Genomic DNA, 72,089 nt, shown 5'->3' on the forward strand with positions numbered 1-72,089 from the left:
CATATAACTAAGTAAAAATTTCTAATTAAAATTTTATTTTTTAAACTTCTTTTTAGGTTAATTTTTGAGTCATATTCTTAAAGCTAAAAGAATTATGAGCAAACGAAAAACAATTGATGCATTCTTTAAGAAAAAAGATGTTAGTAATTCAAAAATTAGGACACCTGTGGCTGTAGAAACAAATGTTGATACTTCAATGCCTGATGAATACCCTGACCCCTCCAAATGTTCAAGAATTCAATCTGAAGAGATAGATCGTGATCCAGGATCACATAAACAAATATGTGAATTTCCTATCAACAAACAAGATGAAATCCAACGAGCTTATCTCAAAGAATATCCATATCAACCTAAAAATATAGACTATCCATATCAACCTTCATGGTTCGAATCGGCCCCCCCTGTAAAAATTCTTGGCTACGCCCCTGATTGAGGTCTCATTTTCTTTATCTGATTATACTCGGGTCAACAATGAAAAGGGGGATTGGACATAACCAGTTAATGGGTAAAATGATCTCTTTTTGATATTATAGGTATACGTTAAAATTGTTGTCGGCATTTTTTTTTTTTTTTCAAAAACTCGTAAGTTGGGATAGAGAATTTTTATTTTGAGAGAAAACTGGGATAAATAATTATATATTTGTATATTGATTCACATCAACACCATTAATTGTTTGAAAAACTGAGGCACAATATTGAGTTCACAAAACTGACCAACAGAAAGAAGATTGAGAGACAAGTTTGAAATTATCACTAAGATATATGGCTTAGATGAAGAAATAGCCTATGTGACTTATGGGATTCATCAGCAGTGTAAATGACAGCAATAGGCTCCACCGGCGTTTTATGAGAGAATTGAGACATTGGGGATCATGTGATCACAAGAACTTTTACGTAATTTTATATATAAATACAATGATTTGTCACTTCACTGTAGCTTCATCTTCAATTTGTCAATTCACCTAAAAAATCCTAATTTATTGAATGGTCCTATGTTGAACTGCACATATTATGCTGCCTTTTTTGTTCAAATTAATCTTAACCCTTCTCCAAAATTTATAATATACCTTACACCTGCGACCTGTGTGAAATAACTACAAAAATGAGTGGCCACAGGCCACGCATCCAATGGCACATTTAACTTTTTCATGCAGTGGTGGATTTGGTTAGGGAAATGGAGCACCAGAGGTTTTCCTCAAATGAAAGCGTGACCAATATTCTTTAATTGAGAGAGACAGAGCGAGAGAGATGCAATTCAAATTGTTTTCCTCAACCTCATGTTTGGTTTGTATATATGCTGGTCCGGACAATTCTTTTTTATTTGTCAAACAAGATAAAAGATCAACTTTCTTGACTTTTTAAAATATTTTTGTTCATTTAATCTTTATGCTTTTTATGAGTTCTTTTACAACTGTAATTTTTTTGTCACAACTTTTGCCAGTGTGAGTTATTATCTTTCGCTTTTACATAGATCTAAAATGATTTGTTGTATAAGGTCCATAAATTTTTTCCCTCTCTTGAGTTGGAAATGGGGTAGGACAAAAGAGTTAAGAGTCTGATTAATATGATGAGGATGTAAATTGCGAAATGACGTTTGTGATTCTAGCTTAATTGTAGTTGTGAAAAACTTTTTAAGTGTTTGCAAATTTGGTTGATGAGGTTCTGATTATATATCATTTATTTGTTGACCCAAAGGCAGTAAAGTTTACGTGCGAATTAACAAAATTTACGGGGAAAACTTTCCTAGTGCCTGAACTAGTGCTGAATATATTCACCTAGAAAAGTCTATGTCATGTACAATAATATTGCTTTTAGTATATCATATGTTGGAAGAATTCTTTCAACCAAAAGTCTTGTAACTTAATTAGTACATCATAGTGTTTCAAAGGAGATTGGCAATTGGGGTTTCTCCAAGGTATGTATTTGGTGATGATTGGCAAATGTATAAACCTTGAATGAGAATGGGTGAAGGAAAAAAAAAAAAAAAAAAACTCACATGCATAGCCTCATGTAAAAGACTATGAGATTCTAGTATGTGGTGCTTTGAATAAAGTAATTTTTTATTTAACGTTTCACCTCACATTCTTTGCTTAATTCTTCTAAAAAGAAAATGGGCTAAGGTCCTTTCATTCTTATTCTATTCAAATTAACCGAAGCTTTCCTAAAAGAACATTCTTGTTTCTTGAGCATGCCCAAGTCCATCTCTAATATTATCCACAATATGGACCCCAGGTTGAGAAAGAAACACGCTAGTCTTTTGGAGCTTTCTATGGATACATTGTTCACCGCAATCTTTTTCTTTTTTCTTTTTTTCTTTTTTTTTGGGATAATTAAGAAAATAACTTTAAGGTATGTTTGGCTGGAGGGAGGAGATAGAGTCTTTACAATCTTAAATTGTTGAACATTTCAAGGGATAAGTGCTGAAGATTAAAAGATTTGAGAGTTTGGTCTTTTGGTATTCAATGCAGTCACTTCTCCATTTTATGTCTTTCAATTATAAATTGGACTTAACATAACATAATTATATCTAATTGTCACTCTATAAGTATAAGTGCTTGTAAAATATATGTGGGGGGAAAGTGTCAGAGTTCAAGTGTCCAGGGAAAAATTTTATACACATATATACTTAGATTAAGTTAGAGTAGAATTTTTATTTTATATATATAATAAAAAAAATCCCTTTTCAAACTCCTTGGGTTCTTCCTCTCCTAATTTCTTTAGATTTTGACATGAATGGATTTTCTCTAATCAATGTTAGCTTTGCATCTTATAATACCTGTTATTTAAAACATTTTGATTTCACAAAATATGAGAGAGAGAGAGAGAGATTCATTTTTTTTAAAAGGAAAAGAGCATAAAAAAAAGGCTATATGTGAGTTGATGAATGTTTGGCAATCCAAATCATTGGGAATATGATAAAGATGAAAATAAATAAATAAAGACCAAGGCACAAGCTGAAAGAGCGAGAAGGTCTCTTTTCAACCCAGAAAAGTACAAAATTAACTTTGTTTTAGGGTTCGTCTGATTGAAACTTCTCAAACATATTGTCACCTTATTCCCTTTTTTTTTTCCTTGTGCATGTATATTTGTTTCTTAAAAAAAAAAAAAAAAAAACATACAAAAACAATCATAAATTCATAATAATTAGATACATTTTAATAATTATTATAATTATCAAATTTCATAACGCTGATTAATAATTATCATAACTATCAAATTTTATATTTAGACAATAAATAAAATAGGGAAAAATAATATATTTTTTAAAATTTATTGTGTGTTATACAGGTTACCAACAACACATTTAAGATTATGATTAAGTAAGACGTTTTTCACAGACCGTACTGCAAATGCACTAATCAAATTCATGATGTAGAACTTATCATTACATTAATAAAAATTCTCTATATTTCCTTAAAAAAAAAAAAAAAAACACCTTACAATGACTTGTGATGATGCCGAAAATAGTACCACCAATGAGTCACACGTTCCTCGTACGTCGCAAATGGCACCTGCACAACAAAAAGGAAGAACCTAGCAGAGAGTACCGGCCAAACACCCTCTGAAGGTTAAATTAGAACTATTCTCACTGCTCTACAGTGCTAGAGAGGGTAAAATTATGCGTACCTTGGTTTGTGAGGGTGCTTGGGTTTTTATAGTAGCGAGGGTTGCCCCTCTTTTCCTTGGAGTAGAAGTCTTTTCCTTATAGGAGTCTTCTTGGGCGTATTTTACGGGATTCTTTCCATATAGGAGTCCTTAGATTTCACGAAACGTGGGGAGCAAGTTATTTACTTACATAGCAAACGTGGAGACCAAACATTCCATAGACTGACGCCGACAGTTTATGTTATTTCGTCAGACTAAGACCCGTCAGCTTCAGGATGTCCAGCTTTATGGTACTCAACATGTGGAGTTCCTTCACTTCGGGTCCCCGTCAGCCTTGAAGAAATGCTGACGACAAACGCATCTCGTCACCCTTGTCAAGGCGTGTACCGTCACTCTTGTCTGTTTAATTTTATCCTCATCACTTGCCCCGTACTCCATACCTCCGTCAGACTCTATACTGACGGGTTATGGAGTTTGTTTTCTAAAGAGGCAGGGATATCGTTCGCATGGATTCGTGCATTTAATGCCTTGGACAGGTGGCTCATTTCTATTGGCTCTGCTTCTGACGAGACGTCGCTTCGTCTTCCGCGCCATTTTTTCCATATATAAACAGCACTTCCCCTCACCTTTCACCATTTCAACCTTGCTGATCTTTTGGAGAGAGATACCGTCGCCCACCTTTCGTCAGCTTCACTTCCGTCGGCTTATCCGTCGCTGTCTTTAGAGTCATCCAGAAGGCCTCCATACCGGTAAGTTTTCATCTTCTCTCTCCTTCCTTCTTCTTTTTTTTTTTTTTTTTTTTTTGCCTCATTAGTGAGGACGTCAGCCTAGGTACTTAGTTTGAACCCGTCACTTGTAGGTAGTCAGATGTCAAGTGACGCGTCTTGTGAGGAGTCGTCAGTCCGCGAAGGAGCGGGCTATGACGAAACCTTTGGTTCTGGAAATGAGTCAGACTTCTCCCTTTCGTCAGAGAGAGAGTCATCAGCCCAATCTCCTGACGGCGATGAGAGTTTTTCTGAGGGAGGTGAGGATGAGGGAAGAGGGGATGGAAACGACGGGGATTGAATGGATGTTGACGGAGAGGATAGTGACGGGTATGAGAGATCCAGTGAAGGAACCTCGAAGGGTCCCGGAGATAACCGTCCCTTCATTCTTCCTGAGGATTGGGCCATCAACAAATTTTCGCCTGGGATGAGTGGTAAAGTTTTTAGGGAGTTACGGGTTCGTTATCAAATCCCAGACCACATCCCCATCCGTCTCCCTAAAGAGGATGAGAGGTGTTACTCCAGGAAGACAGCTGACGTTGGCATGTATGATGCCATGTTTGCTGCAGGCCTAAGGTTACCGTTGACGGCTCTACACTGTCAACTTGCTGACTTCCTGGGAATATCCGTCACCCAGATTGCCCCAAACGCCTGGAGGACTTTTATAGGAGCTGAAATCCTATGGGGCAGTCTTAGTGGAGGACACCGTCAGCTCACGCTAGGAGAATTTTTTTATTGTTATAGGCCTCATCATATCGCCTCGTCTAAGGGGACATATCATTTTAATGCCCGAGAGAAAGGGTTACGGCTAGTGTCAGATATGCCAGATTCAAATAGGAACTGGAAAAGTAGGTATTTTTTTGTTGAAGGGACGGATTGGGTTTGTCGTTAGGAGGAGTGGGTGACGATGCCCCGCGGTTATTTTGACAACACCTGGGCCTTTGTCAGGGATTCAGGTTAATCCCGTCAACTATGTGACTCGTGTTTTTTTTGAAGCGACGCTACTAACACTTGTTTATTTCTTTCAGCTTATACCCGTCCGCATATAACTGACAAGCAGGAGGAGTTCATCCAATGGATTCTGGAAATCCCTTTGGAAGACTGTAAGTGCAGGGATTTGATCACCCTTGACACCCTTCATTTATACTGTGGGGGTCCAGATCCGTCAGCGGAAGCTCGAAGGTTGGAAAAGTTTGCACGCCGACGTGAGTAGACTTTTATTTTCCCGTCAGTTTCATTTTTCCGTCCCTTTCCCCAACAGTCTTTCTTGTGTTGTAGAGATGGAATCCGCGAAGCAAAGGATACGGGCCGCCGCAGCTCGTCAGAAGGAGGAGAGGAAGGCTAAGGAGGCAGGGGGGGAGGCCTCGTCAACCCCCAAGGCCGTCGCTAAAGTGGCGAAGAGGAAGCCTGACGGGAGTGGCAGCCGTCCCTCAAAAAAGGCTGCCGTCACTCCTACAGACGAACCATTGAAGGAAAAATCCCCTCCGAAGCCTAGCCATGGCGCGGGAAAGGGGGTGATGACTTCTACTGGTCCCGTCAACGAGGGTCCCTGCCGTCTTCTAACCCATAAGGAATATGCCGTCGGGGAGGTTGAATCCCTGATAAAACCGACGGACGTAGAGCCCTGTGACCAGGTGGGGACGAAGGATTTAGGGGCGTCGACCCTCTTCGATCTCTCCAGGGTATGTTTATTACATTTTTGGTTGAACAAGCTTTATCTTGTTTTGGTATACTTTTTGACTGACGGGTATGTTCTTTTAGGCCTTGGTGTGCGTCAAGGCCCTTTGCGACCGTTGTGTGGCGAAGGAGGGGGTCGTCACCCGAGTTTGTAATCATAACACGAACCTGTTGAATCAGCAAGCTCAGTACAAGGAAGCCGTCCGTCTCCTCAACAAGGAGCTGCAGGAAGTTAAGGAGAAACTGACGGAGGCCAGCGGTCAGAATGACAAGCTCCAGGGAGAGGTGACGGCTCTAGGGGAAAAGTTACAGACGGCGGAGACTGACGCGATTAGAGACTTCAAAGTGTCGTAGTCTTTTATTGACTCATGTGCCCAATATTATAGCACTGGGTTCGACGATTGCCTTCGGTAGGTCGCGTCAGCCATCCCGGAGCTGGACTTGTTTGAGATTACCATGGATGATGGAGACGACGGCTCTCCTCAACCCAACCCTATTCCGGAGCATGACGGTAGTGTAGTCCTAGCCCAGCCTGCTGCTAATCCTGCAGTTTCTGATTCTCCAGCCGTGATAGTGGATATTGAAGACCATCAGGCTGACGTCGACCCTGTTGACGTTCCTGCTACTTAGTTTTTATGTTGCATTGTAGCTATGTACAAAATAGTTGTATTTTAAATATTTAGAAAACAGTTGCAATTTTAAACAATGTTTAAGTGCCCTTTTGGTTTTCTTCGGGCTTTTGTTTATGTACAGTTGTGTATGTGTTTAATTTCCGTAACTTTTATATTTCTTTATTGATGATGACCCTAGACAAAATTTTGGTAAAAATTCTCGTCTGCTTGGAACACGTCAGCTCTTTGAATTGTTGGAAGCCCCCGTTAGCATGACATCGTGCCTAGTCTCCAAGCCCCGTCAGCTTGGTGACCGTCGGTTTACAGCTCTTGTTGGTTGGTTGCACCGTTTTAAGGTCTTCAATCTCTTAAGACCGTCAGCTTTTTTTTTTTTTTTTTTTTAGTTTTGGCCTTGATGACTGTCATTATTGTAGGTCTTTTGGTTTGAGGGCCACGTCCATATGATGGTAGCTTCATCTATGGGACCGTCAGGTTTCTGGCCTAAGCTCTTGGTGACCTTGTTATCATTGTGGGTCCGTTGGTTTTAGGACCCCGTCCATATGATGATAGCCTCATCTATGGGACCGTCAGCTTTTTGGCCTTAGCTTTGCTGACCTTGTTATCTTAGTGGGTCCATTGGTTTTAGGACCCCGTCCACATGATGATAGCTTCTTCTATGGGACCGTCAGTTTTTTAGCCTTAGCTTTGCTGACCTTGTTATCTTAGTGGGTCCGTCAGTTTTTAGGACCTTGTCCATGTGATGATAGCTTCATCTATTGGACCGTCAGCTTTTTAGCTTTAGCCTTTCCAGACCGTCATTTTCTTGGCGTTAGCCTTGATGTTTTGACATCTTTGTTGGTCCGTCAGTTTTTAGGACCTTGTCCATATGATGATAGCTTCATCTATTAGACTGTCAGCTTTTTAGCTTTAGCCTTTCCAGACCGTCATTTTCTTGGCCTTAGCCTTGATGTCTTTGACATCTTTTTTGGTCCGTCAGTTTTTAGGACCTTGATGTCTTTGACATCTTTGTTGGTCCGTCAGTTTTTAGGCCTTGATGTCTTTGACATCTTTGTTGGTCCGTCAGTTTTTTAGTCCGTGTGTTATGGACCCAGTCGTTTTGGACTGTGAATTTAGTGAACCATAGAAAAAATAGATACTTCAGCAATTTCTGAATAAACTCCTCTTATTGCCATGCATTTAAATAAAAGTAATTAAAACCAAATCCTGCCCTTTGGGCTAAAAAGTATTTGTTGCAAAAAACTAAAGTAAATGATAAATCTAAGGAGTAAAACTAAAATTTGCTGGAATAGAAAAGAGGTTGGTCTTCATGCTGCCGCTCCTATTGGTAATACTTTCGTAGGTGCTCGGTGTTCCATGGGTGTGGTAGTTTCTGTCCTTCCAACGTTTCCAGGTGGTAAGTACCTTTTCTCTGCCACGACTTAACTTGGTAAGGTCCTTCCCAATTGGGGCCGAGTTTCCCTTAGGTAGGGTCCCTAGCGGCGCCTATGACCTTTCTAAGAATAAGGTCTCCAACTTGGAAGTCTCTATGTGGGACTCGAGAGTTGTAGTGTTTGGCCATGCGGTCCTGGTACCTAGCGAGCCTTTGTTCTGCTGCTGCTCTGATCTCGTCCACTAGGTCGAGCTGTAGTCGCATAGCCTCGTCGTTTTTGTTCTCATCATGGTTGTGCACCCTGTAGCTTGTGAGTCCAACTTCGGCTGGGATGACTGCTTTGCCTCCGTACGTCAGTCGGAACGGTGTCTCTCCTGTGGGTGTTCTTGCCGTCGTCCTGTATGCCCATAGTATACTTGGCAATTCTTCGGGTCATATACCCTTTGCCCCCTCGAGCCGAGTCTTGATAATCTTAAGCAAGGATCGGTTTGTGACTTCGACCTGTCCATTAGCTTGAGGGTGGGCGGGGGAGGAGTAGTGGTTCTTTATTCCTAACTATGAGCAAAAATCCCGGAAGGGGTCGTTGTCGAATTGTCTCCCGTTGTCCGAGACAAAGACTCTAGGAATGCCAAACCTGCATATGATGCATCTCCAGACAAAGCTCCGCACGTTCTTCTCTGTAATCGTGGCCAAAGCTTCAGCTTCCACCCATTTTGTGAAATAGTCGATGCCCACTACCAGGAATTTCAGCTGTCGTACGGCTGTAGGGAATGGTCCCATAATATCTAATCCCCACTGTGCGAACGGCCATGGGGCCGTCATCGGGGTCAGCTCTTCGATTGGTTGTCTAATAATATTGCTGAACCTTTGGCATTTGTCGCAGGCCCTGACATAGGCTTTGGCGTCCTTCTGCATGGTGGGCCAATAGTACCCTACTCGCACAAGCTTGTGTACCAACGATCTGGACCCTGAGTGGTTTCCGCAGATTCCTTCATGTACCTCTCTCATGACGTAATCTGCCTCTTCCGTACCCAAGCATATCAAATATGGTCGGGAGAAACCTCTTTTATACAGGACGTCTTTTATCAGGACGAACCTCGCCGCCTGGACCTTAAGTTTCCTTGCGGCTTCCTTTTCGTCTGGTAAGACCCCATCTTTTAAGTATGAAACTAACGGCGTTGTCCAGCTACGGTCGGAGCATATTTCCTGCATGTTGCTGAGATCTATTAGCGGAGAAAGCTGCACGAAAGAGAGTACATTACCAGGGATGACCATTTGTTCTGCTGAAGCGGCCTTCGCGAGGCGGTCGGCTCGCTCGTTTTCTTCTCTGGGAATTTGGACGACTTTGGCTTCTAGGTCATCCACTCTCGCCCTTACTTCATCAAGGTACTTTTTCATCTTTTCGCCCTTGCACTCGTAGTCTCCATTTATTTGGTCAGTGATGACTTGTGAATCGCAGTAGATGACTACCCTCACAGCTCCTGCTGCTTTGGCGAGGTCGAGCCCTGCTATCAGAGCCTCATACTCTGATTCATTATTAGTGGCAGGGAAGTCGAGATGGACCATACATTCAATGGTGTCTCCTTCGGGCGATAGTAGCACAATGCCGGCTCCTGCGGCTTGTCTGTTGGATGATCCGTCCGTATATATGCTCCATTGAGGGGACTCTGCTGCCCCCTTGTCTTCATCATAAGTGAACTCAGCTATAAAGTCGGCGACAATCTGTCCCTTGATGGCGGTCCGCGGGTGGTACTGAATATCAAATTCGCTCAGTTCTATAGCCCATAACGCCAATCGTCCCGCGGCCTCGGGACTGCTCATTGCCCGCCGTAAGGGCTTGTCAGTCAGGACGTTCACCGTATGAGCTTGGAAGTACGGTTTGAGCTTGCGGGCTGCCGTAACTAATGCAAAGGCAAGTTTTTCCATGGGCGGGTATCTTTCTTCGGCACCGTGAAGCGCTCGGCTTGCGTAGTACACGAGCTTTTGCACTTTCTCTTCTTCTCTGACCAAGGCCGCGCTAACGGCTGCGAGGGAGACGGCTAGATAGAGAAAAAGCTCTTCTCCTGGCTGCGACAGGCTCAGCAATGGTGGGGAGGAGAGGTAAGCCTTCAATTCTTCGAATGCTTGCTGGCATTCGTCAGTCCACTCGAAGGATTTCTTCAATGTTCGGAAGAAGGGCAAACACTTGTCCGTTTCCCTTGACACGAACCTATTTAGTGCCGCTATCTTTCCATTGAGGCTTTGCACCTCCTTCACATTTCTTGGTGGTGCCATATCCATAATGGCCCGGATCTTGTCCGGGTTTGCCTTGATTCCCCTCTGAGACACCATGAATCCTAAGAATTTTCCTGCCGTTACTCCAAAGGCACATTTTCCTGGATTGAGCTTCATGTTGTAGGAGCGAAGTGTGTTGAATGTTTCTTTGAGATCTTCTAGATGATCTTCCTCCCTTCGGCTTTTTACCAGCATGTCGTCCACATAGACCTGGACATTCCTCCCAATCTGCTGCGCGAACATTTTGTTCATGAGTCTTTGGTACGTTGCGCCTGCGTTCTTCAGGCCGAAGGGCATCACCTTGTAACAAAAGAGGCCTTGGCTGGTTACGAACGACGTCTTTTCTTGATCGGCTTCATGCATTCGGATTTGGTTGTACCCCGAGAAAGCGTCCATGAAGCTCAGCAACTGGTGTCGGGCCGTAGAGTCTACTAGGACATCGACCCTCGGGAGGGGGTAGCTATCCTTGGGGCAGGCCTTGTTAAGGTCGGTGAAGTCCACACACATCCGCAATTTCCCGCTTGCCTTTTTTACCATCACTACATTTGCTAACCAGTCGGGATAGTATACTTCCCTAATGAAGCTCGCTTCCTGTAGCTTTCTGACTTCTTCTGCTATGGCTCGGTCTCGCTCGGGGGAAAACACTCTCTTCTTTTGTCTGATAGGTGGAAAGGTGGGAGATACGTTCAACCTGTGCACCATGACTGAAGGATCTATTCCCGGCATATCTTCATGACCCCACGTGAATACGTCTCGATTGCGTCTGAGGAAGGTTATGAGCTCCTGACGGATCGTGGTGTTAGCGAGCGTTCCAATTTTGGTCGTTCGGCCAGGATCGGAACTGTCAAGGGGTATCTCTTCTAACTTCTCAACCGGCTCCGTTACCATCCGGTGCTCTTCTATGCTTAAAGCCTGAACCTGATCTTCCATTTCCATCATGGCTATGTAGCATTCGCGCGCGGCCATCTGACTTCCGCGCAATTCCCCTACTCCGTAGTCAGTCGGGAACTTTATCATCAGGTGGTAGGTGGAAGTTACTACCTTCCATGAGTTGAGCGTGGGTCGCCCGAGGATAGCATTGTAGGCTGACGAGCAATCGACTACCAAGAATGTCACGTCCCTGGCTATCTGTTGAGGGTAATCGCCCACAATTACGGATAATGTGACCGCGCCCAATGGGAATACCCGACTCCCACCGAAGCCAACAAGCGGGGCATTTGTTGGGATCAATCGCTCCCTGTCGATCCTCATCTGCTGGAACGCTGTGTAGTATAAAATATCTGCTGAACTGCCATTGTCGATTAGCACCCGGTGCATGTTGTAGTCTCCTACCCGCAAGCTGACGACGAGCGCATCGTCATGTGGATGGTAAAGGCGTCGCGCGTCTTCTTCTGAGAATCTGATTACAGGACCTTCTCTCCGCGTTATTTTCGGCACGACTCCCGTTAGCTGAACATTTTGTACCATCCGAAGATAGGTCTTGCGGGTTTTCTTGGATGACCTGGTGGCAGCCGTTCCTCCTATGATCATCCTTATATCCCCAATCAGGGGCCTCGGTCGCTCATTGTCCCGTCGGGGGTGTTGGTCTTGTGCGGGGGGATCCGTTTTCTCCTTGCTAACGAATCTCTGCAGCTTTCCTTGTCTGATAAGGGCCTCAATCTGCTGCTTGAGGTCATAACAATCAGACGTGTCATGGCCATGGTCACGGTGGAAACGGTAATACTTATCCCAGGAACGTTTGTTGGGGTCACCATTCAGCTTTCCCGGGAACGTCAGAGCCTCTTCGTCCTTGATTTGCATAAGGACTTGATCTATCAGGGCTGTTAGTGGAGTGAAGCTCGTGAATTTTCCCCCCAGAGGCTTAGGGCACCTCTCGTCCCTTCGGTCTCCTGTTCTTGCCTTCTTTCAGCCTTGGTCCTGCCGAGTGTCTTCCTGCCTTTCTCTTTTCCTGGGCCTCTCTCCCGAGCTAACAGTGCATCTTCAGCGTTCATATACTTTGTGGCGCGATAAAGTACTTCCGACATTGTCTTTAGGTCGTTTTTGTATAGGGAGAACAAAAACTTACCCTTCTTCAAGCCATTCGTGAATGCAGCAACAAGTATCTTATCGTCGGCTTCGTCGATCGAGAGCGCCTCTTTGTTGAACCGGGAGATGTAGGCTCTTAAAGTTTCATCTTCTCGCTGCTTCATACTCATCAAGCAAGTCGTAGACTTCTTGTATCGATGGCCTCCAATGAAGTGTGTGGTAAACTGAGCGCTGAGCTCTTTGAAGGTGCTGATGGAGTTTGGTGTTAGTCAGTTGAACCAAATTCTCGCTGCGCCCTTCAGCGTTGTAGGGAAGGCCCTACACATGATGGCGTCCGCTACTCCTTGAAGGTGCATTAAGGTCTTGAAGGTCTCCAGGTGGTCCAGTGGGTCCTTGACCCCGTCATAACTGTCTATCTGCGGCATGCGGAACTTACTCGGTAAAGGGTAGGAGTTGACGGTGGTGGTGAACGGCGAGTCAATTCGGTTGACAAGGTCGTCAAGGTCGCTTGATACTCGCCCCTTAAGAGCATTCATCATAACCTCTATTTGTTCCTTCATGGCCTGCATCTCCACGATAACAAGTGGCGGTGTGGTTTCTGCGAGGGAGGGGATGCTTATGTTCTGCCGTTCTGGCTTGGTCGGGGCGTTGCTGGCCTGGGGTCCCTCCTGGTTTCTTCTATTGGCGCTGGTTCCTTCTTGATCTGCTCCTTGGTTATTGGGAGCCGCATTTTTCTGTTTCAGCTGCTCTTCTAGGTCATGGTTTTGCTTGGTGAGGCGCTCCACGGCTGTGGCGAGTGTCCTGACCTGTCTTTCAAGCGCAGTCGTAGGGGCTTCTTCCTCTTGAACGTTGTTAGTGGTCGCCATTGAGCAAGTGAGTACCATGTAACTCTTTTGTCTAGGAAGCGATAATTTGCTACGGTTCCCACAGACGACGCCAACTGATGATACCGAAAATAGTACCACCAATGAGTCACACGTTCCTCGTACGTCGCAAATGGCACCTGCACAACAAAAAGGAAGAACCTAGCAGAGAGCACCAGCCAAACACCCTCCGAAGGTTAAATCAGAACTATTCTCAGTGCTCTACAGTGCTAGAGAGGGTAAAATTATGCGTACCTTGGTTTGTGAGGGTGCTTGGGTTTTTATAGTAGCGAGGGCTGCCCCTCTTTTCCTTGGAGTAGAAGTCTTTTCCTTATAGGAGTCTTCTTGGGCGTATTTTACGGGATTCTTTCCATATAGGAGTCCTTAGATTTCACGAAACGTGGGGAGCAAGTTATTTACTTACATAGCAAACGTGGAGACCAAACATTCCATAGACTGACGCCGTCAGTTTATGTTATTCTGTCAGACTAAGACCCGTCAGCTTCAGGATGTCCAGCTTTATGGTACTCAACATGTGGAGTTCCTTCACTTCGAGTCCCCGTCAGCCTTGAAGAAATGCTGACGGCAAACGCATCTCGTCACCCTTGTCAAGGCGTGTACCGTCACTCTTGTCTATTTAATTTTATCCTCATCAACTTGGAATTAGATAACTTCAACTCCTCAATCCTCATAAGAGACAAGCGAAGAATAAAAATAGCAAAACCTTCTTTTATTTATTTATTTTTTTTTTTGGGAGAATTAAACAGTAGCCGTTTTAGTAATAAAAGATGCTTTCACAGCTTCTCCAACAGTCAAGAAGACCCTTTCTCCAATTTTGCTCAAAAAGTTGGCTAATTGTAGCTTGTTAATCACGTGCCATCTGGGGTTGGCAATTGCTAACTGAGAGAGACAGAAAGAGATGTTCAAATTAGAACAAGTGAAAATGATTTTTCATCAGAAGAAATGAAAAGGAAAAAAAGAAAATTTTAATTACCTCCGTTCCATGTGAGACCAGATTCTCATGAAGCTCCTGATCAGAAGCTATTCCCGATGTGTCAATGTTCATCAAACCTATATGAATTTGTAATAACAAAAGAAAGTCAAAATCACCAACCGCTTGAAAGCCAAGTTTTTAAAGTATGTCCTATAGAAATATATATATATATAAGAACTAATGCAGCATGATGGTCCATTAGTTGAATAGCTAATGCAAATTGTAATGACTGACAAACCAAAAGTTATTAAGTCCCATGAAAGGAATGGATAAGTAATAAGTTCACATTTTTCTTCAATGGGTTTTTTGTAACTTTGTATGTTTGGATTAGTTTTTTTCTTTTTTAAAAAATATTTATTTATTTGTTGAATGTTACAAACGTAAATATATACCTAAAAAAAAAACTATAATTCAGAAAATTGTACATAAGCAAATGACTTAATAACTTAACTAAAAAAAAGGCAATCCAAGCACTAGTTTGACACTAGTTTTTCAGTCATCATGAACCTTAATGGGGAACCAATAATCTTTTCCTTCTCACTCAAACACTTTCTGGACATGTCAAGAATTACATGTTTGATAGTTGTAAAGTTGTGGTTTCCAAATTATATTGTGTTGGCTTTAATTCTGTGCCAAATTTGATTGTAATTTCTTCAATCATTTTCCCTATATGTATGTGGGATTAATTGTAAGGGATGAGTATGAGAGATCAATGAAAAATCAAACTTCAAAAGTTGAACAAGTGGATTTTGCAGTTGGCTCGCGACTGTCTCGCGAGAAGCAACCCGCGAAAAGAGCCACATGTAGAGCACATGATTGGAAGATGAAGAGTTATGCTAGGCTGGAATTTTCATGACTGTCTCGTAGGTAACGCCAACCCGCGAAGGACCCGCAAAACTTTACGTTTGGCAAAAAGTTGTATTTTGTTTTACTAAGTCTTTACCCACACTATATATACCCTCATTACCCACAAATTATAATGAGTACTTTTCAGAGAGAAAACCCTAGAAAATACACTTGAGAGTTATGTTATACCCACAATTATCTACACATTTCCTTTTGGTTTTCCTTAACTCCTACCTCTCCATCTCTATATCTTTGAGAAGTTGTTAGCCCAAACACTTACCACGCCCATTCTGAGTATAAAGTGAAATTTTGGTTCTACTAGGAAGCATTAGAAGGAGCCATTCATAGGCGGATGCAATCGGGCTGAATTGGGCGATCCGGAAAGCTAGAGAAGATAAAGGTCCGAGAAGTCAATTGGTAGCAGGAGCTTGGAGGGCTCAAGTACATAGGGTAGACTAGGCTTGGAGAGTTTTTTGTTATTTGTGTACTTCAACTTTATTCTCTAGTAGATCAATTTCGACTTGGAGAGTCGCAGAGAGGTTTTTCACCGAGTTCTTCAGTTTCCTCTTTGATAACACGTCTCGGTGTTTTCTTGTGTTTGCATCTCTCTCCCCTACTCTTTAAGCTTTCATTTTATTGTCGATAATGGATGAATATGGCTTAGGGTAGTGTTAACGATTTTTTGAACTTATTTACTCTTGTTCCGCATTTAGTACAAGTTAGAGTAAAAGCTATCTAGCTTTAATTTTTATTTGGGGGTCTGAACAAGCCCTTGTGTTTTAACACAAATCCGAACTTTCAATAGTCCTTTCGATCTTTGCTTCCACGTCCACCTTTTCATTTTCAATTACCCATCCCATGATCCTTGAACAAATGCATGTAATTTACACGTTAAAAAAAATAGAAAAATATAGTTCTGCAAATAAAGTTCTTTCTATGTGCATGTATACTAGCATGGCTGATAGAATACCTTTCTCTAACAGAATTGGAATTTGCAAAACAAAGCCAGGCAGATTTGACACGGATTATTAGGACCCTAAGAATCTTAACAGCCATTGGATATTGATCAACATCACAAAATGTATCAGTTCTTGGAAGTCTTCCAAGGTTCTCTGTGCTTGGCTGAAGACGAGAATGATCTTCAAAAATGATATTGTTACCTACAATTGACTCAATTCTTATTAGCACATAAAAGTATCTCAATGGATTTGTCAATTGTTTGCATACACGTATTTTTTTTCTTAATTTCTTTGGTCCTAAGAGTAATGTTAGGGGATTAGCACGCAAAAAAAAAAAAAAAAAAAAAAAAAAAAAAAAGAAGAGAAGAAGAAGAAGAAGAAGTAACGTAGGGATTATAAGTACAAATTTTCCTACATAGTCCTACAAATGAATGTGTCTATTTTTTAACACAAAGATGAAAAAGTAAATATGAAATCTTTTTTTTTTTTTTTTTTTGATAATTCGATAGTTAGGGGTGAAGGAATTACACTCTTAGATATTTCTATTGAAAACACCAGGAGGTATTAATTGAGTTACAAAACTCTTGGCTAGGAAATCTATTATTATAATATAGATGTGCCAACAATTGGATTCGTTATCACATTAATTTGTAAGTTTTTTATTTTTTAATTTGAATGATAGTTCCTTTAACACTTTCCATTGTTAGCTTAATTAGCATAAAAGTTTTAGGGCTCAATGGTCTGCTGATCAAACCCATTTTGTCATGCTAGAATTCTACATTATGTGCCTACGAAAAGTCTGTGGACACAGATTTTGCACAACTTGATGATTTATACAATTATGAGTGGTGGAGAAAAAGTAATAGATACATGCGAAAGTGACAGTTCACCAATTACAATCGTACATATTATCATCAAGTTGTTGCAAAAATTTTGACAAAATGTGTGATCATAGAAGAACTGTGTGCCTAATGGGATGAGATGCCACATCGTTAAACTTGGCAAGCTTTAAATCCCATTTTATGTGTATAACACAAAGCATAAGGTAAGATGTCAAACTTTAGTGCAATGGTAAGTGCCTACTACCAAAAGCGATAAGTCAAAAGTCTAAGTCTAGAAATCAATTTCTCCAAAAAATTGGGAGTAAGATTGTTTACCATCACTTCTTTCAAACCCTACAAAAATGTGTGTATGACAACATGTATTTTTTTTTTTTTTCCTTTAATAATAAGTGAGGGAGGGGAAATCAAATGCAAATTTTTCTTAAGGACTCTGGCGATATTATACTGGCTCATTTTACAAAATTTTAAGGTTATAATATTGGGTAAACTTAGTTCAGCCCAAAATCCCCCTCTTATGGCCCATCATTTGTTTCAACTAACTAGTACTACTACAGTCAATTATGCATACAAACTCAAAAGGCAAAAGTGAACGTTACCGCAACTAGAAGGCCAACCTCCACACATGAGAACAATACGCCAAAGAAGGCCCCAATGCAAGCAAGGAAGTCTAGCTTATCAACTTTCCAAATATTGCTTGCTTCACTGAGGTTGATGAGTCGTGGAATTGCAACAAGAACTATTGTGGCAATCACTGCCACTGGAGTATAATACATGAGGCTTGTAAACAATTTCAACGATATCATAACAGTAGCTATGCCATGACTGCATTTGTCATTAAGGTTTCATCGCCAGCGTTGAAATTTACTGCTGTCCGTGAGAAAGAACCTACACAGTTTTTGGTTAGTAAAACATTTAACTACAAGTCAATTCATTTCGATTTTTTAAGGAAAGGCTTTTGAACAGGGTCACCGGCCATTTTTGGCTTTCACAAATTTCATGCAAGATGAAAAGCCATTCTGCTTGTATTTTTCTATATTAAAGATATTAGTATTAGGAAAAAGATTTGTACAAGGAAGCTTACTAATTACCTGTTGCAATATAGCAAGAGGTCATAGACCCTATTATGTTCATGAAGCCTAAGGATACCATTTCTTTGTTTGCATTAATGTGGTATCCTTTTATGGATGCAAAAAATCGACCTACTGCCATTGTTTCCTAATTATGCACAAGACAATTGCAACTAAGTTAGTAACAATGCAAATAAAAATCTTTTGTCCCAACCTAATATATTTCACTGTATGTACATGACAACTGGTGAAGTATAAAGTGTAACATTCGACAGAGATAATCGTAATATTCATTTGTTACTATTGCAAATGGACTTGTAAAATTGGACACCAACTGTGAGTGCAACAACAGCAACAATGAAACCAATCTTAGCCATTCCATCGACATATGAACCATCAAACTGTAACTGATGCACCGAGCTTGGATTCAAACCTTCTTGGACTTGTTTCACTATGTCAATACCGTGGTCTTTGGCGTTTGTCAGATAAACAGTAATAGTTGATAAAATAAATGACAAGAGAGGAGCAATGACAGGCACCAAAAGAGTTTCTTGTTCCTTGTACCCTGATGGAATAAGCAACTTCATGAGAGGCAATTTGGATAGATTATGAACAATCTATAATCATTGCTAATAGCACTTACCAAAAATCTAGTAGTTAGGATGAAACTCAGGCATGAGAACCCAAGGATAAGATTAGGATAGTGCCACTATAAAACAAAGAAACACAAAGGATAAGTGAATAGCTTATTCCGGACAATAAAGTACCTCTAACTCACTGTATGCAATTTAAAAGATTATCCATATATAATTTTAATCACTTGAGTTATTTAAAATTCATGTAACTTATTTAAATAGAGTAATGAATAATATGATTTAATACACGTAGATAATCATTGCATAAATGACTATGACCAATAACACGAATATGACTTTACCTATTTATGAAGTCCTCTAAAAGTGGATATCATGATGGATATATATCAGTATAATGGGTGAAGTTAACATTCCCAAGTAGTCCCTTCAGCTGTTGAAGACTAATGATAACAGCAACACCTGCCATGAACCCAACAATAGTAGCATGGGAGAGAATCGACAAGAAATCCCAACTTGTAAAATCGGGGTGGCAATGAAAGATTGGTAGGAGATAAAGGGAAAGAAAAACCTATCATTGATAAGAAAAAATTTTCAGTTGTGAGAACATACCAAGATCAGTAACAAGAAGATATTAATACCCACCCACTACAACAAAATGTATTTTTAGCGACGAAAATTAGTGAGGAAATATTTTTCGTCGCTAAAAATAAAGCTTTAGTGACGAAATATGAATTTTGTCACAAATAATGAAAAAAATTATAACATTTAGAGATGAAAAATAAATTTCATCGCTATTGTGATCTGAAAAATGGGTGCCAGTGGAGGGAAACTTTGGCGCGAGTTTAATTAATCTATAGCAACGAAATATTTCGTCGCTAAAAGTTGAAATTTTTAGTGACGAAATATTTCATCACTGTAGGTGTTGCTGTGTATTGTATTAGTGACGAAAATCCTTTCGTCACTATAAGGAAGAATTAGCAACGAAAAATATTCGTCACTAAAAGTAATAATAGTTTTGCACTTATATGTTTTTAGCGATGAAATATGAATTTCGTCTCTAAAAATCTTAACAAAGCTTGGGTCTTTAGTGACGAAACTGAAATTCATCGCTAAACACTTAAAAGCCTAATTTCAATACCCAGCTAACCACAAAACATTTCAATACCCAGCGCCATTCTCTTGGTATCACTTCTGTCCAAAAAAAAATACCAAGCTCAACTCTTCCCAAACCAAAAAAACCCACTGTCGCCGATAAGCTCCCACCATCGCCGATTAAGCTTAACCATCGCCGATACATCACCCATTCACGATGGTTTTGAAGTTTTACCGATTCCGATTAGAACCACCACCAACGCCGAACCACTAACGATAGTTTTGAAGTCAACCATTTGCGACAATTCCTGATGATTCGTAATGATCCCGAAGTCGTCACCACCATCCAACGACCCTTCGCCTCCCACAGCTCGCCGATTTGCCTCCCACCTCCAATGAATGTTCGCCTCCCTTCACCGTCGCCTTTGTTCAGAATTGGTAAGGGTTTTTTTTTTTTTTTTTTCCACATTCCCTTCCCTTCCCTTCCCTTTTCACTTTTATGTTTATTTGTTTAGGATCAAGGACTGGTGGGAAGACAAGGATTGTACCTATGAGTACTGTTGTGTTTTGGTTTGGTTTGCAGGTTGATAATGTATGTTAAAGCATATTTAAAACTATTTTTGTTTGTTTTTTTGTTTGTAGTTGTAGGGTTATGCACTAATTAAATGAATATTTATAGTTGACTTGAAGATTGGATGTTAATGTGAGGATTTATAGGTGTAGATTATTATGATTTATGTGTATTGCTTTTGCTTTTATGGTTTCTACTATTGATGTTAGTTAATAACAGGTGAAAAGTAAGGCTTGGGATGCCAAAGAGGAAACTACTTATAAAGGGGTTTATGGGTTTGCACATTGTTTAAGTGTTGAGATATTTCACATTTTTAATAAATTATGTGGTTTTTTCATTATTTGCTTATGGGTCTATTATTAAGTAGTTTAAAGAGTTCAGTACATGATAACAGCTGTCCCATATATCTTGGTTATGGAATATAAACTTTGTTTGTTATGCCGAATGAGATAAATAACTTGGATAGGTCCAATCCATTGTTGTGTTCTCTGAATATGGTGAGCACTCAAAGGATCTTCTTTGGGCGTTGCTTTTGATATAGGTTAGAGTGTTGCCCTTATTACTTTTATGATTGGTGTAAGCACTACCTGTATTACATGTGTAAGCTATGAGTTTGTGTAGTAACTTATGAGATGATCATTTTCAAGACTGAAGTACTTATAAATTTAACTTTTTTTTGCAAGCTAAATACACATTGTTTGCAATAACTTTAGATTTCTTCTGAAAGTTGTAAGCTTAGCTTGAGCAAAGTAAGTAAATTTTAGTTGAAAACCTTATAAAACTCTATACTTGTGATGCTGGAAATTGGATTTGTGGTGGTATATTGTGTTGGAGCAAGCGAGTGGCTTGCATGGTGTTATAAGGTGGTTTAAATACATATTGGGAGTGTTTTTCAATTCTTGCAAATGTGAATGAGTATTGTTGATTAGATGTGATGAATAGTATTTTATTTGATTTAAGGCGTAAATGTACTTTTAGTCCCTACATTTTGACCTTTTTTTCATTTTAGTCCCTACATTTTATTTTTACTACTTTTAGTCCTTAAACCAATTAACGCTCTTCATTTAAGCCCTTGAAGCACCCTTCCGTTACCAAAATAACGGGGAAACTGACAAATCAATAAAATATTATATTTTTTATGTTGGTCAATAAAATAAGGGAAGAAATCAGATGAAGCCAAGCAATGTATCATGTGAAGCACTTACCTACCCCTCTGGCACGCAGGTAAAGAAATGAAGCACACAATGGTTGACACATCTCGCCCCACATGTGTGTACTCACCTACCTCTGGCGCACAGGTAATGACCTTTCCCAAATCAAACTTAATCCCTATTGAAGCTCTCTGCCTCTATCGAACAGCCATCATCATCAACCTAAAGAAAAATCCCACTTCTCTCTCAAACCACTTATCAACAGTAGAAATTTGTATTGCAGAAATTTTCAATGTAGCAGAAATTTTAGCAGGCAGAAATTTGTATTGCATAAATTTTTTTGTATGCTGAATGTATTGCAGATTCTGTATTGTAGTAGAAATTTGTATGCTGAAATTTGTATGCAGATTCTGTATTTTTTGTATGTTGAATGTATGCTGAAATTTTTTTGCAGCAAAAATTTCTATTGCAGATTCTATATTGCAACAAAAAAATTTTTGAATGTATATTTGGATGCTGAATGTATGCAAAAATTTGTATTTTTTTGTGTGTTTGATTAAATTTCTAATTTTTTTGGATGTGCCTTTGTCAATCTGTATTATTACTAAGCAGAAATGGCTGTTCGGCAAAGGCAGAGAGCTTCAGTAGGGATTAAGTCTGATTTGGGAAAGGTCATTACCTGCGCGCCAGAGGTAGGTGAGTACACACAAGTGGGGCGGGACGTGTCAACCATTGTGTGCTTCATTTCTTTACCTGCGCGCCAGAGAGGTAGGTAAGTGCTTCACATGAGTTATTGCTTGGCTTCATCTGATTTCTTCCCTTATTTTATTGACCAACGTGTAAAAAAAATTAATATTTTATTGATCCGTCAGTTTCCCCGTTAGTCTGGTAACGGAAGGGTGCTTCAAGGACTTAAATGAAGAGCGTTAATTAGTTTAGGGACTAAAAGTGGTAAAAATAAAATGTAGGGACTAAAAGTGCATTTATGCCTTAATTTAAATACTTGTAAAACTCTATACTTGTGATGTTGGAAATTAGTTTTGTGGTGGGTTATAGTGTTGGAGCAAGCGGGTGGCTTGCATGGTGTTATAAAATAGTTTAAATACATATTGGGAATGTTTTTCAATTCTTGCAAATGTAAATGAGTATTGTTGATTAGATATGAAGAATATTATTTTATTTGATTTCAATACTTGTAAGCATTATAGTTGTGATGTTTGTAATTGGTTTTGTGGTGAGTTGTTGTGTTGGAGCAAGCGGATGACTTGCATAGTGTTATAAGGTGGTTTAAATACATATTGGGAGTATTTTTAATTATTTGCAAATGTGAATGAACCTTGTTAATTAGATGTTATGAATAGTATTTTATTTGATTTCAATATTTGTAAGCATTATAGTTGTGATGTTTGTGATTGGTTTTGTGGTGGATTGTTGTGTTGGAGTAAGCAGGTGGCTTGCACAATATTATAAGGTGGTTTAAATACATATTGGGAGTGTTTTTTAATTCTTGCAAATGTGAATAGGTATTGTTGATTAGATGTAATGAATAGTATTTTATTTGATTTAAATACTTGTAAAACTCTATACTTGTGATGTTGGAAGTTGGTTTTGTGGTGGGTTGTTATGTTGGAGCAAGCGGGTGGCTTGCATAGTGTTATTAGGTGGTTTAAACTAACATTGGGAGTGTTTGAGTGTGCAATGTATATTTGTTTAAGTATTAGTATAGACTTGTGCATTCATGAATGGGATAGAACTTTATCTAAGTAGCTTATACACTTAGATGTTAGAATACAATATGCATGAGTTGTCCTTATTTTACTAAAGTAGCATTTATCTTGTAATTGTAATCAAACATGGATAAAAGTTGGATGATAATGAATAAGACACCCGATGGTAGATTAAGTCATTCATATATTGAATAAATGCACTTGCTGTTAGGGTTGATGAGGAGGTGCATGTTTTTTCATTTTCTTAAACCTTAGTATATTGCATGTTGTGATTACTTAAGTATATCTATCTAACACTTGAATGTTAATTAATCAGACAAATAATAATGACGGTCAAGTTCTTGAATTGGCAAAAATCTTCAAAGATGTTCATTTCAATCCAAATACAAATATGTGGATACACCATGAGGATGAAGCGACATATATATGTGTATCATTCCATCCCTATCATGTTTGTAAAGCTATAACATATGTAGTATTAATGTTGTAATTGTTTGTTTGTTTCTCTCTTTCAAATGATAGGAAAATATTCTTAAAGTGCAAGCGGATCATTGTCAAGATCCTAATGCAATTCCCCTTACACAAGAGGAGATCTCAAACTTGGTTTTAAGAAGAAGTCTGGTATTGTAAAAGGACTTGGCACAAGACCTTCCTCTTCTCTAGTAACCACCGCCTCATCTAATTTCTTGGTAGAGTATATCCAACGGTTAGAAAATGAGATAATTGAGCTCAAAGAGGCAAGAGCTAGGGACCAAGAGGAGCGAGCTAGGGACCAAGAGGCACAAGCTAAGCAAGAAGAGATCCAAAAGAATATTCTTAACTTTTTGAGGAGCAAGGTTATGATGATGCTCTTACCTATAGGGGTGGTTCAATTTCAAGTTAAAACACTTTTTGGTTAGTACTTTATTTTAACAATTGACCCACACTACATAGTGTGATTACTTTTTTTGATGCATTATTTGAAACTAATTGTATTATAATACACTTGAAAATCTATATTTGCTTTCTACAACTTATACATTAGGAGTTGTGATTTTAATTCATTGGTGTGGCTACTCTTAATGCATTACTAGAAATGTTTCTTATAACATAGTTAATATTTTTACTTTACGATTTTAATGTAGTATTGTTTTTATATTTGTGCAAATTTCTTATTGGTGACTTTTAGGAGATTTACTTTTGGCATTACTTGAAGACAGATGAGGACATCTTCCGTTAGTTCTAATTATATTATGCTACACTTTTTGTATTGTTATAAAACATCTTGAGTTATTGTATATATTGCAAACAATTATTGTATCGAAGGAATTTGAATTGGATACTTGTTTTATTTTTTTACTTGTGAAATGTATAGATCTTTTTTTATAAATGTGTTGTTGAAATAAATGTGTTATTCAAATGTGAGGTTTTAATAATGTAATGACAGGTTACAGGTTAATATCAAAGCCATGAAAAAAATAAAAACAGAAAATAAGTTTTAGCGACGAATTTTTTTGTCACAAATATAGCAACAAAAAATTGTTTTAGTGACGAAATATTTCGTCGCTAAATGTAGCAAAATTTTGTAAGAAATGGTTTTAATGACTAAAATTTTCATCGCTATATGTGCCTAGATTTCCTTTAAAATAGTTTTAGTGACGAACTTTTTCATCACTATATGTACCTAAACATAGTTTTAGTGATGAAATTATTCGTTACTAAATATGATTTAATAAACTAAAGTGTTTTCAATGACGAAATATTTTCGTCACTGAATAGTGTTTTTAGCGAGGAAAACATTTAGCGACAAAGCATTTTCGTCACTAAAAGTTAAAAAAAAAAAAAAAATCAAATCGGACTTTTAGTGACGAAATTTTTCATCGCCAGGACTTTTAGTGATGGAGTTTCACTGACAAAATGAGTTTCGTCGCTAAAAGTCTGATTTCGTCGCTAAAGGTCCTTAGTGACAAAAAACTGGACTTTTAGTGATGAATTTTTTGGTTACTGAAAATACATTTTGTTGTAGTAACCTGAAGGTTCCAAAGGCAACTTGCAATACACCAGAAAAGAAAGTTGCAGTAAAAACAAGCCTCTTGTAAGCCTCTAAACCAGTCCTAGGATCTATCAGTTTTTGAATCATTGAGGATAGAAGCAGCGAATCCACAGCTACAGGTCCAATCACTATGTCCCTTGAAGTTCCCAGTGCAGCATAAATAAGAGGTGGGACAGCGCTTGTATCTAATTAAAACATAGAGAAGCACTAGCATTTATAGTTTCATACAACATAAAATCAACATGTTCACGTCTATATGTAAACATCTTGATATCACAAGTTCAATAAAGCAGCTTACATAGGCCATATTGTGGTTCAAGCCTTTCCATAAGTGTATATCCAAAACAATGCATGCAGCTCAACCTTTAGTTAAATGGAGATATTAATTGATTACTATACATCAAAAGTTTTTATTAGACTTATGGTTAAGTGATTAAATTTACCATTTCCTACAAGTTTAAGATTTTAGGACAATTGATAATTTCATGGTATCAGAGCAGTAGATCCTGAGTTTGATCTCTAACTTTACTCTATCTCTTATTTAAAATGTTAAATTCCCACTTATTGGGCTCCCACTTATTAAGGGAAAGTTTAGATCCACAAGTGAGAGGGAGTGTTAGACTTATGTTTAAGTAATTAAATTTACAATTTCTTACTAGTTTAAACTTTTGGGACAATTAGTAATTTAACAGTTTTGTCCATAATTATTAAGATCCTCTCCATTTAAAATGAATATATTTCATAATATAGATTTTGTCTATTAGGATCTTTTCCATTTAAAATGAATATGTTTTATAGTTTATATTGAATATTATAAATCTGAAAGTATATCTAAATTCGCGTAATTTAAAATTTAAAATAATGTGACACTTTATATACTGTCAAATCTAGAAAATAAAATCTTAACCATGAAACAAGAATCATTTTTATGTTTAACGCTTTAACTTGTGTTTACCTGGGGAATGCTAAGGCTCGCAAGAGTTAAACCAGCAATAAAATCAGCTTTGAATTTTGTTATATTGTAGTTTTGACTCCAACTAAGGATTGGAAATGCTAGTTGCATGGCTGAGACCAAGCGTTTAGGCCTAAGTTGATTCTTGAGAGCTTAGAATATGTTACCTTGGGGTAACACAGTTTCCCTCATGGAATACATGAGCTCATGGCATAGACTTGGGGGCTCGGGACCATTCAACACCCACTTAGCCCTCTCACTTGGGCCATTCTTTTCTAAGTCAAGCAGTTCATCTACTCTGCAAGGGGCCACTACTGACACAACCATAGTTATAATTCTTTGAAGAGTTTGTGAGAACCTGGAGAGATATATCTCTCTTTCTAGTGAGAAGAGAATGGTGTGGTGCTAAAATGCATGGAAAATAGGACCTTATAAGCACAAAGAAAAGGTCATTCCAATGTTTAAAATTTCTTCTAATTTCTTACCTCAACATAAACCTATTACACCCTTTAGTACTTTTTTTTTTGTTGACAAAGACACTCTTTAGTGCTTGAATTCAATAAAGTAATTGCAGTCTTTATTGAAAGAAAGCTTTGAGAGGGCCAATTTAACTCCAAAATTATTAGTTTAAGTGAATATATGTGCTTCCTTCGTATCATTGAAAAAGTAGCTAGATTGAAATATACACTTCTTCCGTAAATTTTGACTTTATTTCCCTTTTTTAACTTAAAAAGCTTATTTAAAAAGCTCAAATACCGTATTCTTAATTTCTTTTAGCAATGTTAGGGAGGCGATATTTTTTTTTTTTCTTTTCATAATTTATTGTAGTTGTGATTAATAGGATTATAGATCAAGTACTACCATCACCTTTTTATCCACCCATCACAACTTATTGCTTCAAAAAATGTATTAAAAAAATGCTTGAAATAAGTTATGTACATAATTCTTTTTTTCTTTAAAAAGAAAAACTATTATATAATATATGCCGATATACCCACCATAGAATTCCTTGAACTCTGACTAACTCCACAAGTACCATGGACCATGGTCTCATGTATTGGGCTTGGCGGCCAAGCCCAATACTTTACACCATATTGCCATGTCTAAACTTTTAAGTGTAAACGACAAATTGTCCACCCGCCTTTCGTTGCCCACAGGGTTAAATTTGATGGGCTCATTTCAATTGAAAATAAATACTCTTCCTTAGAAAAAAATAACAACAAATATTGTGAAAATGCGTATTCATCTTAAAAAAGAATATTAAAAATACTTTTTATTTTAGAATCGGATAGTGAAGCTTGCCTACTCTTTCGTAACTATATATATTTATTAATTTTCAGAGTATATTGTCTCTTTCAAATCTGGGGAGCCTTATTTAACAAAATTTGGGAATTTTTAAAATTAGTTTATTGAGATTTGAGAGGTAAAGCTGCCTGTTAAAGGACAAAGGAGACAAAATAAATCTCCAAGCCCATTTTCCACTTGATACTTTATATTCCAAATAATATTTTCAGTTGAATCCTGAATCTTGATAAAGAATTAAATGACATAAATCTTTTTCCATGACAAATACAAAATTATTTTTTGTTAGATGCAAAGACATGTATGGTTATTGAATATCGAAATGAGTATAGTAGCCAATGGATTTTATGAATCTATGTGAGCTTAGAGTCGTGTAATAAGTGGAACAGAGGTTATTTATTCGATGATCAAGTTAGTGTGAGGACAAAATGTAAGATTAACACATTTGTGCAAGAAGCATTTGTTTATTCATCACGCTTTTACACCTCCAAATTATGTAAGTAAGAATATATGGAGTTAATAGTTCATTCTTTCAATTATAATAACAAGCATAAGAATAAAAAATTTGTGCAAGTAGCACTTCTTATTCATCATGCATTCCAACCTCCAAATTACGCAATTAAGAATTTGTGGAGGTAATGGTAGTAGATTCTCTTTAAATTATAATAAGGAATATTTCGAAGCAATGTGTTTGGATTTATTGCATATATGATTACCACATCTTAGCAAAAGAAAAATGAAAAGATCTAACCACTTATTCCACGGTTTGTTTTGCCCTAGTCTAAAGACTCTAAACTTATTCCTCGAGCATATAACCTGCAATTGAGTAACGATACTGATAAAATAATTTTCACAAAAATTAAGTGGGCAAGCTTTTATGAATTTTTATTTGGGCCTACCACAGCACTAATATCGTGTTTTCTTACCTACCATTAACAATTTACCACCTTAAGAGTACTAGCATTAGGAGTGTAAAATAAAGAAAAAAAAATTAATCTCTCACACTCTCTCTTTTCTTACTTTTTTTTTATTATTATTATTAGATAGTGTAAGGACTCCAAAAAGAAAGGCCCAAGTCCACTTATAATAGTGGTACCTTATCCTTCAAATCTTTCCCCAAACAATAAATTTTTAAAAGAGTGGGTCTTCAACTCAAGTGCAATGTAAGGATAGGTCCAAGTCTAAGGCTATTGAATCCAGAGTAACAGATAATTGAATTTAGAACAACAATTGTGGATAATACCCTCTCCGGGCGAGTCCTAGGATAAATTTTTATTAATAACTTAGGCTCAAGTTCCTTTACAAGGTTCTCAATAGTTCTCTCCCTTGCCTCTTCTTTCCTGGAAATTGTTCATCCCCCTTTTCGAGGGGGTTCCCTTTCTTTTATAATCCCTTCCCTATCATCCAGCCCTCCACTTGTACGTCTTAGGTGATCCTTCAAGATACTTGTCCTATCAGGACATTTCTAGAGGTGGTAGAGAGAGTTGTTAGCTATGATGTTGTTGTTCAGGGGTTATTTCCTTATTAATACGGCTAGTTAGGTTGGTGCAGAGCATTAAATGCGGAAGTGAAAGGTGTCTTCTTTAGGAAACTTCCTCTCACCGTCCTCGCAGGTCTCGTCCTCCTTTGTTGCTGTCCTTTCCCTTATCCTTGGGCCTCAATAGGGTGCCAATCATCCTTTTGCTCTTTTGCTCTCCTCAAGTGGGTGCAATCCCTTTTTGCCTATTTTTCTTTATTTGAATTGAACACCTTCGTCCTCGGATTGGGCTCCTCGGCTCCTTCACAAGTAGTTTATATTATTTTATTAGATTGTATGTAAAAATAAAAATTGAGAGGCTAGGTGTATTGTTGGAAGGGTTGGTAAAATAAATAAAGTAATGTTTGAGGATGTAAAATAAGTTTTTTTTTTTTTTTTTCTTTTAACATTCCCCATTGGCTAGTGATCTAACAGTTGTGAATTTTTTATATCATAGACTTGCATGAAATTAGGTGAAATACAATTTCTGTAATTACTAGTAAGTAGCACTACTAATAAAATTCCTAATCATTTAAAACATTATACATCTCAACTCCAATTCAATATGTTTTTGCGTCAAATTAACAAATTTTTTATATACTTTCTTTATACCCAAACAGTATAAGCATTCCTTGCCTTTCCTTGTAACTAAACACCCTAAGAGTGAAGATTCGATCCATGTGCCGCCGCATCACATTGTGTCCAATATATGCACTGATGCACTAAACAATTCACTTCCATTGCCCATGACTCATAAACTAGATATGCCAGTCATCACAACCACTGAACCTATAACTACTGTCTAAAAAGCAAAACAAATAAGGAATAAATTCTCGATCCCAACACCATGAATCGAGTGGTCAAGGTGCACTTAATCAAGGGAGCAATAAATATTTGCTAGGTCCATAGGACTAGATTGGCAAACTGTGACTTTGTGTAATCTTTTAGAATCTTATTGTGTCTTGTGTCAGTATTAAAGATATGTTCAAGGCAAGGTAAGTCAAGATTCAGGCTATAAAAAACCTGAAAGAACCAAATTTTCGACTACAACTCGATCCATTGAGTTATGCTTAACTCAATCAATTGAAGTAGAATCTCAACTGATCGAGATTCATGCAGATTCGGTAATGATATGTTTTCCTTCATCCACTTGATCTAGGGTTTTTAGATTACAAGACAAGTATAAAAGCAACCCTAAAAGCATGTTTTCAAGACATTATGAGAAGTATTATTGTACACAAATCTTGGAGTTTTCCATCTATCTTGAAGCATCAACCGAAGATCTACTTACGTACTAAAGATTTGGTGGCAAATTTATTCTATTGATGTAAATTTCCTTCAAGCACTTCGAATCAACCCACGAGTCTTCTACTTGGGTGATTGAGAGAGTTGTGCATGTTGATAAATGTAGAAGGTTTTTAATTAGTGCATGTAGTGTTTTGAAGATGACTGAAGAGATTGGTGTGTATGAATGAAGTGCTTGAGGAGTGAATATAGACTAATGTTGTTGGGAACGATTAGCTTAAAGAGAGTGATGTTGCATGAAGCAATCTAATGTCTCTCTTAAGCTTCAGAAGAAATTTTTGCAAAACTTCCATAATTTGAAAAATGGGGTGAAATGCCCCTTAAAAGTCCTTTAATTTGATGAAGGGAGGTTGAGTTAAATGGATTAAAGTGTTTAAATTTTCCTCCTTTCCGTCCCTCTAGGAGCTTTTGAACTTGTGTTTACCTTTATGCATGTTTAAAATGAATTTTGAGCTAATAATAGGCTCCAAAATTTGAATATGGCAAAATACTAGACAAATGTTTTCCATGAGCCCTTGTGTTTTGGGCAGCTTTAGCTCTAATTTTGAATTTGGTGCGATTTTAGCTCCATTTTTTTTTTAATTTGTTTCAAGATAATTATGAGTTTAAAAACTCTATTTAGGCACTTATAATTTCAATTTTCTCCAAATCATTTTTAATTTTTTTTTTTTTAACAATGAAGAAAAATACAAAATACAAAAAATTAAATTATCTTGTAGGATTTATTTTATTACTTTAAATCACTATCTTGTCTTAATAATTATAATAATGAAATTTTTAACATGCCAAAAGTCTAGCACCTCACAAATGATCAAAAGTTGTGGATTTATGTAAATAGGAGTGAGCAAAAAATGTCCACCAATCACAGTCGTATGCATTGGCATATTGTGAAATTTAGTGTAGAATTGGACGTGTCTCTAGAATTATTCTTTTCGAAATATTGTTGAGATTGCCATGGCAGCTAAATTGGTTAAAATGCAGAGGCATTTTCTTTGAAGTATATATATATTTTTTAGGACTCGAAATAAAAAGATTGACATTAAAATGAAATAAACGTTAATGGCAATGATTGGAAAAAAAAAAAAAAAAAAAGGATACAATGTGACGTGTTTTGATGGCTGAAGTTGGCCCAGTACGATATATCAAAGTCTGCCTAGGCTTTAGTTCGAGTCCAATATCATTCAGAAGCTCGAACCATTTTGTATGTTTGTTTCTACAAAAAAAAATTTCAACTTCTGGTCCATATTTCCAAAAGACTAGCCCGAAGCGAAATGGGCCTCCAATAGCTATTGCTGGGCAGAGATGATCCTGGTAGTCCGCTTGGGCTGAAGTTAAGACGGCTTTCGTGGCTGTGTTTTTGTGCTTATGAGAAGAATTAATGGGCCTCCCTAACTTGTAGTGGTGATTGTCAAATTACTTAAAAAATAATAATTAAATTAAATTAAAAAATAGAAGATCAATCTAATAAACATTCAATATTAGACTCAATATATGCTTATGCAATATTCACTCATACAATTCAATGAATTCAATTCATCTATAACCTTGTAATCACACATGTTATATAGAGGGGAAAAAAAAAAAAAAAAAAAAAGGTTAAAACAACAAATTTTCTCTTCTACATGTATCTGTTGTAAACAGATTTTAGCATTTAATGTGTATTCCTAAATAATCTCATTTTTCAATTCTTCAACCATTTAATTTTATCAAGTTCAATGTTAGTCAGATTAGTCAACATTTATATGTTTTCATGCAACAAAAAGATATAATTTGTAACAAGTAGTTTTGTTGGTTGGTTAATTGGTCACATTTTATTCATGAATTTGCTTGGATTGGTGTTAGTCTGAATATAGCAAAATAATTCTAATAGATTTAATGTATAGTTGAAATGTTATTTTGTATCTCTTCATTTTCAAATAAATAATATTTACAAAGTATTTTTATTCAGTTTCTTTTTACATTATTTCCATTATTATTGTGCTTGTATCAACGATATCCATTTTTCTTTTTCTTTTTTCCTCTTCATTCAGATGTGAGACATTCTCTTTATGCAAGGATGGAACCAAGATTTGGAAATGGGGGGCCAAAGTGTAAATGAAAAAAAGTTGGTATATACCAAACTTAACATAAGCTTGTTCAATTTCATTGTGTAAATTAACATCATAATTATATTTGTGGTAATTCTAGATTATTTTGTAATTAACTATTACCAATTTTATCAATAGTGATCTTTCAAAAATTTAATTGATGGATTTTAGAAATTGGGACATCATACTAGATGTTAACTACACTACATTTTCAATATGAGCTTCTAAATTATTATGAATTTTTCTTAATAAAAAAATCAAAATTAAACATCATTTTTGTTGAAGTGGGCCCGTGTGTGGCTTGAATTGCCACAAGCCCAACTTGGTTGACCAAATCCTATTTGTAATAGGAACCTTTTCCAGCCGACTTTAATATATATATATGTGTATATATATATATATATATTATATTTCTAGTGCAGCCGTGAGATTAGAGAGAAATTCCAATTAACCTAGTGAGCAGCCACATGAGAGAAAATAAAGAAAAAGAGAGACAGCCAGCTTTTATTCTTATTTTTTCTATGAGAGAGTGCTAGGGTGTAATTGGGATTTTGGTTTCTTGAGAGTGTTCTTGTGCACTATTGTATTTTCCCTGATAATAGTGAAATCCCTGCAACTCTATGGACGTAGGCAAATTGCCGAACCATGTAAATATTGTCTTGTGCGTGTGATTATTTTTCTTTAGCGTGTGTTTTCTCTATTTGTTTTGTTTCTCACAGGTTGGGATTTTGGTTAAATTCCCTACAACTGGTATCAGAGCCTAGGGTTAGGTTTGAGTGGGAGTGATGGCAGAGGAAGCAGGAAAGGCATCTGGAATAGAAAAGTTCGATAGCACAGACTTTGGATTTTGGAGGATGCAAATCGAGGATTACCTTTATGGGAGGAAGTTGCATCTACCGCTTCTAGGGGAAAAACCTGAGGCTATGAAGGCTGAGGAATGGGCTCTTCTTGACAGACAGGTATTGGGAGTTATTAGGTTAACTCTATCTAGGTCTGTTGCACACAGTGTTGTAAAGGAGAATACCACAGTAGATCTGATGAAGGCTTTGCCTGGTATGTATGAAAAGCCGTCAGCAAATAATAAGGTGCACTTGATGAAGAAATTGTTCAATCTGAAAATGGCAGAGAATGCATCAGTAGCACAACATCTGAACGAATTTAACACTATCACAAATCAATTATCGTCTGTAGAAATTGATTTTGATGATGAGATCCGTGCACTGATCATTTTGGCTTCTTTGCCAAACAGTTGGGAGGCAATGAGGATGGCAGTAAGCAATTCTGCAGGAAAAGAAAAGCTCAAGTATAATGATATACGAGATTTAATTCTGGCTGAGGAGATTCGCCGAAGAGATGCAGGCGAAACCTCAGGATCTGGTTCTACCCTAAATCTTAAAACAAGAGATAGAGGTAATGACAGAAATTCAAACCGGGGCAGATCAAAATCCAGAAATTCTAATCGGAACAGAAGTAAATCTAGATCAAGCCAACAAGTACAATGCTAGAACTGTGGGAAAACAGGTCACTTTAGGAATCAATGCAAAAGTCCTAAGAAGAAGAATGGAAATGATTCTGCTAATGCTGTAACAGAAGAGGTATAGGATGCATTACTTCTTGCAGTAGACAGTCCACTTGATGATTGGGTTTTGGATTCAGGAGCTTCATTTCATACCACTCCACACCGAGAAATCATACAGAATTATGTTGCAGGTGATTTTGGTAAGGTGTATTTGGCTGATGGTTCAGCCTTGGAAGTTGTTGGTATGGGAGATGTCCGAATATTGTTGCCCTATGGGTCTGTTTGGTTACTGGAAAAGATTCGACATATTCTTGACTTGAGGAGGAATCTGATTTCTGTTAGACAACTTGATGATGAAGGACATGCAATACTATTTGTTGGTGGTACTTGGAAGGTTACAAAGGGAACTAGGGTATTGGCTCGTGGAAAGAAAACTGTTACTCTGTACATGACCTCAAGTCCAAGAGACACAATTGCAGTTGCTGATGCAAGTACTGATACAAGCTTATGGCACTGCAAACTTGGTCACATGAGTGAGAAAGGGATGAAGATGATGCTGTCAAAAGAAAAACTACCAAAATTGAAGTCCATTGATTTTGACATGTGTGAAAGTTGTATCTTAGGAAAGTAGAAAAAAGTGAGCTTCTTGAAAACTGGCAGGACACTGAAGGCTGAAAAATTGGAATTAGTACATACTGATTTGTGGGGGCCTTCTCCGGTTGCATCCTTTGGAGGTTCAAGGTACTACATCACTTTCATTGATGACTCAAGCAGAAAGGTATGGGTTTATTTTCTGAAAAATAAATATGATGTATTTGAAACTTTTAAGAAGTGGAAGGCCATGGTTGAGATAAAAACAGGTTTGAAAGTAAAATATTTGAGGTCATATAATGGAGGAGAGTACATAAATGGAGGGTTCAGTGAGTATTGTGCTGCACAGGGAATTAGGATAGAGAAGACCATTCCTGAGACACCACAGCAGAATGGTATGGCTGAGCGCATGAACAGAACTCTCAATGAGCGTGCTAGGAGTATGAGGTTGCATGCTGGACTACCAAAAACTTTTTGGGCTGATGCTGTTAGCACTGCAGCTTACCTGATAAACTGAGGACCTTCAGTTCCCATGGAGTTCAGACTTCCTGGGGAGGTTTGGAGCGGTAAAGAGGTAAAATTTTCACACTTAAAAGTTTTTGGTTGTGTTTCTTATGTTCATATTGATTCTGATGCTCGTAGTAAACTTGATGCAAAGTCTAAAATATGTTTTTTCATTGGTTATGGTAATGAGAAATTTGGCTATAGGTTTTGGGATGAACAAAACAGAAAAATCATCAGAAGTAGAAATGTGATATTTAATGAACAGGTTATGTATAAGGACAAGTCAACTGTAGTGTCAGATGTTACAGAGATAAATCAGAAGAAATCTGAGTTTGTCAACTTAGATGAATTGACTGAAGGTACTGTCCAGAAAAGGGGTGAAGAAGATAAAAAGAATGTAAATTCACAGGTAGATCTGAGTACACCTGTAGCTGAAGTCCGCAGATCTTCCAGAAACATTAGACCTCCACAGTGTTATTCACCCACTCTAAATTATCTCCTGTTGACTGATGGTGGTGAGCCAGAGCGTTATGATGAAGTCTTGCAAGATGAGAACTCAAGCAAGTGGGAGTTAGCCATGAAGGATGAGATGGATTCCTTGTTGGGGAATCAGACATGGGAATTGACTGAATTGCCAGTAGGAAAGAAGGCTTTGCACAACAAGTGGGTATACAGAATAAAGAATGAGCATAATGGTAGCAAATGTTACAAGGCTAGATTAGTTGTTAAAGGGTTCCAGCAGAAGGAAGGCATTGACTACACAGAGATATTTTCTCCAGTTATGAAGATGTCAACAATCAGACTGGTACTGGGAATGGTGGTTGCAGAAAACTTACATCTTGAGCAGTTAGATGTGAAGACAGCATTCCTTCATGGTGACTTGGAGGAAGACCTTTACATTATTCAGCCAAAAAGGTTCATTGCTCAAAGATAAGAGAATCTAGTCTGCAAACTGAAAAAGAGCTTGTATGGCCTAAAACAAGCTCCTAAACAGTGGTACAAGAAATTTGATAGTTTTATGCATAGAATTGGGTTCAAGAGATGTGAAGCTGATCACTATTGCTATGTTAAGTTTTTTGACAATTCTTACATCATATTACTGTTGTATGTGGATGATATGCTTATTGCAGTGTCTAGTATTGAGGAGATTAATAATCTGAAGAAGCAATTGTCTAAACAGTTTGCAATGAAGGATTTGGGAGCTGCAAAACAAATCCTTGGTATGAGAATCATTAGAGATAAGGCTAATGGTACATTGAAGCTTTCACAGTCAGAGTATGTAAAGAAAGTTCTCAACAGGTTTAACATGAATGAAGCTAAACCAGTGAGCACACCCTTGGGTAGTCATTTCAAACTAAGTAAAGAACAATCACCGAAGACAGAAGAAGAAAAGGACCATATGAGCAAGGTGCCCTATGCCTCAACTATTGGCAGCTTGATGTATGCTATGGTGTGTACAAGGCCAGACATTACACATGTAGTGGGAGTTGTGAGCAAATTCATGAGTAGGCCTAGAAAGCAGCATTGGGAGGCAGTCTAGTGGATTCTGAGATATCTGAAGGGTTCATCAGATACATGTCTTTGCTTCACAGGTGCAAGTTTGAAACCGTAGGGTTATGTAGATGCTGATTTTGCTTGTGATATTGATGATAAAAAGAGTACTACAGAGTTTGTTTTTACTCTGGGTGATACAGCTATATCATGGGCTTCAAATCTACAGAAGATTATTACTTTGTTTATTACAGAAGCTGAGTATGTTGCAGCAACTGAAGTTGGAAAGGAGATGATTTGGCTATATGGTTTCTTAGATGAATTGGGTAAGAAGCAGAAAATGGGCATTCTACACAGTGACAGTCAGAGTGCAATCTTTCTTACCAAAAATTCAGCTTTTCATTCAAAGTCGAAGCATATACAAACAAAATACCACTTTATCCATTACCTTATTGAAGATAAACTGGTAATACTTGAGAAGATTTATGGATCTAAGAAACCAGCAGACATGTTGACTAAGGGTGTCACTATTGAGAAGTTGAAGTTGTGCGCAGCTTCAATGGGTCTTCTAGCTTGAGGACAAGAGGATGAGTTGCAGAGATGAGGGATTGTGTTATGGAGGATTGTGGCTGATGTTTGCAGCTTGTGAGCTCTTAAGGGCTAAGGTGGAGCTGATGAAGGAGTTTGCTAGTGTAGCTTGATCAATTCAAGCCAAGGTAGAGATTTGTTGAAGTGGGCCCGTGTGTGGCTTGAATTGCCACAAGCCCAACTTAGTTGACATCCTATTTGTAATAGGAACCTTTTTCAGCCGACTTTAATATATATATATATATATATATATATTATATTTCTAGTGCAGCCGTGAGATTAGAGAGAAATTCCAATTAACCTAGTGAGCATCCGCATGAGAGAAAAAGAGAGGCAGTCAGCTTCTATTCTTATTTTTTCTATGAGAGAGTGCTAGGGTGTAATTGGGATTTGGGTTTCTTGAGAGTATTCTTGTGCACTATTGTATTTTCCCTGATAATAGTGAAATCCCTGCAACTCCGTGGACGTAGGCAAATTGCCGAACCACGTAAATATTGTCTTGTGCGTGTGATTATTTTTCTTTGGCGTGTGTTTTCTCTATTTGTTTTGTTTCTCAAAGGTTGGGATTGTGGTTAAATTCCTTACAATTTTTCCGATATCTTTGAAAAGAAAAGGCAAAAAAAAAAATAATAATAAGGAATTTATCCTACATCTAACTAATCTACCTAACCATTTATGCCAACCTTTTTTTTGCTGAAACCATTTATGCTAACTTGTTATATGCTAAAACCACGGTTTAAATTTTAATTGAAGACCCTGGTTTTGTCATGATGTCATTGTCCTCGTCACTTTGAAATCCTTCCAAGCGGTTCCTGTATTTTGCGCTCATTCAGCGGCCAAATCAAAACCCATTTGAATTGCTATTTTTATATTTCTTTCATTGTGTGACAGAAAATTTTTTTTATTTTTTTTTATTTTGCATAATCAAATCAAATTCTTTGAAGTTATGCTACATATCCACTTGATTTTTATATTATTATGCCACAATAAGATCCCATTATCTCGTAATTTTAAAGTAAATTGAGAAATCCTAATACTTAGGGTAATAATTATAAAACAATAATGTTGATCCTAGGCTTTTCTGGGGTAAAGGAATTGCTATGGCCACGTTCATGTAAGATAGCCCCCGTCACTTTTTTTTTTAATTAAAAAAAAAAGTCAGGAAAAGAAAAGCAGTAATATTGTTCATGATAAGAAGAAATGGAAGAAAAAAAAATGCTATGAATTTTAAATTGTGTTTCCGTTCATGATCGTTCACTATGTAATGTCAAATGTGGCATCTTCTTTAGGGAAAACTGGGAAAGTCAGTGATTTGTTGGATTTTGAAAGAAGAAAGAGAAGGGGATAGGAAGATGGGAATTTTCATTTTCGTGGTGTCTTTTGAAGGATTGTGATCCATTGGATTTTGCAAGAATAAAGAGGAGAGGAGAGGAGAGAAAGAGGGTTATTTTCTGTAGGGTAAATTACATAAACCTTCGTAAACTTAAGTAGAATGACGCGAGACTCACTTCCCTTGAGAGTTGAGAAATCAACATATATATTAGTCATTCAATTAATTACAATACTAACAGAATATTTCAAATTTTGAAAAGATTCGCTTGACCAAACCTTACTCATGGTTAATAAAAATCTTTTCCATTTTTTGGAATAAATATTGTTCCTTGTCACCAAACTTCTTAAAAACAATGGTGGGAAGGGGGAAAATGATAAAAGACCCATAGGGTTTGGACCAGTTACAAACTAACTCCTACACCATCAATTTTGTATTATTAACTCTCAAGTTCTAAGAATTGTTCAGATTGACCCATTCATCTAAATTTTGTTAATTTTAATTGACAGAAAATGATCATGTGAATATTATTTTAAAAATGATTTTTTTTTTTTAATAGTAAAGTGGTCACATGCACACTACATGACAATTTTCTCTCAATTATAGTTAACAAAAATTAAGATGGAGTGATTAATTTGGACAATTCTTAAACCTTATAAGTCAAAATTAATTTAAAAAAAGAAAAGTGAATGGCTTAAAAAAAAAATTAAGGGTGTGTTCATATAAGCTGTTGTGAATAGCTTAAAACTGATCTAATGATTCTAATGTCAAGCTCTCCTTTAAAATGATACAAGACTATTAAAAGTGTGTTTATATAATTAAGTTGTTGTGAAATAAAGTTTTGGATTTAAAATGAACAATTGTAAAAAGAACTATAAAAAATTACAATTACAAAATGATATTTTGAGTTTTAAAAACGCGTTTTTAAGCTTCTAAATTACCTAACCAAACAAACTCTAACAACTTAATTTCAAGAAGAAACAAAGATAAATTCCTCCCAAATCATAATTTAATATGGAGCTAGCATTTTCTACAATAATTGAGTGGTATTACTTCTTTTTCATAAGAAGAATTTTGGTTCAAATTTTTCCTCTCATATTGTTGCAAGTTGCAAGGTGCAACTATCGAATTAACCACAAATAAAAATAGAGAGAGAGAGAGAGAGATCTGTAATCTAATTAACGTTTCAATATGAGACTCTATGTTGATTATGGAATATACGGCTCATACAATTCATATAATCTAGGGTATCGCACATCTTATAAAAGAAAAAAAAATGTTAAAAATGACAAATCTTCTTTCTACTTGTATCCATAATATTTCTTCTTCTCCATTCGGACCTGAGACCTTTTCTTTAGTCCGTAGAGTTGGCTTTCCCAAACTTCCTTGGGAAATTTGGACTTCCTTTCCTCCATACAAACTCCAGATCCCATTGACTTGACCAAACGCAACTGGTAATCATACATTTCACGTGAGATTGGATCAGAGAGTGTCTCATAAGCCTTTTGAATCTCAACAAATCGTCTTGTGGATTCTTCTTTTGCAGAGGGAGGACAAACATCAGGGTGATATTGAAGGGCCATGCTTCTGTGTGCCTTCTTTATCTCATCGAAACCAACATCCTCCGAACCAAGAGAAAGTACTTGATAAAAGTTGGTGTTCTTTTTTTGCATGGTCCACTCATTAGCTCTACATAGTACGGTTTTGAGCTCATAACCCTTTCTCCTAGACCTTGTTTTAGGTAGCTTTGGAACCATTGTTGCAATCTTCGGATTCATTCTCAAGGAAATCTCCATGGTGTGTGTGCCTCTAGCTAGAGTTGTGTTGAGAGAGAGAGAGAGAGAGAGAGAGTGACCTAATTAAGTGTGGATGAATTGGTCTCAAACCACAATATTTATAGCTGTATTGGTGTGCATCGATCTCTCTAAGCAGGGGCGGAGGTATGTACAAGGGTGGGGTCATGGCCCCCCAATTTTGAAATTTTTTTAAATATATATAATTATTTTAATGTTTTCAAAATTTGGTCTACAAAAATAAGAGTTGATCCTCCCAAATATTTGAATTAGTCCAATAATGCTCTTAAAAAAAATAATTGGTTTAATAGTTATAGAGATATAACTTTATTTTTTGCAATTCTATTTTTTATTGTAAAATATGTTTTTATATCTGTTAAATATTTGATAAAGTTTGACATCAAACATGTTTGAGTCTATCTTTTTCAACTCATTGTGTAGCAATTTATAAGTCATTGGCTCATTAAAAAAATCTTGTCACTATAACTATACATAAAATGTGTTTTTAGTTGCCACATAATAAGTCAGAGTAAGGTAGTTTCAAATATGTTTGGAGTCTAACTTATTTATCCAAGTTTTGGATCATTTATATTTTTTAAAATTTCATTAATTCAATTGAAAGATTTTTTTACTTACTTTAGTATAAAATTTGATAATTCATATTTAAAATGAAACTTTTTAAGAATTTTACTATGAAAATAGAAAAAATGAATTTTATTTTATGAAAGATCGCTATCACAAATAGTTTTGATTGAAAATACTAAGCTCTTTTTTTTTTTTTTTTGTCGGGTGTATATATATATATATATATATAACTTATCAAATAAAAAAGTGTGTGTATATATATATGTGTGAGTGTGTATAATAAAAAGCATGTGTGTAGTGTGTGTGTGTGTATATATATGCGTGTGGGCTTATCTTGATAAATATATTAGCGTCGTAATTTAGCCACCAAACAAAAATTCCCGCATACGCCCCTATCTCTAAGTTACACAAACATATTATATCCTTAAACCATGGTTTAAATTTCAAATAGAAGACCCTTGTTTTGTCATGATTTCATTGTCCTTGTTTCTGTTAACTATTAAGTCCTTCCTGGCTGTTGCTGCTGTTTGCGTGCCAAAACCATTTCTCATTTGCTTTGCCAATATATTATACATTTTTCATTTTGGCAAATCAAATTTTTTTGATATTATGTTTCTCAAAAGAATTTTTTTTTTTTTTTTTTTTTTTTTTTGATATTATACTAAATCCTATTCATTATTATATGATTAGGCCACAATAAGATCCTATTGTCTCACATAATTTTTAAGTAAATTGAAAATTCGTATTACTAGTAGTAATGATATCAATAATGTTGATGATAAGAAGAAGAAGAAAGCAAAAAAAAAAAAAAAAAAAAAAAAAAAAAGAGCTATGACTTTCATCAATAGTGGCTCCATTATTTTTTTTTTTTTTTTTGATGGGGTGGCTCCATTATTGATAGTAATACTTGTGTGATATAGAATGGCTCTATCAAAATCAAATAAGCTTTCTTTTCTCTTTTTTTTTTATTTTTTTCCCCAAAAAGAAGGTTTCTTACATAATGGATGATGTTGATTTCAACCATATTCAGATAAATTACGAATTATGCATCAATAGAATTCATCTAATTAAAGTCAAACGAATAAGTTGATAAAGTGGTAGTGCAGGACAAACATTATAAATTATAAATCAGAATTAGGCCTTACTGCGTGCACCTTATTCAGAATTAGGCCTTGCATATAGAGACATTGCTAACACCAAGATTAATTAAATAACCTAACTTAGATCTTTGAAATTAACCAGGTGCGAAGGACTGGAGTAAATAAATAGTTTTCCATGTCCCATATATCACGTTTATAGTTACCAACAAGCTAAGTAGCAGACATTTCTTATAGTTATGTGTTTGGACCAGAATTTTATTCAACTTATTCAAAGTGGTGTTCGACTTTTTTTTCTTTATGTTCATTGTCCCATTCCATGAACTTTTACTAGATCTTTGGTATAGGTTTCACGTGTTTCTCACTGCCGGCTATCATTTTTATCAAATTTTTTTATATTCTAAGTAATCTTGACTGATGTGAGCGCATTATCTTTGTTGCAACTTCATCCATTGTGGTTAAATATTCATAAGGTTAGAATCTTATCTTTTTACATTGCATCTATATTAATTTAGCCCCCAAAAATCCAAGAGAGAGAAGCTGCCCACTAATTAGCAAGATCTCTTTGTGCCTTTGAGATTTTTTTTAAAGGAGATATTCCATAAAATGACAAAACTAGAATTAAAGAATTTAATTTAGTTTAATTAATTCTAACCAATTGGTAACAATGGTTTTGTTGCCCTGTCTTCGGGATAAATAGGCCCACATATTATGTTTTATTAAAAAATAAATTAGAAAAAAAGGACCAACCATTGGGAAATGGACTAAAGATATTTAAGAGTGATTCTAAACGTAATAACATAATGTTTTCAGTGAATAAAGATATGAAATTGATCCACAAGATAGTCCAAGAATCATATGAAATAAGAAGTACTTATTTCTTTTGGAATTCATCTCATTCAACAGCCGGCGGGGCCAATTGATTCAACCAGGCAGCATTTTAATCATATTTTTTGTAAGGTTGAATTTATTCAACCATCTAATTGGCTTTATTCCGTGCCAAATTTGCTTGTAATTCAGCATTTAGTAACCCTGTATTTAGGTGGGTTTGTTGTAAGGGTAGTGAGTGAGATAGAGTGAAGTTTGCTCAAGAGTATGCAAGAAAACAGAGACTCGCGGCTGCAAGCCGCCAAACGCAGCACACGTGCCAAGCATGCCAGAAGGTGAACAGTCATCCTAGTTGAAGCACTACAGGACAAAACAGGACAACTGGTCATACGATTATCTCGCGACTGGATCTCGCGACTTAGTCAAGCCGCGAGCCACCCCTGTTTTGTATATCCTGACGTTTCAAATTCCTCTCCCACTCCAATATAAATACCCCTTTTACCCACAAATGTAAGAGAGCTTCCAAAGAGAATTTTGAGAGAGAAACCCTAAAGAAAAACAAGATTGTTTCACTCACAATCTATACATTAGAGTCTCTTCAAATTCCTCAACTCTCTTCCTCTCCATTGTCAAATCCTTGAGAGACATCTTACCAAACCTTGTTCTCACCATTTTCATTACTGTGAGAGAACTGTTTGGATTTCTAGGAAGTAGTTAGGAATGAACCAATCTTCATTGGTTGATGCTACGGTCTAATAGCGGAATCCGGGAAGCTAGAAAAGAAAAAGGTTCAGCGCAACCTCGTTGGAGCAAGAAGCTTGGAGGGCTTAGGTGCACTGGGTAGATTAGGCTTGGAGGGTCTATTGCTGTCCATGTATCCCAACTATATTTTCTAGTGGATTGTTTACCGCTTGGAGGGTGACGGAGAGGTTTTATGCCGAGGGCTTCGGTTTCCTCTTCGATAACACATCGCGTGTTGTCTTTGTGTTTGCATCTTCCTTCCCTTCTATCTTTGCCTTTTTATTATCTGCTGTGGGTTGTGCTGATTAATTTGGCTTAGATAGTTTATCCAATTCTATATTGTAGCTTATGTTCATTTTCCGCACACTAGTTGTTTGACATAATGCTTGAATTGGTTAAGTTGTAATTTGGGGGTCTAAACGTTCAAGGGTGTTTATACACATATTTGAACTTTCATTTTTCTTAATACTCAAGATTTATCAATTTTTGAATGTTGATTTAGTCCAAAACATAGAATTCTACTCTTATATTATTCTTTTTCTCATATACTCTCAATGCTTGCAAAATTTCAATACGATAAAGATTGATAATGATTTCTTCTATAAAATATTAAAATTATACATAAAAAATAAGTTCATGAATTGAATAGATAGTATCATCCAATAAATATGAAACTTAGTGTGCGTGTTTATAATATTGAGAACATACTATTTAACAATGATATTTTTGATAGTTATTAAGCAATGTAATATTAACAAAAAAATTATAACAACTTTGACCTGATGGTATCTCTCTCTCTCTATATATATATATAATATTCGGAGAAATTTAGGGGAAAATGTTAGTGAAAAATGTCAAACAGTTGTTGAATTGAGTGGCCAAATAACCTCAATGTGCAATGGTTTTAAAAATCATTTAAAAGAATGCACAATGTTTTTATTTAATCAATTATTCAAATATTTAGAGATAATGCAAAGTGCATGTTTGGCTATGATTGTTTTTGTGATGTTTGATGTAGTTAAACATGCATGTTGAAGTGCTAATTAGCTAGTACCTAACCCCGTTGAGAGTGAGGGGTGGAGCAAGGAGGCAACCTGCTTCTCATAATTAGAAGGCATGTAAGGAAGGGGGTATTATTTTTAACAAAGGTTTAAAATGGTCCATTGCTAATGGTGAAAATGTCAGTGCCTGGGAAGACTTTTGGCTCCCTTTTAGGCCACTCCGAAAGCAGATTGAAGGCCCTCTAACTGAAGGAGAGGATAGAATATCTATGAAGATGTTGTTATCTAATGTGGAGGAGATTTCATTTAATCTCCCAGACAAAATCTTACAAGAAATGAAAGGCATTCTTATTGCAGCGAATCCCAACCAGGAGGACATTCTTATCTGGACATTTTCGAAGGATGGTTCCATTTCCCTCAAATCAGCCTATCTCATCGCAAAAGGATTTAACATCTTGAACCTTGATACTGGTCCTCATTAGTGGTTGTGGGAAGCTAGCACATCTCCTAGAATTATTTTTTTTCTTTGGATGTGCACACATTGCAGCATTCCTACAAAGGAAGCTCTTGGTTCAAGACGGTTAAATCTTAACCCAACCTATGAGTTATGCCAAAGAGTCCTGAATCAATCCTCCACACCCTTAGAGATTGCAAGGTGGTAAGAACAGTGTGGAGAGATTTGGGAATTGAGGAATCGAATTAGGAATTCTATGGTCTACCCCTGGAGGATTGGCTGGAAAAAAATTGCAGAGCTTCCAATATGTTCCCAAGACCCCATTCCCTCAAGTCATTTGGGCTATCTAGCTTCAAAGAAATAAGACAATCTTTCAAATTAGGAGAGTGGAAGAAGGCACGAGTGCTCGATCTCTATGTAAAAAAGGGAGTGGAGTTTTATGCCATTAGTCCTCAACGGCCCAAACAAACCAAGCAGGATTCAAATCCAAGTGAAATGGATCAAACCTCCAATGGGATGGGTGAAACTAAACACGGATGGGTCTATGTTTGGGGATCTGATTAAGGCAGGCGGGGACGGTATCCTAAGGTGCAGTAATGGAGATTGGATTGTTGGGTTTGCTAGGAAGCTCGGAAACATAACAAGCACTGTGGTGGATCTATGGGCTTTAAGGGATGGCCTTAACGTGGTCAAGTAGTTGGGGATAGAAAACATTTGTATGGCAATAGATGCTGAATTTCTAATATATCTCGTATCAAATCCTTATGTGGTCAATAATCTAATGCTTGAACCTCTCTTAACTGATTGTAGGAACCTGATAAAGACCTTCTCTAATTCCTCGGTGGCGCATGTATTTAGGGAAGCTAATAACTGTGCTGACAAATTAATTAGGATGGGAACAGAGTTTACATCTGACTTCCTAACTTAGTATAACCCACCAGATGTGGTGGCTAAGCTGTTGGCTAGAGAGAAAGCCGGCATTGTTGGTTGTAACAAACTTATTGTTCAATAGTTTTAATTCCAAGCGTCGTTAACCAAAAAAAAGAAAAAAAAAAGAACCGCTTCTCTTTTTCATAGATATAATAAAGTTGTGAGTGAGAGGGTGGATAAAAGGATAGTAATGTTTAAATTTTAACAGATAGAAACTAAAATAAACGTTAAGAATATAGAGATAAGAGGGTTAGCAATAGGGTAGTCAAAATAACATTTAATAAATAAATAAAATAAAATAAAAAACCTAGCTAAACCCAATCAAAAGCTGCATGCAATAGGCTCAACATTTTAGTGTGCAAAACTAACAGAAGAATAGTACCTCAATACCTCTATTAAGTTACTATTCATCGCTACACCAAAGAAAATTATTATTTTCTTAGATCCTTCAGTGACAAAAGCTACCTTGCCAGCTTTTAGTTGTAACATCAACGCATGAGACTCCTTGGCTATGACAAGGAGTAGGGATTTTTTTGCTTGGCCATCCATGCTCATCAATGCATGCAATGAGAGTCGTGGAGGATGAAAAGGGCTTTGTTAGAGCTTGGTGAGCATGGTAGAGAGGGAATAGATAGAGGATTGGCGTTGTAGATCTAGAGTCATCTTTTGTGGTGGTATGTGCAATTGGGTTTGTTAAAGTTATGGATGGTTTGGATGGAGGGAAGGGGAGAGTAGAGTAGAGTAAAGTTGGCCCAAAATTAGCCTATTTTTAACCAATTCTACTCTGCTCTACTCTCCTCCACTCTCTCCTCAATTCAAACAAACCCTTAAAGTCTATGTGATTGGGGTAAAGGCCTATATGGCGATTTGTGAAGATTTATTACAACACTACTAGGAAGTTTTCATTGAAAATGGGGAAAGGTTAAGGAGGTTAGAGAGAGAAAAAAATAATATAAAATTAAGTAAAGAAATAAAAGTTGATTATGATAAGGTATATGTAATTATATGTTTGCAAAAATAGAAAAAGTGGAATTTTTGAGAACAATTTAACTAAAATCATGTGGAGCTTTATATGAATGCTCTAAGTAGATAATCACACTCAAAAAATTGTAAGTATTGGTGGAAAATATACAACTACTTAACCCTTTTTATTAAATCACTCTCCCATTTTCTCTCTCTACTATATTAAACATTCTATGATTTTTTTAATTGAAGAGTCTAGTCTTTTTCTTCTTTGCTTTAATAGTTGGAATGATTCGAATGTTGAAAGGAAATATTGCATATTATGATTCGCCAAATGTTCAAATTTGTAAGGCATCTGAGAATTAATGCAGCAACCCAAGTGATAGATGAAGATGAGAATGTAGTGGCAAAAGACTAACGTGACTAGAGAGGATAAAATTGAGGTAGACAGATCCATTCAATAAGGCCAACCATAGGTGACGGTATTAAGGAAAGGGACAGTTGGAAAATATGGACAAGACAACAGACGAAACAGTTTATGTCCAAGACGGAGAAGAAGGAAGACGGACAAACCTTCCATAGTGGACGGATTCCAATTAAATGAATATAAAGGAGACGAGTAGCAAATCCACATGGCATCTACGTGTCCTAAGTGTTCTCCAAGAAACCTCAAAAGGAAATGTCTTACACCCTACGATTAACCCTAATCAATGAAATCTCTATATGGAAAGAATCCCGTGAGATACGTGTATTTATGACGATCTTCCCCACAAGGAAACATCTTCTTCACAAAGAAAACAAAGGTCGGTTCTACACTACTATAAAAACCCAAAGCCCTCAGAAATCAAAGTACGCATAATTTACCCCAATTTTGGCATTCTAGAGTTATGAACACTCTCTAACTTAACCTTCGGAGAGTATTTGGCCAGTACCCCACCAATACTCTCTGTAAGGTCTTCTTCTTCTTTATTGTGCAGGTTTTATCTAGAGCACGTGAGGACTGTGCAACTTATTGATGATTCTTTGGCATCATCAGTTGGCACCGTCTGCAGAAAAGGATTATACTAGAAACCATACTACCGTTTCCCAGACAAAGAATTTCATTGTACTTACTCGTTCGATGGCAACCAACAATAATGGAGAGGAACCACACACTATTGCCCTTGAAAGAGTACAGACCCTAGTTGCGACGGTGGAACGCCTTACTAAGTAAAACCACGACCTGGAGGAACAGCTGCACCAAAGGGATGTTGGGCACAACAGTCACGGAAAAGAGCAAAAAGACACTAGCGCCAAAAGGAGGGACTGAGAAGGACCAAAAGGCAGCAATGCTCCGAGCATACAAGAGCGATAAGATACCAGCCATCCATCCATTGCAGAAATAACACTGCCACACATGGTCACAAAGCTGTAGATGATGAAGGAGCGGATGGACTTAATAATGAACGCCCTCAGAGGACGGGTGTCAAGCAACCTCGACGAGTTAGTCCACTAGACGGACTCGCCTTTTACCACACCCGTCACTTCGTTCCCCCTTCTACCGAAGTTCCGTATGCTACAGGTAGAAGCCTACGATGGATTAAAGGATCCCTTAGATCACCTAGAGTCATTCAAAACCCTTATGCACTTGCAAGGTATGGCAGACGAAATCATGTGTCGAGCCTTCCCGACCACACTGAAAGGTCCTGCAAGGGTATGGTTCAACAGGTTGACGCTCAACTCCATCGGTACCTTCAAGGACCTGAGCACGCAATTTCCCTCTTACTTCATAGGGGGGCACAGGTATAAGAAGTCCACGGCGTGCTTGATAAGCATCAAGCAATGGGAGACGCTAAGATCCTACATAACCTACTTCAATAAGGAAGCCTTCTCGATAGATGAAGCTGACGACAAAATACTCATTGCTGCATTCACCAATAGGTTACAAAAGGGAAAGTTTATGTTTTCCTTATACAAAAACGACCCAAAAACCATGTCGGATGTACTTTATCGAGTTACTAAGTACATGAACACGGAGGATGCACTGCTAGCTCGAGAAGAGAAGCCTAAAAAGTGGGAAAGGCAAGAAGACATATGGTAAGACAGGGGACAGAAGACAACAAGGACAGGAAACCGACAAGAGGATAGGTGTTCCTAGCCCCCCACTGGGAGGTTCGCAAACTTCACCCCATTGATGATCCCTATTGATCAAGTCCTGATGCAGATCATGGACGAGGCAGCCTTGACATAGCCTGGCAAGCTAAAGGGAGACTCCAGCAAAAGGTCCAGAGACAAGTACTGCCGTTTCCACCATGACCATTGTCACGACACGTCTAAATGTTACTACTTGAAGTCACATATAAAAGCCCTTATCAGACAAGGAAAATTGTAAAGATTTATCAGCAAGGAAAGGACGGACCCACCACAAAAGCAAGTCACCCGAAGGGAAAACAAGCATCCTAGGCCACCCTTAGGAAACATAAGGATGATCATAGAGGGCACCACAACCTCTAGTTCAACTAGGAAGGCACGCAAAACCTACCTTAGGATGGTCCAGAACGTCCAGCTGACAGGTTTAGTCCCAAAGATGGCACGCATTAACAACCCTGTAATTGGGTTCACAAAATAGGATGTCCGACGTCTCCACCACCCATACAATGATGCGCTTGTAGTTAGCATACGGGTGGGGGACTACAACACTCACTGAGTCTTTGTAGACAATGGGAGCTCTACTGATATCCTTTACTACTTGGCATTCCAACAAATGAGGATTGAGAGAGAACGACTGATTCCAACTAACACGCCACTCACTGGGTTCAAAGGAACAAGAGTATACCCCCTTGATGAGGTCACTTTGCCCATAACAGTCGGTGATTACCCTCAACAGATTACCAAGGATGTCACATTCCTAGTTATTGACTATTCGTCCACTTACAATGCCATCTCGGGCCGTCCTATCCTTAATTCATGGAAGGCCGTAACTTCAACTTACTACTTGATGATCAAGTTCTCTACCGAGTATGGAGTGAGAGAGGTACAATGAGATCAAGTAGTGAAGCGTGAGTGCTACATTGCCATGCTGAAGATGGACGATTGTTTATAGGCCATATGAATAGAAGAGCAATGAATGATGGCAGAACCTGTGGAAGGGTTGGAAGAGGTCCTCCTTGATGATTTTAAGCCTGAATGAACAACCAGAATTGGTACTCTCATTAGCCCACCAGTCCGTCAGGTGCTTACAGCCTTTCTAAGGGAGAACCAAGACATCTTCACCTGAAGCCACGAAGACATACCCGGAATTGATCCTTCGGTCATAGTCCACAAATTGAATATATTGCCCTCTTTTTCTCTCATCCATCAGAAGAAACGGGTGTTCATGCAGGATTGAGACAAGGCCATAGCAGAAGAGATTCGCAAGTTACAAGAAGTGGAGTTCATACGAGAAGTATACTACCTCGATTGGCTAGTTAACGTAGTGATAGTCAAAAAGGCCAACGGGAAATGGAGGATATGCGTGGACTTCATGAACTTAAACAAGGCATGCCCAAAGGACAGCTATCCTCGTCCACGAATTGACATCTTGGTGGATTCGACAGCAAGGCACTAGTTACTGAGCTTCATGGACGCGTTTTCTGGTTACAACCAGATCAAGCTGGACGAGACTAATTAAGAGAATACTTCATTTGTCACTAGCCAGGGTCTCTTCTGCTACAAAAAAAATGCCATTCGAACTCAAGAATGCAGGCACCATGTATCAAAGGCTGATGAACAAGATGTTCGCACATCAGATTGAGAGGAGTGTTCAAGTCTACGTGGACGACATCTTGGTAAAAAACCAACAGGAAGATGACCATTTGGACGACCTCAAGGAAACCTTTGATACCTTTCACTTTTACAACATGAAGCTGAATCCGGACAAATACACATTTGGGGTGATGGTTGGAAAATTCCTGGGGTTCATGGTATCCCAAAGAGGTATTGAGGTCAACCCGACCAAGATACGGGCAATAATGGAGATGACGCCTCCAACAAACATCAAGGAAGTACAAAGCCTCAATGACAAAGTAGCCGCACTAAACAGATTCATCTCAAGAGTAACGGACAAATGTCTGCCTTTCTTTCACACATTGAAGAAGTTATTTAAGTGGACAACTGAATGTCAGCAGGCATTTAAAGACCTAAAAGCATACCTATCCTCCCCACTGTTGCTGAGTCCCTCTAAACTAGGGGAAGAATTGTTTCTCTATCTAGCTGTCTCCCCGGTAGCTATCAGCGCAGTCTTGGTTAGAGAAGAAAACAGTGTATAGAAGCCTATATACTACACTAGTCGAGCACTCCAAGGTGCAGAAAAGAGGTACCCCCCGATGAAGAAGCTCGCCTTCACATTAATGACTGCAGCTCGTAAGCTCAAGCCATACTTCCAAGCCCATACTATGGTCATCCTAATAGACAAGCCTCTATGAAAAGCGATGAGCAACCCTAAAGCCGCTGGACAGATGGCACTATGGGCAATTAAGTTAAGTGAGTTCGACATACAGTATTGCCCATGTACGGCCATAAAGGGGTAGGTTGTTGTTAACTTTATCACGGAATTCACCAACATGGAAGGCCAGGGGGTAGGAGCGTGTCCTCAATGGAGTATCCACACGGACGAGTCGTCCAATAGATAGGCAGGCGGAGCTGGTATAGTACTCCATTCCCCAAAAGAGGACGAGATCGAATGCATGGTTTGACTTAATTTCCCTACAACTAATAATGAAGTGGAGTATGAAGCTTTAGTAGTAGAGCTGGATCTCGCCAAAGTAGCATAAGCCACAAATGTGGTCGTATACTGTGACTCTCAAGTAGTCACAAATCAAGTAAACGGCAACTACGAGTGCAAGGGTGAATGGATGAAGAAGTATCTAGGGTAAGTGAAGAAGCGAACAAATAACCTTCAAGCGAAGTTTGTTCAAATCCCAAAGGAGGAGAACGAGCAAGCCGACCTTCTTGCCAAGATTTCATCAGCAGAGCATATGCTCATCCCCGGTCAAGTACTATCATTTGTTCAGATCTTACCATTAATAGACGGCGTCAGTGTGTAGGAGATAGGTTCCGAGAACAAATGGACTACACCATTAAGAGGATTCTCCGACCCGTACCTAAGGTGTCTTAGTTCTGAGGAAGCAGACTATGTTATGAGAGAAGTCCATGAAGGAATCTATAGGAACCATTCCGAATCACGGTCTTTAGTGCACAAGGTGGTACGGGTAGGATATTATTGGCCTACCATGCAGAAAGATACCCATGCATATGTCAAAACTTGCGACAAGTGTCAGAGGTATGGCAACCTCATCAGACAACCAACAGAGGAGCTCACTCTAATGACAGTCCCATGGCCCTTCGCTCAATAGGGGTTGGATATCATGGGCCCATTTCTAATAGCAATCAGACAGTTGAAATTCCTTGTAGTCGGCATAGATTATTTCACCAAATGGGTGGAGGCCGAAACCCTGGCCACCATCACAGAGAAGAGCGTATAAAGCTTTGTATAGAGGAAGAGGAACATTATTTGCAAGTATGGTATACCTAGAGTACTGGTCTCAGACAACGGGAAGCAATTCGACAACAACTCATTCAGAGATTTTTGCTCACAGTTAGGGATCAAGAATCACTACTTCACCCACCCACCCTCAGGCCAACGGGCAAGTTGAGATCACAAATCGATCCTTGCTCAAAATTATCAAAACTCGACTCAAGAGGGCAAAGGGTATATGGCCGGAAGAATTGCCAAGCGTTCTATAGGCTTACAGGACAGCGGAAAGGACACCTATAGGAGAGACACTGTTTCGAATAGCATACAAAAGCAAAACCATCATCCCAGATAAGGTCAGACTCACACACTACAGAGTGGGAAACCATGACGAGAGTAAGAATAATGAAAGCATACGCTTGCAGCTTGATTTGGTGGATGAGGTCGGAGCAACAGCTGAACAAAGATTAGTGTGATACTAGAACCTCATGGCCAAGAGCAACAACTCAAGAGTTAGAAAACTGAGACTTCGAGGTTGGGGATCTCGTCTTGAGAAAGGTAACAGGCGCCACAAGAGATCCCTTCCAAGGAAAGCTAAGACCTAATCAAGAAGGACCCTACAAGATCGCTTCATGGCAGAAGAAAGGGACCTACCACCTGGAGACACTAAATGGGCAAAAGTTGCACCACCCATGAAACACGGAGCACCTGAAGAAGTACTACCAATAGACAAGGGCATGGTTAACGATACTCCTTATTTCTAGTTTATTTTCTTTTAGTTAATTTTTACTATCTACAGTACTTTTTAAGCCCAAAGGGCAGTTTTTTATTTTCCAAGAACAATTTCTACACGCATATTTATCATAATAAAAGGAGTTATTCAAATATGTCATGTGTATGTCTACAAAACTACGTCTATAATTATTTAAGTCCACAAGTGGACGAGTTCATCCTAAAAGATTATTTGAATTTATCAAATCAACAAGTGGACGGGTTCATCCCAAGGGATGATTTGAATTTATCAAGTCCACAAATGGACGGGTTCATCCCAAGGGATAATTTGAAATTATTAAGTTCTTAAGTGGACGGGTTCATCCCAAGGGGTGATTTGAAATTAATAAATCTTTAAGTGGACGGGTTCATCCCAATGGGTGATTTGAAATTAATAAATCCTTAAGTGTACAAGTTTATTATTAAAGTAGAGAAGCTCATCCCAAGGAATGATTTGGATTTATTAAGTCCACAAGTGGACAAGTCCATCCCAAGGGATGCCTTCAAATTACAAAGTCACTAAGTGGACGGATTCATCCCAAGGGGTGATTTGAGTCCTCAAGGGCATGGGTTTATTATTAAATCCACAAAGTAGAGAAGTTCATCCCAAGGGGATGCTTTGAAAAATATTAAAGTCCACTTGTGGATGCGTTCATCCCGAGAGATGCCTTGAAAAAACCAAATCCTTGAGAGGATGGGTTCATTACTAAGTCCTTAGTAGGATAGACTAATGGATACCTTCAAAGTACCAAGTCTAAAATGGACGGGTACACCCTAATGGATGGGTACACTCAAAAGGGATGGATACACCCTAAATGGTCGGATGCACCCAAATATCCCAAAATTCTATAGGTCCTCAAGGGGACAAGAAAACCTAGAAACAACCCATAGCAAACAATATTTTCAGATATGTAAACAAAAAATATAAGCAACGGATATAAAGACAATAGATAGAAAGCCCATAAAGGGCAAAAGTTTAAATCTAAAGAAGCCCAAAAACAATGGGCGACGGAAGGAATAAATAATGTTCTTCCACGAATTTTAAAAGAAAAAAGAACAAAAAATATATAGAGAACATCCAACATCCAAAAAATCTACTAATCAACAGGGATTTCTCTGTCCTTCTCTTTAACCATCTGGCTTCCCTTAAATGGATGGGTCTCATCCTCGACGAACTTGACCTGATCGTCATGAGGAGCAGTCACTTCGTCGCCTTGAAGGTCAAGGGTAGAATCATCCACAAACAACTCATCGGTATCTTCGGGGTCAATGGGACGGGCTGGGGTCTAGGCCTTGGCGTCAATAGAGATTTCGGACAGATCCAAGTCCAGGAAGGAGGTCTTGACTTGATAGAAGCAGTTGTTGAAGTCATCAACAAAGGAACCACCCAACTCATATAGAAGGACGAATCACGATACTCCCTTACAGCGTCCCCCTTAGCTTGATGGAGCTGCTCCTTCAACTCAAAAATTTCTCCCTCCTTATCCTTAAGTATTTTCTTCAACGCCTCAGTTCGCACCTCCGACTTATCTAAAAGTTTTCTCGTCACGTCAAGCTTGTTGACTTGGACCTCCTTCCAGGCTGTTAGCTCCCGCAACTTTGTCTCCTTGGCCTTCACCTTCTCTCTCAAACAACCCACCACCATCCTCTGGGATGTGCAATGGTCCATCAGCCCCTTCATCATAAGCACCCCCTACAAAAAATCAAAAACAAAGATTAGAACAAGAGGTAACAACAAGACAAAACGAAGAGAGGGACAGATATGCCTACCTGTGCCAAACTAAAAAGGCATGTCTCCCCCATGGCCTTAGTAGCATGATTGCCTAAATCCTTGTAGTCGTCGTCCTTAATAATGGAAGAGTGTTGCTTGAATGCATAATGTGCGTCTTCACAGAGGAGGATGAGGCGCTTTCCGATGACAGGACACTGATCTATCATTAGGCCCTTCTGTTTCCTAAGACCAGGTGACGGTGGCAACTTATGTGTACCAAGAGTCTCCCCAACGGTTAACCCCGCCACCACCCTGGGTTTCTTGGAGAGACAGTTGGTCTTGTCTGATGGTTTCCTCTTAGTGGACGGGTTAGCCGGACCTGCTCCCTTGGGAGGCAAGCTTCCCTCTTGCTTCTTCCATGTTGCAGCCTGTTACTTGATGAAGGCCCTCCTCTTGCCGTCTTCCATTTCTACATCAAAATGGATAGAAAGAAAGAGTTAGGTAAACTACTATAAATAAAAGAAAAAAGTAATGAGCAACGGACTTACGTCTGCATGCTTAACTATTGTAGCGACGGGTAGCTGTGGTAGGCTCAGGACCATCATAATACCAGTGGATTGTGTCCAAGGTAACAAGCTTCTCCCATGTCCTCTCTGCCAACTTGATCCTAAAGATCTTTTCCAAAAAACTCCACTGTTCAAGAATCACCTCTGTACGGTCTCGAGCTGCAAAAAGGGGACGGTTACGCCAACACGACACAAATAATAAACAAAATTTAAACCAAACGAAGGCATTATACCCCAAGTTTTGTCCACAAGCATGTACTCCTGATCTTAGGGTGGCACATCCAATCGTCCCCTTGAATGAAGATGTACTGGCTCTTCCAGTTTTTGTTTGAGTTGTGGGTATCGCACACTAGCCTAAGTACCGGCTTCCTCGGTAGGAAACTGTACATACCCCTAGATTGGGTGATTTCTGATGGACAGTAGCAGTGGAAGAACTCCTCCACCGTCATCTTACGTTCCCCATTAGTCAAGACTCCATATAAAACTTCCACGCCAAGGAAAACTCTCCAGGCATTCAGAGAGATCTGGGTAATGACCAGCCCTAGGTATTGAAGTAGACGGCAGTGAAAAGCACTTAGAGGGAATCTAAGTCCCGCCTTAAACATCTGTTTGTACACCCCGACATCCTCATCATCCTGATAGTAGCACTTTTTGGAGTTGAAAGGCAAATCAATAGGGATGCCGACGGGAGTCTGGTATCTTTCCCTAAGGATGTCGAAGTGTTTTTTCTTGATGCTAGAATTGAAGTCATTTATCGTCCACAACAAAAGGAGGAGAAACTCCCTAAGGCCATCAAGACCTATGACGGATTGGATAGGAGGTTCAGCATAGTATACGTCTTCACTGTTTGAATCCCCACCTGAATCACCCTCTGATCCGACCACGTCCAAGTCCTCATCCTCCTCCACAGAAGGTGAGTTGGAAGATTGAACCCTTTCATCATAAAAGGTGTCAGGGTCATCCTGACCTGACAGATACACCTCATCGTAGCCCGCTTCTTTGCGGACAAACAATTTTTCACTTGATGCCTCACTAGACATCTAACACCTACACGTGACGAATAGAACCCTAAGACTCTACAGGTCTAGACATGCGATGGGCACGCAATATTCAAAGTGAATAGTAAAAAAAAAGAGTTCAGTATAAGGCAGAGGATACTTACAATTGAATGATAAGACAACAAAAAATGTGTGGTGGCCGGTTACACTAAGTAGACGGTATGTCGATTCCTGGTAGGAGACGGTAGCGCTCTGACATTGAAAATTTGTTGCGGAAAGTAAAAATGAAAGGGAAAAGCCACACACACACACACATATATATATATATAGGAAACGACACGAAAGATGAAGGGATGCTTTTGTCCGAGTAATCAACCACTGAAAATGTGCCACGTGCCCCTCCTGCATTAATGACCCTAGACTAGCCTATCAATCAAGGCGCCTTTCCCAAGGGTTGAGTTAGACCATCACTCCACAAGCTTATCTGTAAAATTAGGCGACAAACCCATGGAGTGAGGGGGCAACTAGAGAGGATAAAATTGAGGTAGACAGATCCGTTCAATAAGGCCAACCATAGGTGACGGTATTAAGGAAAGGGATGGTCAGAAAACACGGACAAGACAATGGAGGAAACAATTTATGTCCAGGACGGAGAAGAAGGAAGATGGATGGACCTTTCATGGTGGATAGATTCCAATTAAATGGATATAAGGGAGACGGGTAGCAAAGTCACGTGGCATCTACGTGGCCTAATTGTCTCCAAGAAACCTCAAAAGGAAATGTCTTGCGCCCTACGATTAACTCTAATCAAAGAAATCTCTATATGGAAAAAATCCCGTGAGATACGTGTATTTATGAGAATCTTCCCGGCAAGGAAACATCTTCTTCGCCAAGAAAACAAAGGTTGGTTCTACACTACTATAAAAACCCAAAAACCTCAAAAATTAAGGTATGCATAATTTACCTCAACTCTGGCACTCTAGAGTTGTAAACACTTTCTAACTTAACCTTTAGAGAGTATTTGGCCAGTACCGCACCGATACTCTCTGAAAGGTCTTCTTCTTTTTTGTTGCGCATGATTTATTTAGAGCACGGGAGGACTGTGCAGCTTACTGATGATTTTTTGGCATCATCAGTGACAAATTTGGATGAAAAAAATTGGAATTAGTCATTGGTTTCTGATTAGAAAGTTAGCTTGCAAATCCTTTTGACACGTAGAAAAGGAAGTGATGAAGGCCTTGTCATTGTGAGCATGAAGCCGCAGTTTGGAACAATTGCAAATTTGCAAGTGTCCTGCTACTGTTAGAAATTAGAACCATGATTACAAAAGATTAGATAGGGATCTCATACAAATCAATAACATATAGTCATGACTCATGAGATAGGAATAACGTTAGATGGGACATCATGTCGAGGTATTGCAATTTGAAACGTATTAGAATGCTTTGGAAAGAAGAAATATTGCATCCAAGTTCTTTTTATGTCATGCAAGCAATTCTTTGTTTTCTTCTTTTCCACACTTGTTGTTAAGTATAGCTTTGAGTTAATCCCATGCATATATACATTATTCCCAAAAGTGAAAGAAACTGAAAACTATTTGCTATCATGTCATGTATCCAATCCTCCCAAAAGAGTACCATGGGCTGTGCAGTGCAGAACATTGATTCAAACACAATTGTAAGTCCCACTTCCCGAATGTTCACTTTTAAAGTTTTTGGTCCACTCTTTTTGTTTATTTTTGAGTACAAGTTAAACAAAGGGTCCATTCTTTGGGAAGAAAAAAATGCAATGACATTTTGTTCTCAAGGCTGAAAGAGAAGTGTAAAGAACTAAATACCATATATATGGGCTTTGATGACAACAATGCTCTTAACCAAACACTGCCCCAGAACTAGATATCACTTCGGTTTAAAATCTGAATATCGGATGAGGAGGCTAGCTAGAAGTACAATTTGCCACTGTTAGAGATACCATGGCCTTAGGCCGATGTAATTAGGGGGAAAAAATTAATAATAATAACTAGTTTACAAAATTTTTGCTTTTACGGGATATGAACAATTAACCTTATCCCTAAATTTCATATTTTTATTTTATTAATAGGTTGATTCTTAATTGGCTAAAACTTATTACACACATGTGTTTTATAATTAAAAATTTAGGTTGAACCCATGATTTTTGTGGGTTGAACCTACGTTTTTAGTTATAAAACACATACGTAACAAACAGTGATCTTAATTAGACTAAAACTAGCGAGCTGTCAACTTATTGAAATTTTTTTTGAGTTCCTAGATGCCAACCAAGTCATTTCTAGTGATAATAAGATAATCATATCATCAAGAGGATAAGAAATATAAACCAGTAATAAAGGGCACTCAAAAAAAAAAATTTTTTTTTTGATAAAAATAAAGGGCACTCAATGTACTATAGTAATTTGTCATTTTAATATCAGTGTACCTAATGGAGTTAACTTTCAGGGCAACACCAGACTGAAGATGCAGCATAAGATGGTTTAACTTTTAAGTTAGTGGATTATTTTTTCGACCATCTCATTCTTTTGTTTCTTTCTATAAATGCTTGGTTCCTGGGAAAAGGGAACAATGAGAACTGGCTTGCTCTCTGCCTTAACATGGGTGTATTTTTCAGATTTACAAAGTTGTTTATCATTTTTTTTTTCTTTTTTTTGAGATAGTTAGTTATCAATTTGATCCAAAGTGAAGTGCACCAGGACAATAGAGACGGTCACTATTTAAAAATCAAAACTGGACTTGGCCTCTTTTTTATTTCCCTGTCAAAATGCATAGCCGCCTTGATTTTTCAGCATTAAACAGTTATAACATTGAGACTATGCCAGTGACAGTATTGCCCAGAAGAAAAGGTAAATAATATATAAACGTAGTCTAACTTTTGGGACAAAAAACTTTGCAGGAAAACCAGTTAATTTATTGGGGTCCAGAACTTTGTTCTACAATGATGTATACCAAACTTTTGCGCGGAACACATGCTATAAATTATACATGAAAGCTCCTTTGCTTGTCTACACTATAAGCTAAAACGATATTGTTTTCGAAAAGAACCAGAGCCTTCCTTGTCAAATGCACTTGATTTTACAGAATAGTCAAGTAATGTGGCCCACTGAGTGTTAAGCCCTTGTAAATTCCAACTTAGTATTTATCATGAATTTAGAATTAGCCAAAAAGCCTTTTGATCTAGTGGCATAATCCAGTATTTTCTATGAGGAGATATCGGATCGTCTTCATTTGAAATTAATTCATCTTGTGGTTCATATTAAATTTTGTAAATCTAAAAACGCATCTATTATTAGATTTACGAAATACTAAAATTTTAACTGTGAAATGGGCTTTCTCCATTTCAATTTCAAGTGAAATATAAATAATCCAACTAATAGTGAAGAAAAAAATTCAATACAGAATTTAGGTGAAGAAAATTTTCAAAATAAATAACTAAGGATAATTGTTTTAAAATAATTCGGCCTCTGCTTTAACAAAAAACTTGAGTCTACTTTAATTTCAAACATTACTTTTTAAAATGATTTTATCATAAATTCTAGAAGAACAAATAAAAAAATAAAAGAAGGTGATATTAGACCATTTAGTGATATTTGATGATATTAGATTATGTGACCAACCATAACTATTTTTTTGAGGATCCATTATTGATATCAAAATTTTGAGACTAAGTTTACGATTTAGCAAAATTACAAAAAAACAAAAAAAAAAAACAAAAAAACAAAAAACAAAAACAAACAAAACAAAATTTTTAATTTTGAGACTAAAACTTTATTGTTATTATATTGGTTTTTTTTTGGAGAAAGATTGTGGTATATATTTAGGGTTTAAGTTTAGGGCTATTTCACACTCAGTTCATACCCATAAGCAGTTCGAATGCTATGGACTTGCAAAAGACCAAAAACAGTCCCAAACAAGTTTGAGAACAAACAAGAAGTTTCTAAAAGCTGTCTTCTGAAAATTTTCCAAAATCAAAATGTACTGATTTTCTACTTTCTTAGTTTTGGTTTTTGTTATGAAAAAACAGTTTCAGAACAATTTTATGAGAACAGTGCCAAACATGTTCTAAAATAGTAATGCAGAGCCAGCTAATTAGCCGAGAATGACGTTTTAACAAAAGAAAGAAAAAGTACTAATAATTGGACTGAAAATAAGATTCACGACGAAACTGTACTAGAGCCAAAAAAGAAAAGTAAAAATAATGACACCATAGAATATACTACACCTGATTCTATTTCTAATTCTACCTCTACCTAACCAAAGTAAGTGGAAATTAAGCTTATAAAGAAAATGACAATAAAGAACAAACACATCCTACTCTTTCGTTTTCCTACTTCAACCATATAAACATAAACTTCCAAAGCACTTTTTGAAAAGTTTTTTCGCTGAAAAATAAAAAATCTTCAAAATTGTTTCATGTCGTGACTTTTAATTGAGGTAAGCTGCATAATGCAGACTGCAGACAGGGAATGCCCTTTGACGTGAATAACAATTATAATAGCATTTCATCTTGTTCTAGATACCCTAAATTCTGGATAAAAGACACAACGAAGGAGTGTTGTCAATAGTGCTAGATCACGGTAATCAAAAAAGTATTGTCAAGTGGTGCCAAATCACGGTGAAGTGTGCCGTTCTAATGGATAGAAATGTATAGGTCAAGTTTCATGAATGAGCGCCTAGGGTTGACACATGGCTTTCATGGATGGCGTATGAAAGGCGCAAGGATTACATGTTGGAGATGGAAAAAACTCATAGCTAAGGAATGTGCTAGTATGGCTTGGTCAAAGCTCACAAAGATGCAGAGACTCACACTGTCACACATGAGATGGAGATTGTTGGATATACAAGTATAAGCGAAGTCTCACATTGAATAATGATAAAAAGAATTAGTAGTTAATATAACATAGTTGAGCTCATACTTATTGGGCTTAGGTCTTTTGGGTTAAATGTGTTTCTATATGTTATATTAACTACTCAATGGATCTCCCTAAGGTCTTATTAACCTTCAGACGTACATGGAAACATTCAATGACAGCATGATGAGGTGGTCTTATCTAGTTGAAATAAAATGATCACTTGGTTTTGCTGTAAGTAAATGGATGGGTTACTTGGTACTAAAATTAAAAAATTTAGTCTTTATAAGTGTTGTAAAATGGTGTATACTACATCCACACACACACATAAACAACCACCATTATCAAGAAATTAAAAACTTGAAAACTCATTCAACCACAAAGTTTCTATTGAATTTTTCTTATAATGGGGGAATTAAAAAATCTTACTCCATGTCAGGCAATATCAAATTACGTGGCAGTAAACAACATTTGTATTACATTTGGTTTAAAAAGGTTTGGCACTAATTGTTTTTTCCCCCTTAAAATTCTGTAAGGTAAATTATACTTGGAAACAAGCATTACATTTTTTTTTTTTTTTTTTTTTTGAGGGAGAGAAATAACCATTACATGGAATCAGTTCCAGCCACAAAATTTTATGCTACATTACTTATAAAGTAATAACAATTTTGCCACTTCAATTCTTGAGAATGAACCATCAAGGGACTAATTACAAAATTTTCTTTCACATTGTTGTGATCCTTTTAAATAACGAAAAAAAGGTATATACATAAATAAAAATCCTTTTTAAGTAGAACGTTAGAGACTAAAACTCATATAAGAAAGTCAAAGTGATTATAATGACATCCTGTGATAATTTTCGGACTTTAAAACCTTTCAAATATGATAAGTGCTTCGTACGTAACACTTTCGCAACAAATTTTAATGTGTGAGGTTGTTACTAATTTTAATCTAAACTCACTACGTAAGTACTTTTTAGCCACCATAAATAACAAGTAATAACTTGCGATCTAGAATTTATTGTGAAAGTATTGTAAAATTATTGTGGACACAAAATTTCTCTTCAAATATTGATTTCTCTATGGATATAAAAGTTATAATTATGGTCACCCCTGGCTATCTAAGTAGTATAAAAAAATCCAAAATTTTTCTTTTTCTTTGATTGTAAGGGTGAGGGACAGTCACATTTATTAGACAGAGAAAATCTAGGACCATAAATTGTTTTGCACAATTTCGATGTGGTTGTAAGTGATGAAGAAAAAATAGTGGGTCTTTGTAAAAATGATAGGTAACCACTAATACTCTAATGGTCTACCACATTTTGAGCACTAGCAATAGGGGATGTAAAAAAATATCTATTTTATATTTTCAAATACTATTTTATCAACTCATCCAACAATACACCCAACATCCTAATTTTTATTCTTACATACAACCCAATAAAATAATATAAACTACCTTGTCAACTCATTCTCTCTCTTCTCTCCCATCTATCTCTTTCATCTTTTTGTACTTTCATGTACTTTTATATTTTCTTTTATTATGTTTAGCAACCATGAATAGTAGGTTGTATATATACAACCTTACTATTCATGATTGCTAAAAAAATTTTAACAACTCACACCGGAATGAGCAGGTGGGTTGCTAAAATAGCAACTTGGAGGGTTTTACTCCCCCAATGAGTTAAACACAAAATTATGTTAAAAAAAAAAAAAAATGTTTATGATTCTTGAATATCCATTAAACAAATGGGTGTGGATTCAAATGTTCCAATATAATTGGAAAAAGAATTGTCAATGTCACCTACAGTATTTCGTAATAAAGGTTCTATATTATTTCTGCACAATTTTTACAAAATCGTGTTTCACATATGATGTGCGAGGATTGTTAATATCATGGAGTTTGGATTTTGGGTCAGATTTTGTAGACCAAAGGGCACCGGACACAACACCTCCCATTTCATGTATTAGTGCATTCATATCACCGTCAATGAGTTTAATTATTTATCCCTTTTTTTATTTTATTTTTGACATCACTCATTAAGTTCTTGAAATTGAATATCATGGTACGTAGCATCATTCAGAAAATATATAAAAATCCATCCCAGCAATCAAATAGCTCTATATTGTTCATAAATTTTTTTTTTTTAAAGCTCTGTATTGGTACAATGATGATTATGAATTAAAAATGCATTTTTTTTCTTATAAAATGGTGCACGTGATCCATGTATAGTGCCATTTATTTATTTATTATCAAAGTGCCATTTTAATTTCTAAAACATAAAGTTCACGACATTGTTATAAAATGTAACATAAAGTTCAAGATAAATATATTAAAATTCGTTTTATATATGACAATTTACAAGTAAATTGTTTTATATGAAGTGATATTAAAATATGGTATATATAGAAGACTCCGGAGACTGGAGTTTTGCTTTTTCATGAACCACGCATTCTCTTCTTTCCATGGGAACGTGTGACTTAGATGTAAAAGGCCAAAAAGAAACAAAAACAAAAAAGAAAAGAAGACACACTTTGATTACAAAATACGACCCATAGATAGATGCATATAATTCATTGCACGATAAAACTGAAAAGGAGAACAGGCAAAACCTTTCATGTGATGCATGGTCCTTTATCACAATCCTTTAGCGAAGTGGCCCCAATCAAAATGAAAGTGATTGCAATTATAGGGACCAGTGGAAGTTTTTTTCTCAATCAGAATTCGGAAAGTAAACAATATTGAAAAACAATCATGAATACCTATGTATATATATATACGAGAGAGCCCCTTTCCTCGAGAAATGGAGTGGGGACTCCCACTATATATACCTACCACTTTTTATACATTATTACATGGCGATGGTGGATTGGTGGTATAGTTTTTTCTATTAACTTTTCACCGGAGGATGTCCATTGGCCACTCGATATCCACCTGTTCAGATTACCACTAATCCGTCTCGTGGTTGTTGGCTTCCCAATTTTCATAGAGAGTCTTGTCCTTTGGATATCACATGCATGGTTCTGACAATAACGTACAGTGCAAGGTCTTCATGTCATGTCTCTATGTATAATTTCTATTATGAGGAAGAAAAAAAAAAAAAAAAAAAAAAAAAAAATCACAACAATTAAATTAAAAAGTTTTAATTGATTCTTATTTAGAGTGATACACTACGTTTTTACTTTTTTTTTTTTTTTTTTTTTTTTAAGACAGTTTCAATCTATAGTATCTACTTTTGATGATAACTCTTTATTATCAAATCAAGACACTAATCAATTTTTGGTGTAGGCGGAGATTAAACTTCAGATTTCTTATTTAACTATCAGAGATTTTATTAGTTGAGCTAACTAAAAACCGTACATTTTTACTTATTACTAACAGTCTCTCATATCAGTTTGAGTGTGAAATTTTTTTTTTTTTTTTTTGTCAAATTCTCTTCCATTCCTAGCAGCCAGTCCATAGAGCAAGTCATTAGTGCACTTATTTAACTTAGTGAGTGTTTGGATCCAACTTATTTGCACGTCTACGTTTTAGATCACGTTTCTTTCTTTTTCTTCTTCTTTTTTTCAAGCCGCAACTTTTGACTATTCTCCCGTGAACAGTGCATCCGTGCACTATTCATGAATTCCACAAACTTTACTTTTCAACCATTTTTTTATTATAAATAGGTCTCATAATATTATTCATACATTTAAAATTATTTTATTACAATATTTTTAATTTTTAACAAAAATAAATTGTATTTAAACGAAACCTTAATTATGACTTGCCTCAAACTTGACAACACGTTGAGGGAATTCATTTGGAGCCATTCTGTTGTGGGTCCGGCCCACGTGAGAGCCCATTCGATGGGCTTGTATTAAGAATTCTACTTCAAGTAGAATTAGGAGTCAGTGAACTTCTAGGAAAGCAAAACAACTAATTCTATTTGAAATAAGAGTATGTGTCTAATGGTTGAAAGACTCCTTATTTGACTTATATTGGGATTGTGGTGTGCAGCTAAGTTATATATAAATATAGTTTGTGCTGAATAAGTGTGTGCCGTATAGTGAAGAAGAAAAAAGAAAAAGGAACACACAAGTGAATTGAGAGAGCAGCCAAGAGGGAGGTGCTTAGAGATAAGAAGATAGTCAAAAGAGAGCTGTGCCTGAAGAAGAAAATAAAAGAGAGAGAGCAAAGTATTACCGTCTTTGAAAAAGTTAATTAGTGTGTGTGAGAGCAAAGAAAATAAGAGAAAGTTTTTCTTTAGCTGTGAGACATACACAAAAATTATTGTAATTGATTTGATAATAATAAAATTATACGGAGCTTGTCCTATGGTTTTTCCTTTCAAAAAGGATTTTTAACTTAAAATTTTGTGTTCTTGTGTGTGATTTTTATTTTTGATTGTTAATATTATTGATAATATTATTTGAGACCCAACACATTCGTGACTAATAAGTGATAAGTAATAACCACACACGCCTTATTTGAACTTGTTTACTTGAAACTCCATATTATATGCCCGCTTGGTACATCTAAGTCACTCAAAATTTATGAAATGTATAACCTTAGATGACACGTTTGCAAAACACCCCACCTGAACCAGAACAGAAACAAACCTTTTAAAAAATAAATCCAATTGTTACAATTAAGGAGAAAATGACATTTGAACCTAGTTTTTTCAATTTTTAAGCTTAATCTCAAAGAAATGAACATTGTGCTCTAAAATAGTTGTAAAAAATTGAAATTGCTTTAACTTGGAAGCAGGTTGTGTATGTAGTGATTACAATTTACAAGTCTGATGAAGTATTGAGGGAAAAAATATACATTGTTTTGGATACATATATCTTCTTTCTCACAGCGTTGTGTGTCTCATAGATCAGTGAAATCTATTTACTATGAGAGATAAGACAGATATACCTGTAATAGGATCTACATTATCATTGCTATGAAGTTTTTGTTTGTGTAATGTCATGTCGAGGTAATAAGACAAAAGACCAATAATGAGTTCCAATGACTAATGCCACATTTCTGCGAAATTCATGCTAAAAAATAATTCTAGACCTTTTTAGAAGCCCTTAAGTATGGAGGGTAGAGGCAATGCATTTTTGAATTATTACTCCAATGGCCCTACCCTCCATTATCATGATCTTACCATTCTCACCTATAATATTTGTCACTGTATATATTTGATCAGAAGGATACCACCAAAAATAGTGTTTGGGGAATGGTTTATTTCTAAATAAAGATAGGGTTTCCCAGCTATTATGGTTTGCCTGTTTAACCTCTTCATAGTACAAAATCTAAAACCGCAGCGCACATAGTTTGCCCCACTCGTTTTACACATGCCAAAAATATTAATAAGATTTGTATTCTTATTAGGAATAAGTTATTATTTATTCCAATTTCAGTCTTGAAACAAGACAGGTGAGATTAAATTCTCCAATGTGACATTAGAGTGCATTAATTCGTAAAGAAGACATTAGAATGCATATAGAGAATTACCACGCTATTGCGTACTTTTGACATAATTTTATAAGTATAATTTTTTGTAAACTGGAAGAAAGGGCCGAATTCAAGTTTCTAGGAGCTTCGAACACGTAGACTTGAATTATTTTAGAATAAAATTTCGACCTCAAAAAAAAAAAAAAAAAAAAAAAAAAAAAAAAAAAAAACCACGCAATATGAACCTCTCTTCCTCAAATTCTTTTTCTTCCCTTTTTTTTTTTTTTTTTTTTTAATCCAACAAAATTGAAGTTTTCGAAGAGGACAAGTTCGGAGTTCCCAAAGAAGATAAGGTTAAAGTAGTGGTCAACACAAGTATTGCGCATCATTCCAAAGTTATTAACGTACCTTCCCAAAGCAAAACGTATTTAATGCATGCTCATGCAGTAAGTCCGGTGAAAAATGGTTTTTTAGCCTTAATTTTTTAAGTATATATAATTAGCAAAATAATTTTTTTTGTCCCACTTTTTTTTGTCATTTATTCTATTTTGAAATATCTTAAAATATTGTTCTGTTTTTAAAAAATAAAAGTAATTAATTTACTAATGTTCCTATTATACCTCTATTAATTTACTAATTCAAATTTTTGATAAATTTTTTATGGGTAATTTTGGAAACTTATACATTTTTAAAAGGTAAACAAGACAATAAATGATGTTCCCTTAAAAAGTTTGACTTTTCAAACAGGACAAAAAAAAGTGTGACAGATGGAGTATTGTTTTTGAATTTGATATTATTGATGTCAACTTTGATTGGAACTTGATATTAATAATGTCAAGTTTTATGCATATTTTTAAGGGAAAGTCAAGTTCTGCGCAAAATTTTCAAACAAATTTAAGTGATAAAATGAACATAAAACTTGACATTGCTATTTTCTTTTTCTTTTCTTTTTTTTTTTAATTCATCATTACTAATGTTGAGTTCCAAAACAGAGATAGTCTACTACATAGTTTAAAAATTAAGGTTATTTAACCATTTTTGGCCAGTAACTTAGCATATCAATAAGTGATACCAATAAGCAACAATAAAAGCATTAAAAGGTTTTGGGCGTAAGTTATTTATTACCATATCACTCCTAGTAATATTACGCTATACATGTAATTGTAGGGTCACGTTTTTCAGCCCAGATCCAAGATGCATGGGACCTTAGACCAGCGAGTCCGGTACAATAAATCTGTAGAGAGTGGGTCAAAGAGTTAGGCTTTAATGTATGGGTAACGGTTAACATGGTGTTCTTCACGATCAAGCTGAGATGGACTGAGTTTACCAGAGAAGATTGGTCATCGGCATGGTCCGAGGAGCTTTTCCTGGTGCCTCTAGTGTTTTGGGGGGATCTCAGCCCTACTTTCTGTCTCCCTCCACTCCTTTTTTATAGTAGTTTCCTTCTTCCTGAGTGGAGTTCCTAGGGTAGGTACTTGTCCCATCAGCCTTCCCTCCAGTTGTTGGGAGTGGTTGTAAAGGTAGAAAAGTATGGCTATATTAGGCATAAGACACTGAATGCAATAATAGCAGCCTTTCCCTTAGACATTTCTATTTTCTCCGTTGTCCTTTTCTATTTTAATACTTTATTGTTCCGTGGAATGATCTGGGGTGTCACTACTAGTAGCAAGTTGCCCCCTTTGTCCTCGGCTACATCCATGCCAAGAAGGGTTCTTCCCATGGCCGAGGAGGGGTTTTTCCTTGGACTAGGCCCTTGACCCCATGTAGACATTGACATGGACCTCCTGGTCCTTTACCCCCACAGTAATAATTTTTATTGAATGCTTTATTTTGACAAATGTATAATGGATGGTTGAATTACATTTTCTTTTATAATTTTTATGCTTGTAAAATTTCAAATTAAATATATAGTAATAACTTTCTCAAATATAAAATGTTTATAGTATAAGATTTTTTGTATTTTAAAATTATACATAAAATATAATTTTATGAATTGAATAGTAAATAACATTAGATTAATACAAAATTTGATATGTGTAATAAGAATAACGAGAAAGTTCACCCCAACATTTGAATTTATTTAGTGGTGTAATAGTACCAAAGAGTTAGACTTGGTATATATCTAGTGACAATTAAAATATTGATTGGATATTAGCAATTTGAAAAGTCCTAAAGTGCATACAATAGGGAAAAATGGGAAAACCTTAAGTATCGTTCCTTAGGTGTCCCAATTAAATTCAAATATCTAGTTATTTATCAATAAAATATAATAGTGTTAAATTTTTTTAGAATAATTAAATTCAATGCAACAAAATGTTTGAATTCAATTAAGGAACCTACTTCTAAAAGCCTTGTAACTTGAATAATTGACACCTTTTGGTGTACTACATTTAAGATAATGTATTTTTTTTTAATTTTTTAATTTGATAATTACAATGGATGATGGGAGATTTGAATTTTACCCCACAAAGATAGTGTACTTCAATTTTATTATATACAAAAAAGTGCACTCACCACAAAAATGTACCATTATGTACCCCTTGTAATGGTATAAGCATAGTTGTTAGTATCGTATGATACGCGATGTGTATCATGTACAAAAAAATTTATATCCTAAGTGCTCATGAATCGTCTAATACATATGTGTGTATCATATAAATCATGCATATTGTACCAGTGGCGGAGCCAGGATTTGACCTTAGGGGGGCAAAATTTATAACTAATATACATGTGTCTCCATAAACAAATACATATTGTGTATGTAGCATACAACATATGCATCATATATACAAAATATTAACCAAACTTGACAATTAAATGCCAGTAATATGAATAGTAAGTGATCATTCAATATTGAAATATCCCCTAAAATCATTGCATATCATTATTGTGGGGTACAGAAATTTAATCATGCCACGTGTCATACCCAAGGCCGAGGAGTTCATACACTCAGATGGTAAGGCTGAAGAGGCGGGTCATGGCCACGTTAATGGCACATTACAGGAGGGGGCCACACTGTAGAGGAAGAGCTTCAGAGAGAGAGTTAGCCCTATCGTGATTGGAGAGATGGTAGTTGCCACCACATTTAATGCACCTCACCAAACACTCTAGCCGCATTTATGTGGAAAAAACCCTTGAACAGTGCTGTCTTGGTTGTTATAACTTACAAAAGACTTGAGAGGGTGTCTGATGGGATAAGTACTCGAGTAAAGGCCTGCATGATCAACAAATGGAGGGCCAGGATCAGCAAAAGGAGATTATATAATGTGAGAGATCCTCCGGGGAAGGGGTTTTCATTTGAAAAATGGAGGAAACACTATAGTACAAAGAGCTGAAATTGTAATAAAGTTTAAGAAGAATATACTCCAGTATTACTCTCCTCAAACTTTGTCAAGGAAGGATTTCTTTGCGTAAAACCCATTTTCCTTTGTTTTATTTCAATCTTAAACCCATTGTGAGTGTTGTCACATTCATTAAAGCCTAGATTTTAGCCCACTCTTTACAAATTCATTGTATTGGACTCTTTTGACCTTAATCCATTTACCTTTCAGGCTTAGGATCCAAACTGCCCCGTTACAATTATATTGTATATATTTTATTAGTTTTTTTTTAATATATAGCCAATAAAATAATCCCCTAATATATTTTATGGAATTTTTCATGTAATTGTTTCCAAATTTTATTGCTTAATATTTTTGAAAGGAAATTTTTTTTTTTTTTGGGTGGTATTTTCGTCTCTTCAATTAAGACTTTTACTTCTTTATTTAAGTTTATTTTTTATCATTTTTTTCTATCATTTTGAACTTTAAAAAATATTGATAAAGTAAAAAAAGATATGAAGACACACACACACACACACACACACAAACAAAAAGTACGCGGTTGCTCTACACTTTACAATTTTATTTTGAAATGTGTAGCTAAAGGGGTTTTCAATGCAGCTCAATTACTCACGCACTATTTATCACAGTTTCAATTAAATCTCCACCTTTTACTGCTACACAAAAAAAAGGGATTTTTTTTTGGGGGGGGGGGGGGGGGAGTGTCTCCTCTCGACCCCCCGACTCCGCCCCTGTATTATATGATACATAGTTAAGTGGGTTTAAAATAAATTTTTGTTGTTGTTGAAAATGGTGGTTTTATTTTATTTAAACAAATTGTTAGGCTTTTTTTAACACAGAATTATTGAGATACTTAATTGAGTCCAATAAAATAACATTTCCATGATATTTTTCCCCCCTCTTCTTTTCCTTTTAGAAAAATTTGGACTACACTTAATACTTTATTTTGGCTTGTATATCATGTATTATCACTTCTGAGTTTAATCAATTTGAATGTGTATGTTATAAAGGTATGTTAATTTGATTTTTTTGGTTAGCCTTGTTAAATATTATTACTGAAGTAATGATTAAATTGATCATTAGTTGAATATATTCCAAATTTATAATGAAAATACCTTATATATATAATTTTTTTTTAATAATTTTATTAGGTATTTGTGTATCTTACGATACACAATATAATATGATTGTTAGGACATATATAGATATTGTTAGAGACATGTTATGTAAACTAGCTAATCCTTTGAATGCACTTTACTTGTATTTGGGTAGATCTAGGATGAGTTTAGTACTTCAAGGAACAAGAATTCAAGTTTAGTATTGAAACCATGCAAATCTGTCCAAGAAACAAGTGAAGAAGTGATGTTCATTAAAACTTGATAGATAGCTAGACAGATGACATCTATCGAGGTTTAATGCTGATACTCGACAGCAGCTTGATAGAAGCTGTATCTATCAAAAAATACAAAATTTAGATTTTCAGATCTGATTTCACACATATCCATATGTATTTGTGTAGAGTTTCTTTTCTCACAACCCTAGACATATATAAAGATTATTTTTAGGGCCGTCAAAGGTGATGCAAAGTGATGCAACTTAATGCAAATTGATTGTGCATGCAAATTGTGACCAGAGACAGAATTTGCCATAATTCATCATATTCCTTGTAGAAGCTATTGCGTCTTTGCGCTAAGGGTTTTGCAACCAAGGAGTTTCTTGATCTTCATCATTGGATGAACTGAAAAACTTTGCAGCCAACATCTTCCTCAAGTTGGTGTATTAGTCACGTACTTGGATCTATGCATCGATTGGCTAGTCATGTATTGGGAGCCGTGCATTGAAAGGAAAGACTGTCACTACATTACAAGTCTAATTGGGTATTGGGATAAGGGTTCAACTGTAGGTTGGTATTAGATACTGTGATTCCTTTTACTTGTAACCGCTTTATTTTGATAATAGTGGATTCTCGGAAGTGGTGGCCTTAAATTCATCTGGTGGGGTTTTGTCTCGATAGTTTTCCCCATTCATAAACAAATTACCACTATCAAATTTATTTTCCGCTGCATTTAACTTAGTTGGTGACTTATTTGTGCTACCACGCTTATTGCATGAAATTGAATCTAATTAATTCAATTTGCTAATTAATTAATTAATTTACCAAATGAGTCAATACATTCTTAGCCTATCAATGATACACAATACAAAAAATGAAAAAAAAAAATTTACAATACGATTCACATT

General features: G+C 36.8%; 1 protein-coding gene and 1 pseudogene across 1 annotated transcript; both read right to left on the reverse strand.

Annotated features, from left to right (window-relative positions):
• Window positions 1–13,969: 13,969 nt before the first annotated feature.
• Window positions 13,970–26,366, reverse strand: LOC126689597 (sulfate transporter 2.1-like; annotated as a pseudogene).
• Window positions 26,367–39,450: 13,084 nt separating this feature from the next.
• On the reverse strand, window positions 39,451–40,143 carry LOC126689626 (chaperone protein dnaJ 20, chloroplastic-like). The gene has a single exon (XM_050384857.1). It carries the CDS (start codon window positions 40,066–40,068, stop codon window positions 39,574–39,576), a length of 495 nt encoding a protein of 164 aa, XP_050240814.1. The 5' UTR covers window positions 40,069–40,143; the 3' UTR covers window positions 39,451–39,573.
• Window positions 40,144–72,089: the final 31,946 nt, after the last annotated feature.

This window comes from Quercus robur, chromosome 6, assembly GCF_932294415.1.
Source record: "Quercus robur chromosome 6, dhQueRobu3.1, whole genome shotgun sequence".
In the NCBI taxonomy this organism is placed as follows: domain Eukaryota; kingdom Viridiplantae; phylum Streptophyta; class Magnoliopsida; order Fagales; family Fagaceae; genus Quercus; species Quercus robur.

Coding starts and splice junctions, on each gene's coding strand:
- LOC126689626 (XM_050384857.1), bottom strand. CDS start 40,068: ATGGAGATTTCCTTGAGAATGAATCCGAAGATTGCAACAATGGTTCCA.